The sequence below is a fragment of the Mustela erminea genome, chromosome 2 (assembly GCF_009829155.1).
Source record: "Mustela erminea isolate mMusErm1 chromosome 2, mMusErm1.Pri, whole genome shotgun sequence".
Lineage (NCBI taxonomy): Eukaryota > Metazoa > Chordata > Mammalia > Carnivora > Mustelidae > Mustela > Mustela erminea.
The window spans coordinates 80,109,635-80,181,723 of NC_045615.1; the positions used below are offsets into that span (position 1 = coordinate 80,109,635).

Sequence of the window (72,089 nt, forward strand, 5' to 3'; positions counted from 1 at the left end):
CGTTGATGTTTGTTATGTCTTTACCTACCTCCTAATGGGAGTTATTAAATCACCTTAAATCTCATAAAATCACATGATTTCTTCTAACCTCTACCTTCACAATAATCATTAGTTTCAAACACAGGTTTATCCTTAGATACATGGTTGTGACCTACATTTTGGTCAGGGGGATGGTTAAGTAGGTACATTCAATTTGTAAAAAAAAAAAAATATATATATATATATATGGGACAGCACCTTAAGGTTTGTGTATTTTCCTGTATATGTTTTAGTTTAGTCACAACGTCATAGAGCTGGGTCCTACAATACTGACTTCTGAGAAGCAGTTTCCTGTTTTTCTGAGTGTTCGATATGACCGCCTTAGTTTAGCATAACTTTACAAACAAAATGGGAGTAACACACCTTAAATATGTACAGTAATTCTTTGGGGACCTATTGTTACCTCACTTTTAGACATGTAGAACAGAAATAGGTAAAAACTCTAACTAAAAGCTTCTTCTAAATATTAGAAGTATATTCTTCTACCAATATGTTTCTTGTAATTTAAATTTTGTCAGTGTGGGTAATGATTGTGTATATTTAATAATAATCTAAATATGCAGTAAATTTCAAATGATTCCATTTTAATACTGGATAGTTTTAATAATTTTAAAATTTTACTCTATTAGCAAGACAAGCTGGCAGAAGTCCTATCTTGAAAGTAAGATTAGTGCACGTATTTGCTTAATGAATGAAAATTTCCCCCAAACCTAGAGTATGTATCACTACTATTAGTTGGAATCCTTCCAACTACTAGGGCAAGGGATTGAAAACCTTAGTCATTGCCAAGTTCTGTGTATTTCTTTGGACCACCAACTAGTGAACTCCTTATGTTTTAGTCAACCAGTCTGTTTTGAAATTCTTGTAAGGATACCACCCCTTTGTGCTTAAACATTGTTAAAAGGTTCTGAGTCAGATTTTTTATTAATCCAACACATTTATAAATGATATATGGTAATTACTACAGAACTCTGTAATTATCATAAAATACTCCAACAGAATATCTTGCTGGCCTTTTTGAGAAACCCCTCCCTGGAGTAATACATTGTATATATTCACACACATGCACGTACATATATAAGGTGTGTTCTGGTGGGAGAAGCAGATGGTGAAGTGACTCAACTTTACTGAGTGAAGAATACACACAAATCAACGATCATACCTGCAATAAATCCCAAACTATCAAATGTGAGATGGTCATAATATTCTATCGACCAAGGAGCTTGCATGCACACAACTGCTTACTGCAATTTCCGAGTCATGAAGCCTGACACGGTGAGCTATGGTAGTTACATAGTTATCAATCAGGGAAGAGAGAAAAAGAACACTAAGTCCTTACAAAAGCTTTTAGAAGACATAAAGCTAGATCTTTTTGTTTTTCTATCTTCCTTTGTGGAGTTTTTATATCTCGTATTTTTTGGTAAAATGTTTACAAATTCATTTTCTCCATATTTATTTAAAATAAACAACTTAAAACCTACAGTTGTTTTCACTGTAAACATGTCATGCATGTTCTGTTGGTTCAAGGATAAAATTAAAACAAGATATCCTCTGTAGAGCAAATATATTTATTATGCACTTTCATATACATAGGGATTTTTGCTTAATATAATACAAGGAATAAAATAAAACTTTTACAATGTGAAATTCAATGTACACTTTAGGCTATTTACATACCCCAAACCAAGGAAAAAATAAAAAAGAAAGCATTTGTCTGCAACTACATTTGCTGAGAAGTGTAAATGGAGAACATTAAGCAAAACAAACATTTGCATAGCCAACAATATTGAGAAAATTATTTACTCCTGTTTTTAAAGTAGTGTATTATTTTTGGTAAGGATTCCAGTAGGGGTGGGGGATAAGGAAGAGAGACAAAAGATACTGGCTGTACTTTGCAGTACACAGGAGTTCCAGATAATTTTCCTTCCAAAACCTTTCCTACATACAGATTTTAATTTTTCATTACTATATATTTTTTTAATCACTTCCCTTATCATCAACTCAGGACTTTTAGGGAATGGGCACAGATGGAATGTAAAACAAGTTACAAGCACATGGCATCATAGGTGTGTAGTGACATCAGGTGATTTACAAAATTTAAACATCTTGATTTTTAAAATAGCTATTTAGGCATTTTTAATTGAGGGGACTGTTTTTTACTCTTCTTCATGAAGCAAAAGCCATTTTCAGTCATACTTTTAAATCCCCCACAAAAACAAATAGGCAAAGTGGGGCATCTTCAGCACCCTTATCATCATTATCATCCTAACTAAAAGCCAGTTCTGTCCTATTCCAAAACACAATTAATAGAAAAACATCTAGAGGAATACTTACTTTTGAAAATCATATTTTCCCAACAGATTTTCTTCCTACCAACTGTTTCAAGTGTACATAATATGGGTATGAAAACATTCAGCTCTTTGAAAAACATAAATCCCTTATGTAATGAGTCATATCGTTGCCCATTGGCCACAAGGTGCATTTTTGTAAAAAAACAATAAAATTAAATAAATACAATTCCAATAATTCAAGGTTAATAGAAAAACTGGCAGCTTTCAGGGTTCTCTTTCTAAAGAAAAATACACCTAATAAGAAATTAGAGCTTCATCTTCTACAGTAATGTAAATGTACTATATTTGAGAAATGAGTAAGATTGGTTCTAATAATAGTATGTATTCATATTTATCAATAGAATCATTAACACTTTTAAGGCTACTTTGCAAGAGTCCTATTAAGTGTATTTAATAAATGTCCCATAGGGACAAAAATTCAATACTTGAAACATTCACATTCGAGTTATCAATATTGCCATGTCACCTTAATAGCGAATGAACTTCTCTCCTATTCCTGATTATGACTTACCAATGACAAACAAAATGCATTTTGCTGACTTTAAAAAAAATAAAGAACAAAACCCTTACATGAAGATTCAAGTGAAACACTTATCACAACCAATTACACGTTTCTATTTCTGTGAACAATGCATCACGTATGTGTCCTTCATATATGAAGATGGCATTACTGACCTCTTTTACTCAACATTCTTCTCCAGTAGTAGCAGTGTTTTTGTGCTGAATCTCCAAATTCTCTTTCCTCATTCCTCTTTCTTATCAACAGCACATGAGAAAAATAGAATTTCTGGGCTTTCTAAAATTCACGGGGCTTATTCAAAGATCGAACCTACAACCATGGCTCCTCAACAACTCTAACCTTTCCAGACGTACACACAACCCAGCTAAGCCAGCCTCACTGGTTTAGAGTCCATCCAGGCGGCCAAAGCTGTGTGTCCCCTGCTCATTTGAACCAGTCACCTTTGTTTTCCTAGTCAGAGACTTCATCTTTAACCCTGCCATCCAGTTATCCTGTGAGCAACTGGCCAAAGAAGAAAACAGGAAAGAGTATGTGGACAGAAAAGTGCAAATCCATCACTATCGTTTACGAAGTATCAATAAAAAAATACACATGTGCTATGATTGACAGGTTAGTGGTGTCATCTTTGAAGGACCGCACATATTACATTCATCAAAACTATTCATCCAACTACCACTAAAACTGACTCAGCTGATTTTGAGAGGGGGCTATTTTGGTCATGCAGTGATTTACAAGATAGAACCAACTGAGAGAGAAGCCAGCATGAAAATCTACACTGGCAAATTGTATTCAACCAGACAGAAGAGATTAAGTGTAGTCAGTGAATTGTTCAGGGATCAAAAATCTACCCTCAGACAGCTGCATCTCCTTCTACTTACACACGCCCTGAGGCATGGCTTTGTCCCTGAGAATTTTCATGCCTCAGGAATGATAGTCTGTCTTCTTGGAGGTGGAATGACAAGTGAGTGGAAGGTGAAATTGCATCCCAGTGAATGAAACAGAACTTTGTTCTGATTATAGTCTGCTTTTTCCTCTCTTTCTCTTTTTCTTTTTTTCATCTTTAGCCAGAGATTAGGAGGATTCTACTGGGAAATCCAAATTTAAACTACTCAGAGCAGCTCCCTAAAACACTAGAATTATTTTTTAAAAAATCTGTCAACAAACCATTTTCACTTCAATGTGGCATTAAATAGAAACACATTTTTCAACCAATGCTGAAGGTGTACTGAACATAAAATAGTTGCATGATTTATTTTATTGAGCAACATTTTTAAAGATACAAGAAACAAGCCATACACTACAACAATGCAAAATGTGACTGAAACAATATGCTTAAGTTTCATTCGCCACAAAAAAGAAAAAAAAATAAATACAAAGAACACTGCCTTTTCGTACATATTTGATCATGGCACATGCACATTTATCAAATCTTAACTTAAAAGTTTTTTTCGCTTTTACCAGGGAACTGCAGTATATATCTGCATTTAAAAACAAAAGTGCTTATTCTTGTGTAGTGAATACAAAGCACACAAAATGAAATTTTTTTAAGCACAGAGGGTTACATTGAGAAGGCAGCCTTACTATTTAGGCACATTACAGTAATTAAGGTAACTGTACTGCAGATATCACATTCTTCATTTTTTTTCAGCAAATCAACAGGCATTTTATGATTTCATCCAGTAGCTGAAGAACCACTCCAATCACAATGTCTTCTGTTTCACAGAATAGGAAACTAATGCAAAAGTTAAAGAAAAAATTAATTTCTACATAATACTTATTATATAACTACATATAGTTTTAAGAACCTATATAATTATATATATATATAGATATATATATACACACACACACACATACATACATTTACTATGTAAAGCATAAAGTGGACACATCTATTAGAGATTCATTATTCAACTTATAAATCACTTTTAAAGAATCCACAAAATGTTTACCCTAATTCATGTGTTTTACTGTTTAACATATATGTATACTTTGCTTTTACAAAAGATGTCATGAGAGTTAGAGGGCTGTACCATCAGAGTTGAATATTTTAAAAATAAATCACATTGCAGAATGAACTACTTTACACAAATTATTTTTAAATGATATCTGACCAGTCATCCATCAATTCATATCGAAGGGCTTTACTATTAGAAAGCATAGCAAGTTTATAATTTGTAATAATGCTTCACCTGAAATACCCCAAAATATAGCTCCAAAGACAAAAAAAAGAAAAAGGAAAAAATTTCAGTTTACTAAAGAGTACAACTTTGTTAGAGGATGAAAAATGATTAAGCAAAGTGGGATAAATATACTTGTAATATAAATTAGCAAAGATTCCTAATGAAACCTTTGGATTTATCTCTAATGAGAGAACTGTGCTTCTGAAAAAGTATCTATTATATAAAATTAGGTATATATTTTCCCATTAACTTCCCCTATATAATTAGTGAAACATCCACTGCGGTGGAAAGAAGAAAGTTTTTAATAAATAGGATTTATTTTGAGGTTTAAACATAAAATTCTTATGTCTGAATATACTAAGTTCTAAATATCCTCTTGCTAACACATCCAACTTACCATCTTTCCTCACCTATTCTTCGTGTGTGTGCAAATTTTACTTGGAAGTTTTTTTTTTGTTTTTTGTTTTCGTTTTTTTTTTTAACTTGGAAGATTTTTAAGAGATCTGTCATAACAAAAATTACCTTTTGCTGATTAAATCTTTGACTTCCTCCAGGGTGAAAAAGAAAGAAATTAACACTGACTACCTATCTACTAAGCACCACATACGCTATTTTATTCAAACCCAAATGTGAGGTTTACCGAAATGGTCCTCTCCCCTCCTTCCATTACCGTCAAAGAACTCTGAAGTGGGGAAATGACGGTATAGGAGGAAATTCTTAATCTGAGATCCATTAAGAAGTATTATTCATTCACTCATCTATTCATCCTCTCATTCATTCATCCATTCACATACTCAATACATTTTCACTGAGAAACGAATACAGGTCCAAACAGTATTCCAAATACACGGAATACGTCAGAGAACAAAACAGATAAAAAGCCCTACTTTCACAGAGTTTACATTTTAGTTGGGAAGAGACAAATAATAAACATAATAATAAATAAAATATATAAAGTATACTAAATAATAAGTTCTTTGGATAACAAAAAGCAGGAAAGGAAAAGAGTGCTGGTGGCAGGACAATCCGAATTCACAAGGATGCTAAGGGAAGGGCTTGTTGAGAGAGAGGATGGCATTTGAATAGATTAGACGAGGGAATTGGCCATGTGACTATTAGGGAAGAGTATCCTTAGTAGAGGGAACCATACTTTTGATATTTTATTCTCTATGTTGATGAAATGTTACCTTTTATAACGGCGTTTCCTTTTTATAGTTGAAGCTAGGGTCAGAACCCTCAATCTGAAGCTTCAGGGCTTGTTTAAGGCTTAATTCCGTCTCGGAGGAAGGATACCCTTCTAACACTTCCTGATGCCCCCTATCTTGTATTGTCCGCGGGACTGACACCCTACCAAGAAAAACCTGGTTGCTCTGAAGATGGTAATTCGGATTGGTCATTATCCCATTTCTCTTTTTCTGCTCTCCACTTTGTTGATGAATAAGAAATTGCTGTTGAGATCGACCAATTTCTTGCTGAGTCGAAGGTACCATAATTTTGCACTGCGATTCTGCGGGCATTTGCTTAGGTGGCACACTTGTCCCCGATTTGGCGGTAGGCCCTCTTTTATCGAACTGAGTCATCTCATATTCTAAAACCTTTGGCTGTGAAGAATTATTTTGTTTAGCTTTTTTCCCAGCTGCCCCAGATTTGCTGGAATTTTCTGATTTCCCCCCTTTGTTTGTTTTAGTCGACTTCAAACTGGGCTTTACCTGACTCCACTCAAATTCACTACTTGGTGAATTATGGCTCTGTCCCAAGGACTGCGTTGTGGAAGACGGGGAAACAATTGACTGTCGACTTCTACTGCGTGGCAACGAATGTTGCTGAATTTGTTCTGTAAAGGACAGGTTATGAAAGCTATCAATTGGCACTGTTTGAGCCGTTGCCGTAGATGATGTAGTTCTCAAAGATGAATTTTTTGAGCTTTTCAGGGAATTGTTTGACAACGACGACTTCTGACGATCGACTGTAGAATCTGGAGATTCTGAAGGAGAACTGAATGCATGAGCTGGCCCATTAGGTAAACCACGCAATGAAGGCTGCATGTCCCCTCCACCAGTACTGCCAGAGCTATTTGATTTAATTGTTAATGATTGCATTTTTGAAGACACCGACTGCAGAGGTTTTTGCTCCATTGTATGCACAGGAGATGGGGAACAGCCGTTCAAACTAGATGCACCATATTTTTCTAATAATTTAATTATTTGAGAATGTCCATTTTTGGCAGCAACACGCATAGCAGTGCGTCCAAATTGATCCGCGTGGTTTGGATCAGCACCGTGCTCTAATAAAACCTGCACAACATCAATATGCCCTTCCTGGGCTGCAATACAGAGAGCAGTTGCACCCTGATTACATGTATGGTCAACTATGGCACCATGCTCGATCAGAAGCTGAACCACTTTTACATGGCCCTGCCACGCTGCAGACTGCAAAGCAGACCGCTTTTCGTTATCTGCGGCATTGACGTCAGCATGGTAGGTTATCAGAACCTGTACCATTTCCAAATGGCCTTGCCAGCAGGAAACGTGAAGTGCTGTCCTTCCTTCAGCATCACTTGCTTCTACATTTGCACCATTTTCTAGAAAATACTCAGCCATTGTAAGTTGGTTTTCTAAGGCCAAAATATAAAGCGTAGGCCTCCCATCAGCATCTTTGTAATTAACGTCAGCTCCATGGCTAAAAAGCAATTCAACAATGTCTCTATGCCCTTCTAATGCAGCAACCCGCAGTGCATTTCTTCCATCATAACCTCTCTGATCAATGTTGGATTTATTTTCCAATAGTATTTGAACACAATCATAATGACCCTCTTGCGAAGCTAATATGAAAGGTATTCGTCCATCATTATCAATCTCGTTTGTTCTAGCACCTTGTTCAATAAGTGCTTCACATATTAACCTGTGACCTTCAAAAGCTGCCATATGCAAAGGTGTCCATCCGGCATCATCTCTGTGATTTTCATCTAACCCTCTGTCCAGTAGAGTACGTACTACCTCAACATTTCCTTGGGCTGAAGCTATGCTGAGGACTGTTCTACCTTCACTATCGATGCTATCCACAGCTGCACCCCAAAACAAAAGCGTGTTTACAACGGAGGCATGGCCCATAGAAGCTGCTGCTAAGAGGGGTGTACGACCATTGTTATCTGTGTGGTCTACATCTGCTCCCCCTTCTAGAAGCAAGTCAACCACATCGACGTGTCCTTCATAGGCAGCGACCAGCAGTGGAGTCATGCCATCTTTATCACAATGATCTACTTCAGCACCACGATCAATTAAAAGACTAACAACTGATGCATGTCCTTTACTTGCAGGCACACAAAGAGCAGCTACAGAGAGCGCAGTCCTGCCATCAACATCCTCATGATTCACTTCTGCTCCGTGGTCCAGGAGGTGTTCCACAATTTCTCTATGGCCCATGTATGCTGCTGCTATCAGTGCAGTTCGACCTTCATTATCAGCTTTGTTGACTTCAGCACCATGTTGTAGCAAATTCAGTACAATATCCTCATGTCCTCCCCAAGCTGCTGCTCTCAAAGCTGTTCGGCTATCAGCATCTGCACAATCCACTTTTACACCTGCATAAAGTAGTGCGGAAACTACCTCGGTATGGCCACCCCAAGCAGCAGATCTTAATGCTGTCCAACCATCTTGATCAGTATGATTAATATTTGCACCACACCCAATCAAACAATTAACCACCTTGGTATGTCCTTGTCTAGCAGCTAGGGTAAGTGGTGTATGTCCATGGGCATCTTCAATCTCTAAATCTGCTCCTCTGGAGACAAGTAAATTCACTACATCAAGATTGCCACTGTATGCAGCATTAGCCAATAATGTTCTTCCATTTGAGTCACACTGATTTACTGAAGCTCCATTATCTAATAATGTCCGAATGGAATCCTCTCTTTCCAAGGCTTGTCGGACTATGCACGACGTGCGATCATCTTCACTGTTAACGTGAGCACCAGCTTTAACCAACAGCTGTAGAACTTCTTGTTCCTTGGGTATTAAAGTAGACAGGGAATCTCTGACAGGTGTACCATTCCATATCATCCAGAGAGCTAACTCAGCTGTCTCTAATTGTAAGTTTGAATTAATTAAATGCAATGCAAATTCTTGTGCTTCCAATGGTGTTAAATTCTTGGCTTGACAGGTATAACTCATAGCCAACATTCTGTGTCCTTCTGCCGCATTACATAAATACTTCTGAGTGCAGTGTTTCACATCCAGAAGCCACTCTGCAAAACTATAATGGAACAGTATTTTAGTATTTCCTAGTCCATCAACAAGAAGTTTGGAGAGGACATCTAACTTACGTTGAAAATCTTCCAAGGTTAATGACATATTTTTAGTCCATACTGCATGATATAATTCTGTTATGGTCAAAGGCCGGCAGGCTGCAAGAATCACATTCAAAATGGGCTGAACTTTTGCAAACTGTTTCCTTACAAAAAGTCTCTGACACAGCCAGAGATAGAGACCATTTAGAGTTCCTGGGATGTCACGAATCTCTCTTAACATAATAAAATTTTCGACAACTCCATCTAGAACTCGCTCTAGATAAAGAAAGCATCCGCTGCTTTTAATGTGCAGTTGATTTAACATCTCTGCAGTTTCTTTTGTGAGGTGTTGTCGCAAAGCTTCTTCTTGATCTAAACGATGAAGGATGTACTGCTGAACATCCTTAACAATGTATGCCTTCCGAAGGTCATCTAAGCTTATTTTTCGAAAACCTGAAGAGACAAAAGTAGATGTCATCAATTGCAAATGATTATAGAAGCTGCCATATATTTGAAGAGGATGTCCTCAATATATAATAAACTAATAAGCAAAGAAATCAATAATAAATCAATACTAATAAATTAATACCTATGAGTGTGTGTATACACACACACACACACACACACATACATATATATATATATATATATATTTTTTTTTAAGCTTTATTTGAGAGAGAGAGCATGTGTGGGTGGGGGAAGGGCACAGGGAAAAGAATCTTTAAGCAGACTCCTCATTGAGCACAGAACCCGCCAGGGAGCTTTGATCCCATGACCCATAAGATCATGACCTGAGCTGAAACTAAGAGATGGCTGCTTAACCAAATGAGCCACCCAGGTGTCAAAATATCTATGAGTATATAAATCAGTTCTCTCTTCCTTCCATAAAAACCACTAATGGAAGATAAACTATTTCATTATCTGATCTACAAAAGGAACTATTTCTTATTGTATTAGTAGCTCAGGGCTCCTCTCAACTTAAATGACAAGAGATACTAAACTCAACATTAGAAAGTCTTACATACATATCCATGAAAACACCTTAGTATGATTTTCTGAACTCCCAAATGACTAAGGAAAAAAAGTTGCCAGAGATAATAATAACACTTGCTTGTTTTTAAAGCTGATCTTTTTCACAGTAAAAATTTATATATTTCCATCCATATACCTAAATGTACACTAGCCTTAATGATGAGACTGAATATTTATATCCAATTAAGAGTATTACCTGTCACTGCCTCTGAATTACTATTATAAGTATACTTTCATAAAGAATACACACAAAATGCTTACAGTGTAATAAAGCTCTTCCAAATCTTCCAAACACTAAATAAGTGTTTAGTAATAGGTACTTAGATTGAATAAATTATTATGTTCATCATTAATGATAGTTAACTGTTCATTAAAACAGAACTGAGAATACCTGTTAATAATTTCATTATCTTAAGTTAACTTTACTAAAAATACTTTTTTTAGAATTGCAACTTCTAATCATTATATATACATTTCTCTTATTATGAATAAGCACAATTTAATACACTGCTATACAAAGCACTTTAACACATTTTTATAAGGCCGAAAAATTCTCATCATTTTTAGGGACTAAAAACAGGATTTACTGAAATGTTGGACCATAATCTGTTGAACCACTTTTGTATTCTTATTGAAATATTTCCCAGGGTATGAAACTTCTTCGGGCTACTGACAGTAGAATAACAGAGTGACAGGATGTGTGCCAGGATTTATAACCTGTTGCTCTTTGAAATTATTTATTATCCTGAAGAATCTTTGAGGGTAGGGGCTAGGAAAATTAAACCTAAAAGTAAAACAGTAAGAAAATAAAATAAATTCTGGCATGTTGATACACTATTAAATTATGTAGTCATTACCATAGTTTTTTTTGTTTTTGTTTTTGTTTTTTAAGATTTTATTTATTATTTGAGAGAGAGAGCATGAGAGGAGAGAGGTCAGCGGGAGAAACAGACTCCCTGCTGAGCAGGGAGGCCGATGTGGGACCTGATCTCGGGACTCCAGGATCATGACCTGAGCCAAAGGCAGTCACTTAAACCAACTTAGCCACCCAGGCGCCCCTAAAATAGTTATTAAAAAAATATAGTGACACTAAAAGGCTTATAAATGTTAAACTTTATTAAAAAGCAGGAAATCAAATTGATATAAGTATGATCTCAACTAGGTAGGATAACATACACAGAATTTAACACATAATGTTAAAGAGTGGTTATTTAACACTTTATCCCTGAAAGATGTTAATATTTGAATATCCTGTCATTTAAAGCATTTTCTATATGGAGCATGTATTATTTATAACCAGATATAAATAATTATGTATGAAGATCTCCAAAAATACTTGAGGATTAATTTGTGCACAAAACAGTTTCAAATGGGCTATTTCCTTCAGTCCCATAACATGTATCAATTGCCATTAGTCCACAATAATATCCTCATAGGCAGTCAAGATTCTGCTTAAGGGCCAAAGTAATTTTCATTAAACTGACTCTAATCTGAACTCATTAATAAAAATGCTACTGGTTAGTGTACTGAATACATTAGGAAAGAGAAAAATCTCTTCCCAACAATGTTAAATCCTCAGATATGAGTGGGTGAAACTTATTTAGATCCAGTAAAAATATTAATGTTCTTTCCCTAAGGTGATACACCTACCAATTTTAATTCTGAATGCACTCATTTAAATTCAAAACCCATATATCACAACTTAAAACAACAGTAAAAAGTAGAAAGAAATCTGGAGGACATTGGCAAGGGAAGCTGATAAAAGTCTAGGAAAAAAATGAGTAAATGAAAAAATATGCTATGCTCATGGATGGAAAGAAAGCATATTTTGTATTTCAAAAACTTCTCTTACAAGTTTTAACTAAATTTAATATTTTTTGTTTATATCATTAATAGTTATAATTTTTTAAAGTATGGTATTAAAGTATGGTATTCCAGAGGAATAAAAGTAAAAGTATATAATTCAGAATAATAATATTGGTGACAATAAGGGCTGGGAAGTAAGTATACAAAAAATAAAAAATATTAAACCAGTGTGGCATTTGCATAAAAATGCCAACAGACAGTTTAGAAGATAAGACAGTTTAGAAATATATCAATAACACATCGATATACATACATGGCAGTAATTACACTTACCGGTAAACATTTTAGTAACAGCCTTACTCTGTTTTCGGGCAGAACACAGAAGCAATAGCCATGGTGGAAAGAACTCATGGTGACCAGCCAGAAGCTCTGCAACAGTTCCAGATAAGCTGGTAGACGTTTGTTCACCTTCAGTGATATTACATCCTTCATCAACAGAATCAACAAGTAGATAGAGGCTTTGCTGGGGAGGCTTCATTCCCAAAAGAGGGAGGAGAACACATCTGTAAAACACACCCACATGAACATTTTGAATGTTACTAGCTATGACATTTAGTTTCTCATTCAGACATTAGTAATACAGGCTAGAAATATGTGTTAAGAATAAATAAATTAAGTTTTAGATACAAATACTGTACAAGTTTCAGTTTCTTACTTTAAGAATACTAGTCCTAAATAGTTCACATTTTTAGTAACAACATTTTCCACAATAAAGTGTGTGAGGGAGGGAGTATATGTGTGGATGCATGTGTGTATTAGTAATCCAGCATAATTAAGGAGGACAGTAGGAACTTTAGGAAAGAAGCCACATTTCAATATTCCCATCCTGATTTTTACAAGCACCAATAAAAAGCTTGAATTGCTTATAACCAAGTTAAAATGTGTTGCAAAAAACCCAACCAAACAAAAAAATCAACCAACTTTGGGGCCCACTTTAATAACAAGAAAATATCAAGAGTCCCCTTACAATTTAGAAATGCTTCATTACAAAATTTCATTTCATCTTACAAAATGACTGTAGCTATACTAGCTAGTCATGCACAAATTTTGTTTTAATGATGGTACAAAGATAAATTCTTATAATCTAGGTCCCATTTGGTGTATGTTCACCTTTCAGTGTTAAAGAACAAATTATTACATTTAATTCCACAGAACAATGCACCTACTCATAATTTATACTGCAGTTGAATAGCTGAATATAATTTTTATAACTGAAACAATGCTCATTCATTTTCAACAAATATTTACTTAAGCATGTCATGTGCTGTAAATGGCACTGAAAGGGACATAATCCATTTAGTTATGAATACCAAAAATTTACAGATAATCCTTTCTACAACTAATACCAAAAATTTACAGATAATCCTTTCTACAACTCTCTTCTTTAACTTCCAATCCCATAGCAACCAAGATCTAATTTGTCACTATGTCCTACCAGTATTTCTTTATAAAAATCTCTCAAACCCATCTCAGTCTGTAACATCACCACCTTACTCCACACTACCAACATCTCTCTCACCCGGACCACCATAATCACCAGTATGTTCTGTATGTTACATGTCTCCAACCACTTCCCCATAGTTCCTACTGTAGCCAGAGCAACTTTACAATACTACTCCAGCCACACTAGCCTTCTTTCAGTGACTTTTATTAGATACAATTACACAAGGACCTTTTCATTTTTTTTTTTTTTTTAAGATTTTGTGTGTGTGAGAGAGAGCGAGCGAGCGAGCACACACAAACAGTGGGAGAAGCATGCTCCGTGATGAGCAAGGACTTCAAGGTGGATTCCATCCCAGGATGCTAGGATCATGAGTTGTGCCAAAGCTAACAGAATGAGCCACTTAGGTGTCCACACAAGGATGTTTTCTTTTGCAGTTTTATCTGCCTGAAATATGCTTCTTTTGTAATGTAATTAACTCCTCCTTAATCTTCAGTTGTAAGCCTGAGAGTCACTTTGCCAAGACTGAATCCTTATGCTTTCAGAGCATTAAATATTTCTTTCGTAAAACTATCAAATTTGCAATGTTAGACTTACTAATTTAATATCAATAATCCTTATTTCTTCCTTTACACTCAAAGCATCAAGAAAACAGGGGCCATGTCAGTTTTGCTCATGAGTGTATCCCAGGACTTAGTATAGTGCTGTGACCATAACAGATCCTAAATAAAGACTTGACATTGTTGTAGTCTAGAATGGAAAAGAAAGAACTTCAATGCATTGTGCTCAGTGCTCTGATAAAAAGCAGTAGCATTACTAATGTGACTGATAAATGACCAACTCAAGGGAAGTAGAAAGGAAAGGCAGATGTGTCAAAGAAATATTCAAATATTAGGTGCTCAGATGAGTTGTTTTAAAAAAACAATTCTAATTCTCCAGGAATTATAATAGATTTTACAACAAATTATAATTAGGAGGAAAAAGGGCAATACTGCCAGAAGGAATATGTTAAAGTTGGGAAAATTTATTGTACCTTATGTATATTTTTCCTCTATTATAAGAATGAAGAAGGTTGATGAATAACAGGTACTACAGTAATATGTATGTCATAGTATATAACATACTATAGTATTGTACCATAATCACTGCCACTTGAGAAATAATACACAGTGCTATATAGTGGGCCAGCTTACCTTATTTTTGATAGGGATTGGGTGGGGGAGAGCTCAGGGAAACCAAAAAAAAGGACCTTAGTCAGGAGAAAGAGCCAGGATGAGGACGACACACAGGACAAAAAAAAAAAAAAATCTAGTTGTGGCAACCTCACCCTTCAAAGTCTTGAAGAAGAGAAAGACCACTGAACAGAGTATGGAAGAAAAGTTAGGAAAATGCATAAAAACTGGGTTTTATAAATTTATTATGAAATTTGGACTATGACCTAAGGATACTAAGGAGCCACTGAAGTATTTTAAGCAGGAAATTGATATGTTTATATTTGTATTTATAAAGATAACTGGCTATATTTGAAGGAAAGCCTGAAGAAGGGTAAGTCTATAAGGGAAGAGTGAGAAGGGAGGCCACTGCTTGTTAAAAAACAAACAAACAAAAAAAGCAGGGGGGCACCACTGCTAATTTTAATTCAGTGTTTTACATACTTTAGGTACTTTACATAGCCATTAACTCAGATGATTCTCACATAAACTCTTTAAGATGGGTACTATTATAATACACATTTCCAGATGAGGAAATCAAGGTACATGAGATAAGTCATTTGTCCAAAGTTAAAAGAAGGGATTCAAGTCTAAACATGGACTCCAGAACCCCCAAGGATGGATCATTAATTCTGGTTTGTCTGGGACTGTCCAAGTTTTAAGCAATGATTTGAGAAACTAGCTGTACTTCCTCCCCACCCCCAACTTCTGGGCAAACCGGTAGTTGGTCACCCGGGTTTATACTCTTAACTGCTAGGCTCTACTAATTATAATTATATTATAACAAATGCTATGAGGATTTGAGGGAAATCTGGTGGGTGAAACTGATAGGGTCTGATGATTATTTCATTGCTTTTGCTTACTCGTTTGCCCTTCTTTTCCTAGTTTCTTACAATAGAAACTGAAATAACTGTTCCATACTTTTCTTCTAAAATAATCCTTCAATACTACGAAGTCCCTTAAGTATTTTCCATACCATCTAGTTCAAAATAATTTCCCTTTGATTCCTTCCTTGAATTATAGGCTATTTAAAAGTAAGTTGTATAGCTTTCAAATATGTTGGGATTTCCCAGATTTTTTATGTTATTGTGTTATTATCATTATTTAATTCAATTGTCATCAGATAACATACTTTGTATAACCTGCATACCCTTAAATTTATTAAGATTTGTTTTGTGGCCCAGATTATATCTATCTTACTAAACGCTGTATGGACACTTGAAAAGAATATGTACTCTGTTACTGCTGGGTAGACTGTTCTACAAATGTCAATTTGGTGATAGTATTGTTTAATTGTTCTTACTGATCTGCTGTTTATTTGCACTATCAGTTACTGAAAGGGAAGTGTTAAAATATCAGAAGGTATGTGTGGATCTGTCCATGTCTTATTGCAACTGTATTAGTTTTTGACATTTTGAAGTTGTGTTATTAGTAAGAAACAATTATGATTGTTATATTCTTCAGAAATTCACTCCTTTATCATTATGAAATGATCCTCTCTGACCCCTGCTGGTATTCTTTTCTTCAAATTTTACATCACCTGATATTAAGGTAAGCTTTATCTTCTGATTAGAGTTAGCACAGTATATATTTCCTCATTCTTTTTCATTTAAGATACATGTCTCTTTGTATACAAAGTATACTACAGGTAACATATAATTAGATCTCACATTTTTTCACTAAGCAAACTGCCATTTAATTACGATATTTATCATTCACATTTAATATGACTATTGATATGGTTCAGTCTAAGTCTACCATGTTCTTGTACATACCATTCTGTAATGTATAAGCACATCAGTAACATATATTACTAGGATTACAGGTAGGTTAAGGGGCATACCTATGTATACTTGACAGAACACTCTCCTTAAAAATTACAAAAATAAATATTCCCAACAGCTATGTAAGAGTTCCTGTTTATTTCTTACAGATACATAAAAAAAATGGCATCATTGTAATTTTAATTTACATTTTGCTTATCATGAGGCTAATCACATTTACAAATGCCTAGGAGTTATATAAAGGCATGTCTTTATATCTGCCCATTTTACAAAAGACTGTCAATTTTTTCCTTTTGGGGACTCCTTAGTATTAAGAAAATACATTTGTTGCTAAATTTTTTCACTATTTTTCCTTTTGACTTTTTAATGCATTTTTTTTTGACATGCAGTTTCTTTTTTTGTTTTTATACAGTCTTTTTTTCTTTTATGATTCCTGAGTTTTATGTCACATTTCTTTCTGGGAGGGCCTTCCCAACTTGAAGCTTAAAAAAACATTTCCTCATGCTTTCTTAAAAAGCTTTAAACATTTTGTTTTTCTTTTTAATCAAATTAATTCTGACATAAAGATGTAACCTAGGATTCCAATTTTGTTTTCCACATGGCCCCAAAGATATCCCAAAACTATTTATGAAATTATTTCTCCTATTGATCTGAAATATCTCTTTTCACAGAATAAACCTTCATATATATATGTATATATATATACATAAATATATGTATATATGTTTCATTTCATTCTGTTGTCTTACTATCTTTTCTCCAATAATTTTTTTTTTTAAGACTTTATTTATTTATTTTTCAAAGAGAGCAAGGGAGAGCACAAGCAGGGGGAATGGCAGGCAGAGGCAGAGGGAGAAGCAGGCTTTGCTCCAAGAAAGAAGCCTGACGGAGGACTCAGTCCCAACCTGAGGCCAAGGCAGACGCTTAAAAGTGACTGAGTGACCCAGGCATCCCTCTCCAGGGATGCTTCATGCAATTGTTTAACTTAGGCAATTGCTTATCAATTATATTTTCATTTAAGGCTATATGCTTGGCCATAGATTTCTTTTGTTCCATGGCAACACTTTTCTGGTGAGTGTTTCTTGCGCTCTGCTTCTCAGATTCCTTCCTCTTTTGTTCTTGAGATATATTTTTATGTATTTGTGACAGCTCTTCTTCAGTAAGGTAGTTCTCTCTGGACCAGCAACTGCAGGTTAGTATCCAGTGCCCAGGCTTGTAAGAATTCTCCTTATGACTCAGAGTAACAGACATGAAAAATTTCTTTGAGCTTCTACTTCTCCCTAGCCAATTAAGATCAGAAGCTGTGGGGATACACATAAAGCAGGGTTTCTCACCACAACCCTTTCCTGAACTACCCCCAAATGTCTGACTCATTTTTCCCAGCCCTCTTTGTTCTTCATTTCTGCCTAACTCGGTCTAGGGGAACTTCTAGCTTAAGTCTATAACATGTCTCCATGTTTCCAAATAAGAGTCTTTATATACTCTTGATGACAATCAGGGTATGCATTGATTATAAAGCATAAATCCTCTGCCAGTTTTGTCTGCATCTCAATTTAATACCAGCATCCACATTATACTGAGGTTTGGGCTTATAGTTCTCTCACAGTTTTAATTTTTTCCTTTTGTACTACTTTCCATGACTTAGTCATATTATAACCAGAAGCCAATCTATGGCTTTAAAAATGTTGAGCTATTTTTTTCACCCTAAACTCAAAAGTAAAAATCCCCCAAACTATCTGCTATCTGTCTCCTGTGTGGATGCCCCACAGGCACCTCAAATTTAATATGTTTAAAGAAGTGATCTGAAGGAGGCACCTGCACCCCAATATTTATAGCAGCAATGTCCACAATAGCCAAAACATGGAAAGAGGCCAGATGTCCATTAACAGATGAATGGATAAAGAAGGTATGGTATATACATAAAGAACACACACACACACACACTGGAATACTATTCAACCATCAAAAAAAATAATGAACTCTTGCCATTTGCAATGATATGGATTAACTAGAGGGTATTATGCTAAGCAAAATAAGTCAATCAGAGAAAGACAATTAACATATGATCTCACCCAAGTAAGTTCTTCCCCATCTGCCTTTCCCATGTATGTCACTTCATATATCTCAGCATCCCCTAGTTTCTTTTCTTTTTTTTTAAGATTTTATTTATTTATTGGAGATAAAAAGAGAGAATGTGCAAATGAGAGTGGACAAGCACAGGGAACAGACTCCCTGCTCAACTCAATCTCAGGTCCCTGGCTGGAATCGTGCCTGAGCTGAAGGCAGAAACTTAAACCAAGTTAAGCCAAAGTTCTTATGCGAAAATCTTGAGTGTCATTCCTGAGTCCTCCCTTTTGCTGTAGTCACAATGCTCTCCTTTCAGTTCTAACACCAAACATGTATTTTTGGTTTTTTGTTTGTTTGTTTGTTTTTGTTTTTGTAGGCCAATGCACTTGGTACTCCCTCTGCCTAGAAAGTTCCCCTATATAGAATTTATTCTTTATGTTTCAACACAAATTTGCTTCTGAAAGACATGTTCCCTGATCACCATGTCTTACAAAGACTTCATCATCACTTATTGTTATTATTCTAAATTAATTTCTTGCATTATTTGTGTAATGTTGTTGTAAGGCTGAAATGAAACTCTTCCACGTCTATCGCCCCTCCCCTAAGACTTGGCTTTCTCCTTCTACCACACTAGCTACTCTTCACATCTTCTCAACCTTTCAACACGGAACTATGCCAATATTCAGATCTTGGATTTTCTCTTTCTTCTTCTCTATTTACGTGCACTTTTTACATTAGTTTATTAATGTCTTTAAGTACCATCTATATCCACTGAAATTTACATATACAGCTAGCACCTCTTTTCTGAATCTAGACTTGTGAATCTAACTACTTACTCAACTTCTCTGCTTAGGTATCTAATGTTAAACACAACAAAACCTAAACTTCAGACCTCTAACCCTCATCTTGTGCTTCCCTTAGTTTTCTCTGCTTCATTAAAGAGCAATTCCATCGTCCCAGTTTCTCAGGCCAAAAGTTTTAGAATCGTCCATTGTTTAGGAACTTCTCTTTGTTTTCCTCATACTCCACATCCAATGTGCCTTCAGATCAATTTTAAAAATAATTAAAACAGGACAATTCTCACTACTTCCAACACTACCCAAGTCTAAGCACCACTGCCTCTAACCTTCATTTCTACACTAGCCAGCTACTGATTTCCTTGTTTTCATTTTCACCAAACCAGTTCTCAACAAAGTAGCCAACATGATCCCTTAAAATCTTAAGCCAGACAATGTTACTACTCTGTTTAAAAGACCTGATGTCTTCCAAACTACTGAAAGTAAGAGTAAATGTCCTTACAACAGCCTTGAAGTCCATACATTGTATGGATCCTGTTCTCTACTGGTCTCCTACACATACCCCCTTGCTTACTCTGTTCTAGCCACATAGGCTCCCTTATTTTTCTTGGATTATATTAAACCAGGTTCCACTTCAGGACTTTGCACTTGATATTTCCTCAGTCTGTAAAGTTCCTGTCAGAAGCTTCCTTCACAATGCCCTAATCTCCCCTATGTAAAATAGCAATCTTTCTCCCACAATCTCCAGCACATCACTACTATTCTCTTTACTCTAGTCTGATTTTCCACACAACTTTTACTGTCAATTGATATGCTATATAGTATCTTAATATTTTATTTTTCTACCAACCACCCACCCCAACCCAAAAAATGAAAGCTCAATAAACATGGATGACATTTTCACTTTTACTAATATATCCCAGTATTAAGAATGGCATCTGGTGCATTCCTAGTATCCAATATATAATTGTTAAGTGAATGAATGAATTAATAGGACCAAGTAAAAGTGAGAACTCAAAAAATACATACGTACATGTCTATATCTCACACTGATATTATTATAGGTTAATAGTGCAAGATATGGCACCCAACAAATGCCAGTAAAACAATCAAGAATTTTTAAATATTATGACCTAAAAAAGGTAAGATATAAAGGAAATAATAAAAAAAATACTCATTTTTTTTTACATTTCAAAACAAAATTTTACAAACAAAATGGCAAGCCACAGGATCAAAGATATTAAAAATAAAAAGCTACCACTTCACGTTCACTTTCTGAAACATAAAGAACTATGAGAATACAGTGTCAGTGACCTAAAAGAGTAATGGAAATTCAAATATACAACACTATAAGAGGATAAACTGATGCAATTTTAAAGCATAGTTTGGTGCTACCTCACAGAATTGAAGATGAATATACATACCTTACGATCCCAAAGTTCACTTCTAACTAGGCAATTTGGAGTCACCCTTCACTACTTCATTTCTAGTATATATCCCCAAGAGAGAATGTTCTGAGAACCACAGTTCTGTGAAAATTTAAAAGCTCAGTATATCTTTTGGGGGCAGGGATTGGGGATGGGAGTGAGAACACACCCATGCATGTGAGTCCGGCGGGGAGAAAAGAAAAGGGAGAGAAAGAATCTTAAGCAGGCTCCACACTCAAGCACAGAGCCCAATGCTGGGCTTGATCCTATGACCCAGAGAGATTATGCCCCAGCAGAAATCAAGAGTCAGACATTTAACCAAGTGAGCCACCCAGGTGCCCCATAAAAAGCGGAATACACCTTAAAGGAATATCAACATCACAACAACAAATGAATTACAGCATAAAGACTGGAATTATATATTGTATAGTAGTTAAATGAATCATGAAGAACCACAAATAGTAACATAGATAACATAAAAACAAAAGTTACACAAAAAATATTACAGCATACTGCCAACAACACAATGCCATTTTATAGAAGAGTGGTTTTGAAAGTGTGGTCTGAGGATCCCTAAGGGATTCCTATACCTTAAAACCTTTCAGGGTAAGAATAAAACTAAGATGTGATTTGCCTTTTCACTCTAGATCACTCTGAAGGATACAGTGGAGTTTTACAAAGGCTGCATTCAAAAGCAGATATGATAATCCAACTGTCTTTTATTAAGCCTAACATTGGAAAGAGTTGCAAAAAATATAAAATAATGCTCTTAAGTATGTGGTTTTGGGTTTGGTTTTCTTTTTGTTTTTTTTTTTTTTTTTGGTCGTTGACAATATATATTCTTTCACTGAAATGTCACTTATGTTAATATGTGATGAATTTATTATTAAATATTTATTAGTACATATTTTTAAAATTCATCAGTTTAAGTTTCAAATACAACAAATACTGATAAGTAACCCACATAAACAAAGGTTCTTTGAGGTCCTTAATAATTTTTAAGAGTCCAAAGAGAACCTAAAATAAAAAAAATTTTGAGAACTGTTGATATGGAATCAAAAATATAAAATATAAAATATTTTAAATATTAAATAAATAATATTTATAAATATTAAATAATATTTATAAATATTAAGTTTTAATTATTAAATTAAATTAAATTATAAATATTAAATATTAAAATAAAATATAAAACTTGAGCATACAACTAGTAGGTGAATATACATATCTCCCTATATAGTCAAACTGCATATAAATTAATCAAACTACATAGATATAGAAAGTAAATCCATAAGAGGGATCATCTTATGGGGTGTGAGATCAAAATTAGTAAGGGATACCTGAGAAGGCTTCAGATGTGGATTATTTTTTTTTTAAAACAAAACAGAAAACTCAGATTTCAAGCAAATACGGTAAAATAGGTAGGTAGAGACATATTTGTTCTTTTTTGTATAACTGAAAAATTTCAGGGGTAGGAACAATCTATCATTTTCTCCACAAATTCTTTTTCTGCAGCTATTTCTTGTACTTGGTGCCACTAATTTTTATGTTTCAATTCCTGTGAAGCCCATGGTTTGCAAGCTGCTTCTCTCTCTAAATTAGTACTTAATAAACATATTAATTAAACCTCATGCTACAAAAAGTTTTTTTTTCTCCTAGTGAATATGAATTTTAAATGATAATCTCAGAAAGATTTATAAAAATTAAACTATGAAACTATGAGCAAAGTTATAATGTTTTCAATTAAAATAGTTATTCCTCAATTCAAGAAATAGTTACTGAGTCTCTATTACATTCTATGCCCTGGAGATAGAAAGGGAACAAGACAGGCAAGCTGTCTCCTCATTCCAGTAGGTAGGCATAAAGTCAAAGTAAACAAATGCACAAAATAATTTCAGATCATGATAGATACTGAAAATTAAGAAATAAAACCAAGTGGGATGGTCTGATTTAAGAAACTGACTGGGTGGGGAGATTTCTTAAAGACTCGGTGGAAAGGAAAGGCTCTTTGAGGAAATAAAGTTGGTTGATATCTAAGTGATATCAGATCAAGTAGTCATAGAAAAATCTGCTCGCTGGAACCTGACCTATTTCAAAGCATATTAAGGTAATGATATGGAAAAAGAGCAATGAATAAGGATGAAAGTGGTACAAGTTGAGGTCAAAGGCTAGGCAAAGAAGGGACCATGTAAAGATTAGACTTTATTCTAAAGGTAGTGAGAAGCCATTGGCAGATTTTAAGCAGATAAGTAATATGATCTGAGACTCTAACCGCTTAGTGAAGATCAGCGGGACGAATAGAGATAGCAACAGGAAGACCATGTGGGGAGGCCAGTGCAGGAATCTACACAAGAAATAATTGGAGTAGCAGAAATGGGGCTGCAGAAGTGAAGGTATTTATTTTACTTGAAATAAAACAAAAGTAGTTAATGAATTGTGTGTAGAGGATGAATGAAATTGAGGAACCAATGATTTCTAAATTTTTGATGAAAATTATGGATTTCCTATTTGAAATATTATTTCCTTAGCTTTTTTATCACTAGTTATTTTTACAATAGTGGTATATTACTGGTTCCATACCTTTCTCATCCTCTTTGAACTGAGAAGCTTGCCACAAAAGGTCCTTCTCACCGTCATAGTAGAAGCAAAGAGGATAAGCCCAACTACTCATGCTCACTTTAAGCCTGTTTGGATCATGTCTACTGACATCCCACTGGTCAAAGCAAATCACGTGGTTGGGCCAAATGGAAAAAGGCAGAGAAGCATATTTCTCCTCTAGTAGAAAGAACTGCAATATCATGGCAAACCCCAAGAATACACAGAAAGATGAAGATCAAAAACAAATACTTCAATCTATAACAATTTTTTTTTCTTTTTAAGATTTTTATTTATTTGGGGGCACCTGGGTGGCTCAGAAGCTTGGGCCTCTGCCTTCGGCTCAGGTCATGGTCTCAGGGTCTTGGGATCAAGCTCTGTACTGGGCTCTCTCCTCATTGGGGAGCCTGCTTCCCCCTCTCTCTCTCTGCCTGCCTCTCTGCCTACTTGTGATCTCTCTCTGTGTGTCAAATAAATAAATAAAATCTAAAAAAAAAAAAAAAGATTTTTATATATATTTGATAGAGAATGAGCATAAGCATGGGGAGAGGCAGGCAGAGGGAAGGAAGCAGCAGACTCCCCACTGAGCAGGTGGCATGAATTGGGTCTGGATCCCAGGACCCTGGGATCATGAACTAAGCCAAAGGCAGATGCTTAACCGACTGAGCCACCCAGGCACCCTAATGTATTATAGTTTTTATGTATTCAAGTCATGAGTCATAATTGTAAAAGGTCAGCAGCTTCTGGAAAGCTCCAAATCTTTTTTCCAGATAACAAGTAAGATATAATTAGTTCTCTTAATACTTATTTTTTAAATTAAGCAATTACATGAGCACTTAAGATTCTATTTTATTACCAATGACTATATTTATTATTTTTTTATTTTTAAAAAAGATTTTATTTATTTGAGACAGAAAGTGAGCACAAGTGGAGAGAAGGATCAGAGGGAGAAGCAGACTCCCCATTGAGCAAGGAGCCTGATGCCTGGCTTGGATCCCAGGACCTTGAGATCAGGACCTGAGTCGAAGGCAGACACTTAACCGACTGAGCCACCCAGACACCCTTCCAATGACTATATTTAACTATGCATGTATATAGTAAAAAAAAAACAACAACATTACATTAGAATATATCTGAGATTAGAGGGACACCTGAGCAGCTCAGTCCGATAAGCATCGCCTTCGGGTCAGGTCATGATCCTGGGGTCTTGGAATCAAGCCCCACATCCGGATCCCTGCTTGCAAGGAGCCTGCCTCTCCCTCTCTTCCCCATTCATGCTATCTCTCACATTCTTTCTCAAATAAATAAATACCATTAAAAAAAATGTGTTTCTCAGGTTAGAATAACATGAAAGAGAGAAACTGACTTATATGACATTTATGTATATAGTATGGTCAAAGACAAAACTAGAACAATGTAGAGTAAATAAGCAATCAATCAGAATATACTTAAAGGTGCATTTTTTTAAATGTTAAGCTCTATACCCAACATGGGACTTGAACTCACAACTGTGAGATCAAGAGTCACCTGCTCTACTGACCAATCCAGTCAGGTGCCCCTTAAAAGGTATTTTTAAGGGCAGAAAAGTATTTACTTATTTCATTCCATAAAATCAAACCATTTTATTATATGGAAAACATTTGATTTCATACAATTTTTTTAAAACATCAAAAATGCTCGGGGCACTTGGGTGGCTCAGTGGGTTAAAGCCTCTGCCTTTGGCTTAGGTCATGATCTCAGGATCCTGGGATCGAGCCCCGCATTGGGCTCTCTGCTCATCGGGGAGCCTGCTTCCTCCTCTCTCTCTGCCTGCCTCTCCACCTACTTGTGATCTCTGTCAAATAAATAAATAAAATCTTAAAAAAATATATAAAAAATGCTAAAAACAAGGTGAAGCAAAAACAAAAACAAAAAATCTGCAACATACATAACAGAAAGTTCATATCCTCTCCCCCTCTCTCTCTCCATATATATATATATATATAGGAAGTTCTTACTAGACACTAAGAAAAATAAGACTATTCCTACTTTTCACATCTCTTACCCACATTAACACTGACTTATACACTTAAAATGTTTCTTGAAGCAACAAATGAGCTTGTGTGGTCTGATGCAGTTTTGGAAACATGATACCTGCTTTAGATGGAATAGAATGAAATTATCAAGAACTTTTAATAAAGGTAAGCAGGGAAATTTGAATTTGCAGTATAGGTTAGATTATCACAATCTCAGAGAAATGACCTAAAGAAAGCACTATTTTATTAAGGCTAATTGGCCTTTTGTTCCAATTGAACAAAAGGAATTAGAATATAGAGGCTAAAATTAAAAAGATCAACTAGGAGTAGATGAATAAATATTCTAGATTAGGATAAAAGATTCAAGAAACATTCTAAGAAAATGATTAAATACTTTAGAATAAACTAATAGAAAATAATCAAAGAAAACTCTAGAAACAAGCTGAGGGCAGTACTTCTTAAATTTCAACGTGCACTGGATTCACTTAGGAAATGGGTTAAAAGGCACATTCAGATTCAAAAGACCTGAGATTCTGCATTTCTAATAACTTCCAAGAGATGCCGATAATATTGATCTTAAGACCACACTTAAGTCTAGGAAGTAAGAACTAAGAAACAACTTAGATACTAAGAGTCCATTTTCCCAGAATTCCAGATAATGACCAAGTTTCATATTAAATGCTTTCATCCTATATCCTTCTATCTGGCAGTTGCTGAAGTTGCATTTTTACATTTTTACATTTATTTTTGTGAATATTTGTCCAATGTGTATTCCCTTCCACTCCCCCTGCCCCCAACACACACTTAACCCAGTGTCCTGTTTGGCTCACGGCTCTAGCCCTGACACTGAGCGTATTTCTGGCACCCAGCAGGTGCAGAATATTTGTTTCAGAAATAAATGAATGAGCCAATGAACAGAGACGCTGAAAGAGATGCTGATTTGAAAAAGACAGAAAGGTTAGTGAAGAACACTCCAGTGAAAAGATACATGTTGATCAGAGTGAGGGTAAAGGCTATTGATATAGATTTCATTGCTATCATATTAGATATGACCATTGGTAGCCACATAAGTAAATAAAATTATTAAAGGAGCATGTATAAAGAGAGAAGAACTAAGTAAGATTTGTTGGACAAACACTCAAAGAGAACCTAGAGGGAGAGTGACCAAACGAAGTAGTCAGGGGATTTTGAAAGGAAGAAATTACAAATAATGAAAAAAGTTCTAGGACTTACCATCTAAGGTTAAGATAGAGAAAGCAATGAGTTCAGAAACTACACTACATAAATATCTTTCTGTGGGTATGTATATATAGAAGTTAAACATCAGTAAGTTAAAAAATGAGGTCATAGAAGTAGTACTTGAATATACAAATTCAAAGTATGAAGATTTGGTGGGAAGTTTTTTTAAAAAATCATTTTTTTTTTTCCAGAGGAACAGAAAACATGTTCGTGTCTGAAAATGCCAGTAGGAGCTAGGCTGGATATATAAACAAAAGAAGTGGTCTTGGAATGGAGTAACAGAGTTGGGGGAACTGGTGTGTAGGTCCCATCTAAAGACAGCAATTAACTCAGCTCTACCAAATAACTGATTCTAAAGAATGAGAACGCAATATTGTCAAATTTCCTTTTGTTTTTTCAAGAAAAACTAAAAATCTGGATGTGTGTGTGAAATTTCCTGAATTGGGTAAAAAATATTCTACTTGTAGGGTATAACTTTACTCTCTCTGGTCTAAAAAGAAATTCTGAGTTATTAAGAAGTAAATCAAAGAATGGCCAAGTAGAACTAAAAATATAACTGAAATTAAACAGTAAAAATATGGAGCAATATGTTACGTCATTATAGCAGAAGTGATTAAAGGTAGTGGAATGGTTCAGCAAATGATAAAAAGTAACAGAAACGGGAACCAAAGGTAGTAGCTCTTAAGATATGAATATAAAAGAGAAAGTACTCAACAAGGGTAGAAAGAAAAGGTTTTAGGAAGGGAAAGAGGGAGGGCTTGAATGAATGGAAGTCCATCTGAAAGTGAGTAACATGGTTAAAAATTGGAAAATAACAGACAATTCAGTGAAAAATGACTACCTTAGACTATAATGAATAAAGAATTTTGATTATGAAAATTACATTAATCCATTTATTTTATTTAAAAAATGAACAGTAAAGACACTTTACAAGATCTTTTAATCTGATAACATCTAAGAATGGATAGTGACAGTTAGAAATTATTAGTAGTATTAGTTACACAAGACAGATAATGGAAAGGGAATATTTTTCCTTGAAAATACCCCCAAACTGAGGGTAAGAGGGAAGCACACATTCCAGTTTCATTCTGTTCTTAGTCCCTTTGTTGAGTATGCCAAAAATACTTGGAGCCAGTTAAGACAGAAGATAGACATCTGGCCACTTAAAACTATCTGGACTAATGCCATATTCATACATGCTAAAGAGCAGACACAGCAGGTTAGTAAATTAATAATCACTATATCAATTTGGTCTGTATTGAAAACTGACCTAAATAATATAACATTTCAATTCCCTTTCTTACACAAGAACTTCAGCAGTCCTTCATTTAGGTTCAAACATATTCTAGAAAGGTAAGTAGCATTATTCACTCATTCAGATGATAATCAGTTAGCACATGCTATATGCAAAGTGCTATTCAAAGCACTATGGTAAATATAAAAAATTAATCAGTCATGAATAATGTCATGAAGAAGCATATGCCTAATAGAGGAGATAACAGAAGAGATATGTATAAATAGCCAGAAAAGAAACTAAAAATCTAAAGAGATACAAGTGAAAAATGATATATGTTCAAGGAGAAGGAACTAAAAAGACAAGAAAAAGGATTCAACCATTTGAGGATTCCTAACTGACATAAAAAACAAATGTCAGTTTGGTCTTCCAGTTTCCAATTCTTTTCTAACAAGCATTTAGCTATAACATTTGCTAAACTCTCAAAGTTCAGTTAGTCATCCTAATTCTTCATCACAATTTTATTCCATTTACACATTACACAGAATAAAATCTTTTTACTCAGGAAAATTGATATCACACATAGAAAACTCATACCTGGTCCTGCAGATTGTTAACTAGAAATAAAAACTAGAGAATGGTATCTACCAGGAACAAAAATTTGTATTTCCCACTACCACATCGGTCTAAATCTCCGAGAACATCCTTGGGTTTAAGGATCATGACAGAAAGGTTCAGAAAGGAGATTCTGGTTGAATGAAATAACCACGTCCAGTTGTGTTTCTAACCCAGTCACAATCTGAAACTACTATTCTCTTTCTCACATTCCCTAACTTAGATACCTTGACATGCCTGTCAAAAATAATTGTAATTTGTTTACAGTTTTATGACTACCAGAAGAGTCTAACACTAACTCTAGAAAATACACAAAATACACAAAGTTTTGCAATAAGAGCCTGAAGGGGAAAAGGCAAAATGAAAGAAACCGCCCCTAATTCTAAAGTAAAAATGTAATTGTCATAGACTTGGTTCCATCAACAGAAATGAGAAAAAAAAATTCTAAACATAGGAACAACAGCTTTGCAACTTAACCAATTAAGAGAGAAAAATGAAAAAGGGAAAAAAAGAAATTAATGGGTCTTCATTCATCATTCCCTTTAGATCATATAATTCCTTCCAACTAGTGTTAAAACATTCACGTGTTGCATGAACACTATAACAAGGATTTACCCCAAATATTACTTCTTTATAGAAATAGGATAAATATTACTCTAAGAATTTGAGCTCCATGAAGGCAGGGCATTTTGTCTGTTTTATTCACTGACTTAACTCCAGGTGGACTCTACTTAACACAGAGAAGGTTCTCAATAAATATCTCCAGCTGTACTGTGCTTAAAACACAAAAGACTCTCAAATATTCGACGTAAGAATGAATGTCAGAAGAAATCTTGTGACAACTAAATCAAAAAATCAAGATAGTATATCTTGTGAGAATGGAAAGAAAGCAGCAACACTTAACTAGATTAAAATAATGTTCCTCTTGTTTTTATTATCATATAGTAAAAAACCAGTAGTTAACAAGTTACCATGCAGGTGTAAGACCTGTAATCATGTAAGATTTTTTGTGGTATTACATATTCTATCTAGTATCATTAAAGATAAATACTAGGGAAAAAATTAGGAAGTAAACTGAAGTATATAAAACACATTTGATACTGAATCACTTCTCTGCAATTTCCCCAACTTTGTGGATCTGTGACGAAGTAATATTTTTATCAATTTTCCAATTATTATATACTATTGTTTCACACATGAATATATGAAACCATCAATATTACCAAGTGTTCGATGTTAAAAAAGTAACAATGTAAAACTGGTTTTGAGTTTTTTCCCAAAAGTGAAAAAAAAATTTTACTTTGCTTATATTTCATCTCCTATCATGTTTTAATAAGCTTTGATCTCTGTCTCCCTTAAAATAATATAATTTATTGAAAACAATGATTGCCTACCTGTTGAATTACATTTCTCCCTACCTAAATAAATTAGATTCCTATTAGAATTCTCTAAAGGACTTTCTTAACAAATCAATCACCAATAAAACTAAAATAAAATCTTGACTCCGTTTCAAAAGTAAAGGCTTAGATCATCTAATGCCATAGACTATGCAAAAATATTTCTCTTTAGCTATGACTTGTATTCTCACATTTGCATTTATTTGACTATGGTTATAGTAGAGCTTCACAGTCTTAGAGGAAATGTATTCTATGAATTATCAGAAACAGTTGTTACAATATCAAAGTTACCTAATTTATTTAATGATTAATTACTTTAATGATGAAGAAAGTAACCCAGGTTTCTGAAAGATCCAGGAGGAAATTAAAAGCACCAAAATGCTCCAAATAGAAAGACTATACTTCCATTATCATTTGGGAATACAAAGTGATTAGTTACTTCTGTCAGTCAGAAAATCGGGATTGGTGTGGTTTTTACAAATATCTCTAACTGCTTCTTATTTCCCTTCAATTAGTTAATAGCTAAAATTCACATAGAGGAAAAAATAGGAGTATCATCTCAGTAGAAGGACATTTTCTCAAAAAAATTTATGATGCCATACATAAAAGTCTGCTCAAAATTGGAATATAGCAAAAATATACAGTTATCGGGCATGATTTTAAATATTTAAGGACATTTGAAATTTACACATAAATTCCAAGAAAATAAACTGTAATTACCTACTTTAGTTGGACTAAGTTCAACTTAGTTAGCTAAGTTCTTTGAAACTGATTTCCCAAGGTGTTAAATCCAAATAACATATAAGAAATGAAATTATAAAAAATAAAAATTCAGCTCTTCAATTAGTGATAGGATCTTCACAAAAAGTAGGAAGTCAACAGGAAAAGAGTTGTTTATGTACAGAGACTTTACATCTCTTAAAAAGTACAGATTTATATATATTAAAGATATCACTGATTCCCTATTTAAAACCACTGAACCTGGTTATTTCACGTCTGTGCACCAATATCACCTAACAGATTTACTTGTTATTTAAAAATGATCTAATAGTTTTAACTCCGATGTCGGTGGCTAAAAGCAAAAGGTAACAGATTTGTCCTGAGTTTTACTGGACTGCACTTATACATTAAAAACTCAGCAATAATATCACACCTCTCAAAGACACATCCCTTTGGGTGACTTTAATATACCCATCCTATGTTTGAATTCCATACCACTAAACATAAAGATAATTTTGGACTACTACTGTATCACTTATATGGGTAATCTGAAACCTACACTCAAATCACAGCTGTGACACACACCCCTGTCCTCCACAAACTTCTAATCCACTCTCCCCCTCAAGTCCTTCAAAGAATTTCAATGATTACAAATCTGTATTCAGATACACATACTTCAAATCCCAGCTCTGCCACTTACTAGCCTTTAACCTTGGACAAATTACTGAGGCCTTCTGTGCCTCGGTTTCCTCATCCATGAAATGGGAATAATAATATTATCTATTTCACAGGATTGCTATGAAAATAATTTAGCATTTGTAAATCACTTAGAACAGGGACACATAATGTTTGCTATATACTTAATATTTTCAATATCAGTTTAAATTAATAGATTCCATACCATTAGATAATGAGGACATCATAAAAACAAACATCACTCCTTTCATAACAATTCAAATCCTGCTTAAATGACTCCTAGAGACACACAGAGAAACAGACATAGGGTCACACATACATACACGTACGCTAATCTCTACCGTACTGTATACCTGCAGCTTTGGGGAACAAACTTTTGCCTGCTAAGAACTATTTACTGTAAAGGGATCAAGGGATCAAAGTGTATGCAAACGAGTAATTCAAGCAGCAGTGAGGCAATAGCAAGCACAAAAATAACAATCTGCTGGACTTCTTTTACAATGAGCAGAGGGGTGATATGCAAAAAATTCTTTTCCAGGAATCATGTTTTCTTCGCTCACTTGCTCTCTTCTTAGACCAATCAATTTACCAATGGAAAAATGCTTAATTGAGGTTAGGAAAAAGTTGTTTTTCATACTGCTCACTAAAAGTACTAAAATTACGCCAGATTTTCATTATTTTATAAATATCACATATTTAAAAGCACCACTTAACTTTTTGTTTACTTGATAGTGGAATACATCCCAAAACACAGATTTTCTTCAGATTTTCAATGGCCAATGATCTTTCAAAAAGAACTTGCCTCACTTAAAGAAATAAGAATACTATAAGCAAAAAAGATTCTATGCTGAGAGTTCCTTTAAATTCAGTGCCATATATAGTGCCCTATACCCTCCTTGAAACTGTAGCCTCTTTTCCAAGCAGCTAAGTGGTTTTCTCTACTACAAGAACAAATATCTCTTACCAGTTATAGATAACATTAGAAAAGTAAATAAACAATTGCCATAAATTTGAAAAAAATAAGTTTCTGCAGTGCTTCACATTGTTATTAGAAAGTAAAATAAATTACTTTTAATCCATATCCTGTGCAACACAAAGCTTAAATTTTGTTTCCTTCAATACTCAAAGTAAACATGTGTATTTACAACTACAGATTATCCCCAAATGTGCAGGTACCCCATAAAATTTTAAAAACAGACAAAAATACAGACCAAAATCTAGAAAACATTAATTTTTGCTTAGAAACTAGAACATCATGGCATTCTTACTGTTACCTTTTAAACGCTTCAGCTGGGTTCCTTTCACATTCTCCAGGCTGTAAGAGGCTTTGGACTGCTGGATCCCTTAGCTTATCCTCATATCCTTGGAGTAGTCCACTGCGGCAGATCTGGGCAACTAGACCTCTAATAAACCCTCCAACACACAAAGTATCAGAGTCTTGGGCTTTGCAGAAATGAAAGGCCAAAGCTTGGCGATGTAAACCTCTCTGCAAGCTTGCAGGTGAACTTGGCCACAGCAGCTCAGTACATAGGGCTGTCTTGCCACTGCCAGGCCCTCCTACCAACAACACACCCCAGGCAGCTCCTTTTCCAGAGACAACACTAGCATTATTCCCAGAATTCATTACAAGGGATGGTGTGTTGACAGCACTATTGCAGCAGTTAGTTTTCTCCTGGAGGCAATGCTGAAGCTTGTGGAAAACCCACTCCCTACAGTAAAACTGCTTCCCCTGCAGTAAACTCGTTTGAGCCATTTTGCAGACTTTCTCTTCCCAAGGATTAGTCATAATAGGTTCCTTATCTTCAACATTTGCTAGATCCTGGATACAACAACACAGGTCTTTACATCCATTAGGACATAACTTGCAAATTAAGTTGACTTTGACTTTACAGTAACGAGTTACAGTAAAACTCAACAGCCATAGATGCCATTTGCCAACAGAATGTGCATGACTTTGACTCTTTACTCTTGATTATCAGCAGAGACTCTATTAGTTTAACTGTTGAACTGGTGGAAAATTGCCTGGTTCCAAAGCGTGGTAATACTTTCCCTAAATCTTGATGGGTCACATAACTCCATGGTTCTATCTTAGAGTTTATGTGATTGTGGATGTTTCAAGTGTGCAGATGAGACAATACATCTGGAAAACTAAAGAGAATGCCCAATCTTTCAATTTGTACAAAATGCTTCTCCAGATTCGAAGTGTTAATTCTGTATCTGAAAATTAGATGCAGAAAAGATGTCTATTATAGTAAATGCCATCAAAGAGGTTACATGTGTACAATAGATCGGTAGTTCTATATTTCTTGTTGAAAGACAATCACTCAAAGTACTAGACCTTACCAGTTTCAGGCATCTGGGCAATTGCCAGAGAGGGAACTGTTTCAGATTATGTGGCAGAAATGACAGTCCACTGTTACCACCTTCTTAATCCAAAGCATTCAAAAACTGCATTTTCAAGAGAGTAGATTCTTAATGAACCTGTTCACAGATTTCTAGGTTCAAGAGAGGGGGCAAATCAACAATTTCCACAAATAACTAAAATAAAACAATATCTTAGTGCAAAATATCGTGTGTTAAGAGCTTGTTTACTTAAAAGTTTACAAAGGATACAATTTGCCAGTTAAAATAATCTCAAAAATCCATATATTTAAAAAAAAATCCATATGCTTCATCTTTGGTACTTTCAAAAAGTTGGACAATTGCCCCCCAGAATCAAAATTACATTTTCCTTTCTGTATTCTACTTCCTCTATGGTTATGCTTCCCAAAGAGCTGCATTTTTATCAAGTTACCCTAGATTAAAACAAACAAACAAACAAAACTGTGTAAAAAGGGAAAAAAAAAAAAAAGGCTTTATGCACACACAGTAACATCCTTAACTCTGGCCAAAAAGGTCTTTCCGACTAGCTTGGTAGAACAGCGCCAGTTAAAGGAAGCTCTATTAAACTGCACAGTCCAGCCAGTCAAGGACTCCGTTTACTCGACTAGTCACACTTCTTTGTTGATAGTTTGCAAAGCCTAGGGGATGATTACCAGGGCTGTGGCTGGATGGGAATGAGTTAAAACAAAACAAAACAAAACAAAACAAAACAAAAAACTGAGGGGAGAATGGGGATGACCTTAAACGATAAATCTAATCACCAGTACAATGTGAATTCTTCCTTCCTCTGCGCTATAGATACACGTTTTGGATTGGGATGAGGATTGGAATCTACTACTGTGGCCGGAGAAAAGGCTGCTGGGGAGAATTTCTTCCCACGCAGAAAAGGAATAAGGAGTAGAGTGCTCCAGGGCTGGTTGGTGTTTGCCTACAGTTCCGGCCTCTAGTTTCAGCTGATAGACAAAAGGAACTCCGGGATTCCCAGACACGGGAACCACCTTCGGTCTGAGCAGCCAGGAGCCACAGGGGGGCCACCTCGGAGAAGACACGGACTGAGGTGCAGCTTCTACGCTGAGGTCTTCCCTTCAAGAAGCCTGGGAACGCCCCAAACACCCCGCCCCGCCCCAAGATTTTGGGGTGTGTCTTTTGAAGGGGGAGGGGGTGCCCGACGTCCTTGCCAATCCCAGATGAGGGGTCTCCTCCCTGTTGGTGTCCAGCTCTGAGCCCCCAACTACGCGCGCCGCTCCCGCCCCCGCCCGACCCACGGCTGAACGTGGGGAGAAGTCGGTCTGGGGCCGGAGACTAGAAAGGGTGGGCGGGTGAGTCAGGTTCGAACCTAGCCAAAGCCCCCAAGCTTCCGACCTGAGAAGGGGCCTCGCTTCTACTCCCGCTGCCGCCCCTCAGTTACCTCGGCCCCAGCCGCCGCCGTGGCCGCTGCCGCCCCGGCGGACTCTAAGCCCCAGACACTTGCTCCTCTGAGAATCCGCGACCGCCAGCGCTCCCTGTACTCCAACTGCAGCCGCCTCCTTCGCTCGGCCTGGGGTTCGCTCTCCGGTCCAGATTCGCCTGTTGGCCCCCGGCAACTGCCAGTTCCAGCTGCCCCAGCAGCCTCGGTCTTGCTCCTCCCAACCCCCACCAGCCAACCGCCGCCGCCGCCGTCAGGGCAGTGACTGTCTCAGGCAGCCCGGGACTCGGCCGGCTCCGCCCCGCCCCACTCCTCGGCCCCGCCCCCACGCCCAGGCCCCGCCCCCCGACCGCTCGCCCTTTCTTCGCCCGCCCGCTCCTCCCCTTGCCCCTCCCCTCCCCCCACTGCGCCCACCCGTCGCCGGCAGTGCCTGGGCGTGTGCGGGCGCCTGCACTCGGCCGCGCGCGTCGCTGGGGAATCTTTGGGGGAAGGGAAAAGAGTGGGGGGTGGCCTTGGGGCCCCGCCTTTCGGAGGGGCGGAGAAAGGGGCGGGGGCTGCGTTCTCACGTCCCCGAGCTCACGCGAGTCGCTGCCCCCACCCACCCCGTCACCACTCGGCCCTGAGCCTTTCTTTGTCTTCCAGGCCGGAGGGACTCGCTGGCTTTGGGGGCCATATCCGCTCCTGGGAAGGGCAGTTGGGCGGGCAGAGTTCCCTCTTGCCTCTCCCTTAAACCCCTTGTTCGAAAAGACCACTCCAGACCCGTCCTATTCTTCAGTCCGGGTTCCGTTTCAATCCATTAAATTTCTCAGTCTGGGACAGAGAAGCAAGGAAAGGACTGGGAAGAATATTGTGAAAATAAAAAATAGTAGGGGTATAGGGCGACATTCCCATCCGCCTTATGAAAAGGACATGGCCTCCCACCAGATGTAGTTGAAAGTAGTCATGATTCGGTCTCAGGCTCCTGCCCTCCTGGGTAGTTGGATGACCTGCAGGGGCCACTATAGGGGAAAAAGTCCACAGTGGAGGTTAGACTGTAGAATCAGATAAACTGCCCTAGAGGGCCTGACTATAGGTAGTTACTGTTGAACTAGAGAGGCCAGTTGTTTGCACTCGCTTGGACCTGGGTTCTTTTATTAGATTCCACATTTCTGCTGGGAAGGTAAATGTACTGTCAACTGAGAGAGTAGAAAATGTGCTGTCCCTTATTTTTCCATTATTTTTGGTAAAGCCACGAGCTCTCCATTTCCCATTCACTATTAATTTGAATGTTTATTTCCCAAATATTAAACCAGCCTCCCATCTGTTTTCTCTGGAATTTCAAAGTACAGCTATCACACGTAACTAGAAAGTCATAAAACCAAATAGATTGTGCTTGTGCTTACCCTTCCATTCTGTTTATTCCTAGCCTATCCATGGCATTTTGACGCTTGCTGATCTTAGTATTTTAATTCATTTTTTGTGACTTCTGAGGTTCTTTTCCAGAGTAGAAGCAAAAAAAGCAAAAGATACAAATTCTCCAGAATTAGAGAGTTGAAAATTGATTTTTTAAAAAAATACAATTTTGATTTGCATTTGCTTAAGCAATTTTAATTACCATCAGCTTGTTTGCCACACAGCTTTATAGTCATCTAGTCCTTTAATTTCATGGCTGTAATATTATATGTTTAGAAAAATTACAAATAAGTATGTACATCATACTATAATTTCCATTAAACTATTTGCTAATACAATAATTAAAATAATTTCTGCCCAATAGAGAGAGAAGTTACAGAAACTTGGGTTTAGTAGGCCTAATTTTTTTATGATAACCATCTTAGAATGCTGTTTGAAATACCATCAGAGATAACCGAGCTGTAATAATCTTCAGACTCGTTTAGAAAATTTTTTGACTTTAAAGTTTATTTCACATTTCATTTTTATGGCTTTTTGCTTTCCCTAATAAAAAAATCTCTGAAGAGCAGGGACTATGCCCTACACAGCCTTGCATTTCCAACACTAAGCAAGGTTCCCAGGATGTAAAGCCTGTCTGTTTTTTCTCTCCACACTTAAAGACTTCCAATGTACCTGACATTATGTTGAGCTTAGTGATAGGTTATACACAACTGGCAGGATGAACACAGTTTCTTAAAGTCTGAGGGACTATTGCAAGGCAAAGGAAACTTCAGATTACTTTAGACTTCCTTTCTTTTTGGAATATCCATTTATCACCCCAATTTTTGATATGAAGTAATCATGTTTTTTGTTTTGTTTTTTCAACCTCTTCTAGACTATATTGCTGCCTTTAAATCTCTCTCACCAAAAGCTGAAATCTCCATTGTTGGGAAGTATGAGTGTGTGTGTGTGTGTGTGCGCACATATATATATTTATGCACATATATACATATATATGTATATGAGATGTATGTGCATGTATGTATCTATGTGTGTGTGTGTGTGTATGTTTGTGTGTGTACACTTAGTGAGTCTATTTATTGACCTAACCAGGACATTTTTTTTTTTTTTTAAGATTTTATTTATTTATGTGAGAGAGAGTGAGGGAGAGAGAAAGCAGGAACAGGGACAGACAGGGAGGCAGACTCCCCTGCTGAGCAGGAAGCCCCATGCAGGGCTTGATCCCAAGACCCTGGGATCATGACCTGAGCTGAAGGCAGATACCCAACTGACTGAGCCACCCTGCCACACCTAACCAGGACATTTTTTGAGAACAAAAAAACAGAAAGACAATAAAATTAATTAAAATTGTGTAATTCTTAGATATATTTCTTTATTGACTGGAAACTTGATTGTATTATATTTAGTGGAGATATCAAATAGTTCTTTTCAAGCGTTATTTTCCAAAAATATAGCAATTACATATATAAACACATAAATATACACTTATTTACAACATGTTATGATTTTTTTAATCAATTACATGAATGCCAAAAATGGCATAAGCAGCATACTCACTCTTAGTTCTTATTCACATACATTAATCAACTTCAGTATATTTTTTCTAGCACCATACTGATATTTTTCCAAAGAATGTGTTTTTTAAGAGGTAGTTTTCCTTATTTTTAGTCTGTTCATAAAAATTGCTTGAATTTTCCTTACATTTGAATAAATTTGAAATTTTTGACACTGTCAATGCTTCTCTGTAGACCATGGTATTTTTTTTTTTATAATTTTTATTTTTTTTTATTTCCAGCATAACAGTATTCATTATTTTTGCACCACACCCCGTGCTCCATGCAATCCGTGCCCTCTATAATACCCACCACCTGGTACCCCAACCTCCCACCCCCCGTCCCTTCAAAACCCTCAGATTGTTTTTCAGAGTCCATAGTCTCTCATGGTTCACCTCCCCTTCCAATTTCCCCCAACTCCCTTCTCCACTCTAAGTCCCCATGTCCTCCATGCTATTTGTTATGCTCCACAAATAAGTGAAACCATATGATAATTGACTCTCTCTGCTTGACTTATTTCACTCAGCATAATCTCTTCCAGTCCCATCCATGTTGCTACAAAAGTTGGGTATTCATCCTTTCTGATGGAGGCATAATACTCTATCCCCAGGGGTACAGGTCTGTGAATCACCAGGTTTACACACTTCACAGCACTCACCAAAGCACATACCCTCCCCAATGTCCATAATCCCACCCCCTTCTCCCCAACCCCCTCCCCCCAGCAACCCTCAGTTTGTTTTGTGAGATTAAAAGTCACGACCATGGTATTTTTAATGGAAAATTTTCTCTCTAAGTGCTGAGGTACCTAGTACATTGAAAGCAAACTCTAATAAATAAAATATATTCTCAATTTAAATTTCTTTATATTGAAATGTATAGAGTTTTCAGCCCAAATCTTTCCATAGGTATATTCTTTTTTTTAACCTCACTCAGAGTAACATCATTCAACAGACAATTTTACAAGACAAAGCTCATCATTTAAATTTTCTTTCCATTTATTTTGATAATTGTCCTTTTCATGGAATACATTCAATTCCTTCCTTGATTGGTAGAGGTATATTTCAGTATCTTCCTGTTAGCAACTTTTATTTTCAATAATTACAATTACTGAAAGCTTCAAAATTCTAATATTTTAATTTTAAAGTTTCGATGATTTTAAATGAAGTGATATGAAAATGCAAAGGATTCTAGTTTAACTCTAACTAGTGTATATCACTCAGATTTGTTTACAAAGTAATTCTTTAAATAAATATCACTGGCAGTTTTGCAAATTATGCCACAAATTTAAAAAAACTTTTACTACACAAAAGCATTCAGTGTACTTGTTGTATGCTCTACTACAGGGTAACTCAGTCTCCATTTCACCTATACCTTACATTTGGTTTCTCAACATTTACCCCTGATTCTCTGATGTGGCATCCTGGTGTGTTCATGCATGTCACAGGCGGCAACAGCACAAGACCACAGCACACCTGACACACAGTACATCAAACTCCTGGTCAGATCAACAGCTTTGAAAGTTTCTCTATTCCAAAGACCAGCAGTTGGCTGTACCTAGCCTCCCATGTCAAACTGTACTTCTTTCCCCTAGCTGCTATCCTTCACACCATCCCTGAAAGGAAGGGGTTAGTTACTTTGCATCTGGAAAGAGTCCGGAGAAGAGTTATTGCTGGCAGTTTTTTAAAATACCCAACAAATTTAAAGAATTTTGTTCACTGCTAATGTATCTCACACACTATTAAACAAGACCATAGCAGAAGCTGCAAATAAATATGACGGTCTACCAAACCTTCTGGATTATTTTAATACTACTGTTGATAATGGGGCTTTGTTTACACAAACATGCACTAGTTAAGTGCGCCTGATGTAGCCCTAGACTATAGAAGTCTTTGATGCAGTAGGTGTAATGATAGGAACATCCAGTGGTGGCTATCTGCCTAAACACTCCTTTTAAAAACTGCTTATTCAAGCTCTCCATTTGAAAAGTATTGTTGCCAGGTGTATTTGTTTCTGTTCCTGAAAACAAGCCCCCAAATCATTTTTGCTTATAAAATGTGCAAGGTATAGTCCTTTCCTTCAAACGATTAAACAAACTCCAAAGTAAGATACATTTTGCAGAATTACCAGCTAACCAGAAGAAAGACTCAACTAGCTCTGTTTACTGATTAACTGGCTATAAAGCTCTACCTTATCCTACAGGCTCCCAGGTAAAGCAGAAACTCCATAGACCTCAATATTACACCTATAGTACACAGGATAGTTTGAGTCTGAATCTCATATACTTGTCCAACTCCCAAAGACAGCAAGGAATATAAAGCAGCAAATTAGAATCTTCTAAAATATGTCCTTCCTTTGGATTCTCATAACTGCTTTTTCTTACCTTTTCTTATATAGGCTTCTATATAGTTTAAATGCCCAGTTCCAAACATGTCGCCACCGTCCTTTTCTCACATCTTTTATCCTGATAAGGGTAATTTGTAAAATCTCTGAACCATATTTTAAAGATCTGAGAACAGCTGAAACTGACTTAGTAATGAGTTACATTCCTGACTCCTATGTCATATGGTCATATGTAAAAACAGCAGTAATTACCTATAATTATAGTTATTTAAAAATAGTGCAAAATGTCATTTGTCAAGGTGGACTTCTCTAATTTCATTATGTCTATGTACTATGCATTTTTTGATAAAATGTTAGTGAGATATGAGATATAATTAATCTCTTGATTTGCTGCATGTAATTTGTTAACTTGATAGGCCCTAGGTAATTGAGAGATATTATTTTATTTATTGTCTTTAGTCTTCCTGCTCTTCTAAATACCATATCTTTTTTTTCCCTTTTTTTCAAATCTCTGTTATTTGCTACACCAGTATTTGTGAAATACTAATTGCTGGCATCAGCAACCCCTGAGAGGTAGGTAGGTTGTATTAATTTGGAAGATTAATATAATATACTAGAAAGCAAAAAATAAACTGAAGGAAGGAGCTGTGGGAGTAACTCATCTCAGAAAACATTTTTTTAGGTCACAAAGGCTCCTGTGAATCCAACGCTTCCCATCCCACACATGTTGCCAGGGAACTCATTTATGTATCTCTGTGGTAATGGTAGAGGCAGGGACAGTCATATAATGTAGTAGTGCCAAGAGGCCTATGGCAGGTGGTTTACTTCCCAGAAAATTTGTTTTGTTTTTTCCTCCATTAGGCTAGATGTTAAATGACCTCCATGAAGTAATTCATAATTTTCTTCCCAGTCAGCTTTATCTAGATGCCTATATTTCTTATTAGTGCTCTCCAGTTAGCCTAATATATAATTATTCTTTTAAATTATTTCTTTTATTTTTGTTTAATTTTGATAAAGCCCCTCTATTTTTTAAAAAAATTCTTCTGTTGGAAAAGCATAGCTGAAATCCCAAGTCTAGAACTGAATTGGTTGAAGAGCGCCTGATGCCAAGTCTTTAAAGTATGAAACTTAGCATTCTGTCAGAAATGACTGGTGAACTAGAAACATAATGAAAATACCACCCAAAAATTATTTTCTAGAAGGCTTATCTATAGGAAAAAATGTTTTTATGCTTTTATTTCAACTTCCATCCTAGGTAGACTCCAAAGGAAATCAAATAAAGGAAATAAAGGAAAAAATGTTTTTATGCTTTTATTTCAACTTCCGTCCTAGATAGACTCCAAAGATGCCCTTAATGAACCATGATTACTGAACTCTACATCCTTAAGCAGTTGCCTCACACAGTACTGGCCTGGCCTGTGACTTGTGTTAACCAATAGAATGAGGCAGAAATGGCACTATATAGTCTCCTGATCTAGATTTGAAGAGGACTGGCAGCTTCTGTTTCATGTCTTAGAATGGTCACCTTTGGGAACCACCATTAAAGAAGTCTGGCTACCTGCTAAAGAGACCATATGGAGAGACCACACCAGGAGGCCACATGGGGAGACCATGAGATCCTCTGGAGAAGTGGAGAGGCCTGCCAGCCCATCAAACCATTTGGGCCTTCTGATGACTCTAGCCCTAGCCACCATTTACTACGACTTCATGAAAAATCCCAAGTAGACACACTGCAAGATTTGTCTAGTTGAGCCTCGTGGAATCACAAACTATAAGAGATGTCAACATGATTGCTATTTTAAGCATCTAAGTTGTAGAATGGTTTGTTATATAGTAGTAACTAAAACATTATATGATAGAAATAAATCTCTTAGTATTTCACAAATACCACACATAATTTCTATTGTTCCTCTCTTCATCTAGTCTCTTGGGCAATTTCCATTGTTTGGATAACTGTAATAACATACTTTTATTTATACCATCCTACTTTTCTGTGGTATATACACTATCCATTTGAGAAATAATTAGAAAAATGAGACAGAAGAGTCGCCTAGGTGGCTCAGTTGGTTAAGCGTCTGCCTTTGGCTCAGGTCATTATCCCAGTGTCCTGGGATTGAGTTCTACGTCAGGCTTCTTGCTCAGTGGGGTGCCTTCTTCTCCCTCTGTCTCCCTCTTCCTGCTTGTGCTCACTTGCTCTGCTCTCTGGCAAATAAATAAAATCTTAAAAAGAAAGAAAAAAGAAAAGAAAAATGAGACAGAAGTTAAGTGAACTTTTTAAGATCATACAGATTGAGGATTTATATTTATTTCCAAGTGTCTTTTCTCTCCATTGAATATTTCTTATCACATTAGAAACTTTATTCAACAAGGATGTTTCTCACTGTACCTATCAGATAGCCATGTGATGTCTCCAAATACATAAAAACATCAGGTTCTAGCACACTGCTTAATAATAAATGAGAATCAGAAGTTGCCCTCTCAATTTACCACCAAAGTTTTACATGTGTTGGTGAAGAGCATAGGGTAGATCTAGAATTATATTATTTTAATAACGTTGATTTAAGTTCTGAATGTTGGTAGCTACTTCAAAAAAAGAAAAAAGAAAAAAATTTGTTTAATATTAACCTTAAGAGCTTTTAATTATTTTTTTCCATGGAGGATTCTATATTTGCTAATAACATATTAGCAAGAAACTTAAACAAATAAATGATAGATCTAAATTTTGGATAATTCAGGTGAGCAAGCTCATTAATAAGTTATTCAAAATATCACCGTGTAACTAGAATATTTAACATGGAGGTAAACTAGTTTATCCAAGGATCATACCTTTATATGAGAATTCCATCAAATTTATTGTTACAAACACAAAAAGATAAAACTAAATATTTTTCAATCAAATCAGATAAATTAAGACCCCAGAGGAGATAGGAAAGGAAGCAGTCAACTTCACACTTGGAGGTACACTTTGAAAAAGAGAACTAATTCTTTTTTCTAAAAGACCACATAGAGGGAAGAAAGGGAGTATAGTTTGGAGAAATTTCGAGAGGGAGAATATCAAAGAAACAACGTTCTCTGCAAAGAATAATCATCCCTGGAACATCAGGAAGTTCCTGGCTTTAAGAAAGTATAGTTTTGGCACACATAGGCTGTGTGCTATAAAACAGCAGATGACACCATTCAGATGGATTGTCATGTGCTTCACTAGGTCAAGGTAGTGAGGACAGTTAGAGATCATATTTGAGTAGGTGCAACAAACCCACATCCAATGGTTTGATACATAAGGACTTATTTCTCTTATGTAATAATAAAAAGCCTAGATGGCATGACTCAAACAGGACCTCTAAAGTGTCATCAGGAATCACCCTTCTATCTTTCTCTTCTTCCTCTTCTGCCATCCTAAGTATATATCTTTTATTTTCATTGTCACATCATGAAGGGATGGCCAGTTTGTCCTGGCTTTAAAACTGGAAGTCACACATCTAGGAAACCTCCTTTATCCCTAGTAAACCAAGACAGCTTGTCACCTTTCATGGTGTCAACATGACATTCTACTTCTAGTTTTTTAGATCCATATCTCATATTCTTCTCAAATCTTGAAGACAGGAAGAAGATGAGGAGGATTTAGAGAAAAAGAGGTGTGTAGAACCTATGTCAGAAAAATAAAACTTTTCCAGTAATTCTCAGCACCCATCTAAGTTACCAGAACTACCAAGATAAGCTGGGAAATGGATTATATTAGCTAGACACATTGCTACCCTGAAAAACTCTGGATTCCATTTGTAAGAAGGAACTGAGAGAGTGCATAGGAAGATAACAGTATGTGTATAATTTTGTGACTCTCTCGGAATCCTCAGTATCTATAGGACGACAATAGAAAAAGCAAACAAGAAGGGCAAACCAGGGCTAGAGATTTGTCAAAGGAAGAATTTCAGAAAGGTAAGGAAACACATTATTTTGGGGTATGCATATAATTAATGGGAAAAGGAAACAATCAGACAATAATAGAGCAGAGCAAATACTACTTGCAAAAGTGGCTGCCTAGCCTGAGAAATTGAATGTGGATTTAGGCCTGTGAGTTCTTGTACTGATACAAAGATCCCAGAAATTTTGATTGAAGAAAACATTTATAATAAAATTCTTTCAAAGGTATTTTTTAAAATTATGAAAGCATTGTGAAGTAATACATTTTTCTGAAAATCAATATCACCTCCTTTTGACTTAGGAGAAGATAACATGAAAATGTTGATAAAGAGTCTCCATTTGGGCCACATTGGTCAAAATGGTTCTTAATAAAGGAAAAGATATTTAAAGGGAAACTTGCTGTTGGCCTCTAATTCAGCTTTTTGAGGTGTATTAGATTTTTGATGAATTGGTTATCTGTTGCTACATCACATACCATAACCTAAAGCTTGGTGACTTAGAACAACACAGGATGTGGATTGACTGGGTGGTTCTGCTTGTCTTACCTGGGATCCCTCATGTAGTTGCATTCAGTTGGCTTCACTCCCATGTTTGGGTCACATGTTGGGTTAGCCATGAGGTGACTGGGCTTTCTTTGCATGGCTTTTTCACAGCAAGGTGGTCTCTCAGTTCCATGAGAGCTAAGGCAGAATCGGGAAAGTCTCTTGAGGCCTTGGTTTGGAGCTCATACCATGTCACTTCTGCCATGGTTCATAAGTCAAAGTGATTCAGGGGGACAGACCAGATTCAAGGGGGGGGGGGGAAATAGACTAACTTCACCTTTTGATGGATGGAAGGCTGAATGTTATTGTTAAGATTTTTAATACTACAAATAGAAAAGTTTGAGAATTTGAGAAATAATTTAAACTCTCCACTGGCAGGGTTGGGGGGCAAATATACAGAAAGTCTGTGCTAATTTTAAAGCAATGATGCCCTGTATTTCATGGGACTCCAGGGTAAGAGTCCCTGATTTAAACAGCTTCCCTTAAATTCAGTGTACAGCTTAATATGAATAAACAGGAATATAGTCAAAAGGATTAGTAAAAGGTTTAAGAAAAATATGGCCATCTGCAATGACATTTTTTTCTGTGTTAGAATCTATATTCTATATTAAAATTATGTTTTTACTTAACAGGACTTTGAAGAGTTAAGGCAAAGAAAACTTATAGTTGAACACATACTGATAATTCACTTGATTTTGGATGAAATTATTACTTATGTAAATTAATGCATAACAAAGGACAATTTCTTTTTTCTAGTTCTTTAAAATTCTTCTGATTTTAATCAAGTTGTCACTCTATCTCTGATTAAATCAAGTTGTCATTCTATCTTTGACTAAATTCTTTTAATTTAAGATGGTTAAAAGCAGCCTATTTTTATCTTCTTTAGTTACTGGTGGTTGAAGGATCTTCTCTCAAACAGGAAAAGTGAAGTAGAATTTTTGCATAATTTTAGTAAATAATTAAAAAAATAACTAAGTGTATGTTAGAACATACGTCAACATGAACTTTTTTCAAAAATAATTTCATGTGTAGTAATTGACATAAGTAATAACTTCTGAAGACATAGTTTTTATTTGATATAATCTTTATGAAATGAACAAGTATTATAACAGATGATAGTTTACTTTGACTAAAACCCGATTAAAATAAAGACTTATTTTATTATTTGTATTTATTTATATACATTTATTATTTGCTTCCAGAAGAATTTTAAAATGTCACATAAATAACTGCCTGGCATTTAGTCTATAATCTGTAATTGATAGGATAAAAGCAAGACTTTCAGATAGGTGCACAGGTTACATAAAGGAAAGCTTTACATGATTCCTGAAAGGTGAGGAACAAGGGGATACCCATTCAATAGACAGAGGTAGAACCTGGAAAGAGATATATACCTTAATCAAGATGTGCTCTCAGACCCAGGCAGAAAAGATTATTGAAGTGTTCATTGTGAGAAGTTTATGTTAAAACTCAAGTCCACAAATTACATATTAAATAGAAGTAGAAAATCTACAGTTCAAGCCTTACATTTGGACTAAACCCAACTCTGAGTGATGATTTTCAGGTATTTTTTTTTTTAATACAAAGAGATTCAAAACTTGAGAAAGATTTAATACACCACTGCTGATTTTGAAGGTGGAAGGGGGCTATGTGCAAAGAGTGGATAATGACAGGAAGGAGCCAACAGTAATCCCTGGCTAATTGCTAACAAAGAAATGAGGATGTTAGTCCTACAGTTGCAAGGAACAAAATTCTGCTAATGGCTAGAATGAGCCTAGAACAGGAACTTGAATTCTAGATGAAAACACAACCAGTAGACAACTTTATTTAGCTTTGAATACTTGGAACCCACTCAAGCCTGGCTGGAGTTCTGAGGCACAGAAACTGTGAGATATTAAGTGTATGTTGTTTTAAGCTCCTAAATTTGTGATAATTTATTCTGTAGTAGATTTTGGTATCCACGATGACATCAGAGCAAATGCCCACAAACATAGAAAGGGATTTGAATCAGGTAATGAACTGAGGATGAAAAACGTGATAGAAAAAGCCTCAGCTGCTTTGAGAAGACCATTAGTAGAAATACAGACACAAAAAATGCTGCTGATGGAGGTGCCTGATTGGCTCAGTGGATTAAGCATCTGCTTAAGTCTGCTTCTCTCTCTACCTCTGCCCACCGTGTGTGTGTGTGCTCGCTCTCTCTCAATAAATAAATAAAATCTAAAAAAAAAAAAAAAAAAAAAAAAAAAAACTTCTGCTGTGGGCTCAGCAAGAAGCTAGGAACTTGCTTCTGAACACTAGAGGAAGGGAGATCCTTGCTATGTAGTAGTGGAAAGTTTAGAAAAGTGGTTTCCTGCTGTTACACAGAAAGCAGAACTTGTAATAATAAACTTGGATACTGAGTTGAGGAGATCTCTAAACAAAATGTTGAAGGTGAGGCCTGGTTCCTTCTTTCTGCTTTTAATAAAATGTAAGAAGAAGAAAAAGACATTGAAGAAAGAACCGTTAACCAAAAAGGACACAGGACATGAGGATTTGAGAAATTCTCAGCTTCTAGAGATGGCAAAAGATGCTAAAATTAAGAAATTACTCCTGAAAATGTGGCACTGAATAAAAGGTGTGGGTGTGTCTATACAACATTTTGCTGCCACCCTGGAAAGATCAAAAGGTCAGAGTGTTCAATCACCAGAGATTAAATGTATGCCTTATAGGTCTCAATTAGATCCAATGGCCTCTCTGAGAAGCTTATTGGCAATGTACCTTAGATATTTCATTTCAAGCCAAAAACAGAAAAGGAATTACCTCAGAAAGAAATTTATGAGTGAGTCTCTTGTCTGATTTTTCTCCAGAAATCCACATAAAGCCACAAGGTACTTGGGAATATATTATTAGCAGGAGCATTCCAGCTTCGACTGAAAGTGGCAGCAGGAATATGAAATAAAAAGGAGCTCTCAGCATCCCCTAATTCTCCTGGCAGGAAACAGGGTCTGATAATATTAGTCAAGTACGAACAGGACCTACCTTTCATGAAAAAGGAAGGATGACTCAGAGCTGAGATCACCAGAGGGCAGAGGTGAAAGTCCCAGAGAATATCCTTAAGTCCTGAAACCTAATAGGGCCTTCCTAGCTGGATCTAAAATTGACTTAATTTTCCTTGTTTTGGGGCCAGAATGCCTATAACTATATTAGATTTCTATTGCTGTGTAACAAATTACCACAAATATATAAACTTAAAACAATGCAAGTTTATTGTCCCTCAGTTCTCTAGGTCAGAGTTTATTATGGCTCATCTGGCTTCTCAGAGTCTTAGAAAGACAAAATCAAGATGTCAGCCAGGCCAGGCTGGACTCTTATGTTGGGGCTCTGAGGAAGAATCTGTCTTAGAGTTCATTGGCTGAATTGAGTTTATGCAGTCCCCTGTTTCCTAGCTGGCTATTGGCTGGGGTCCAGTCTTATCTCCTACAGACCACATTCCTTTGCATATGCCCCTCCACCCCTCCCCCCAACTTTCTTCAGAGCCAGCAAAGGCACATGGAATCCTTCTTGTGCTTTGACTTTGTCTTTCTTTTCTTGATTTCAGAGTTTGTTCTGGTATTTGAGTGTATGAGCCCATTTCAGTTTTAAGCAGTGAGAAACGCTCAGTACCTCAGCAATACACATAAAATGTGTCTCCTCAGGTAAAATGAGAAACACAAGCCAGTGTCTTTGCTGGAACACTTTGATTTTATAAGTGTTCCTTTCTACAGCCACACTCTCTCTATAGCCACACTCTCGCTACACTGCCAAAACTGAATGTTATCTGAAGAATATTGATGGAATAAAATGACAAGTAGTACATAGTACTCTATTTTATTGGCCATTGGGATAAAACTCTATGGACTTGTCTGAGAGAGCAAGCCTATCAGAAGAGAAAACTGGAGATCCAGATATCAGGTTTCTGATTCTAATTTTGAGCAAATCATTTATTGGATTCACTTTTCACCATAGGATATTTTCGTAATAAAAGCTTCAAAAATACCACTAAAGAAATGCAAAGCGGGGCGCCTGGGTGGCTCAGCGGTTTAAGCCTCTGCCTTCAGCTCAGGTCATGATCTCAGGGTCCTGGGATCGAGCCCCGCATCGGGCTCTCTGCTCAGCGGGGGGCCTGCTTCCCCCCCCCCCCCGCCTGCCTCTCTGCCTGCCTCTCTGCCTACTTGTGCTCTCTGTATATCAAATAAATAAATAAATAAATCTTAAAAAAAAAGAAAGAAATGCAAAGCTGTGTATTATTATTATTATTATTAATTATCAGTTCTGTGACACTGCTGTTACTGCTATGGTTGTCTCTGATAAAATAGTCCTTTCCTCATTTTTTAGAGAGATCTGACTCCTGCATCTCTCTTCAATGATGCCTCTACTTGTGTTCTCCATCCCAGCCACACATACTTAACACTATGTGTAAGTCCCTGGACATGCTGTTTGTTCTTTTGTGCCTCCTGAGCATTCTACTCTGAACTGACTTGCAATTTTGTCATTTTTTTTTTTCCATCTGCACTTTCCATCCTTTAGAAATCAGAGTACCAGACCTCTAACACTTCACCTAGTATTTGGTGCCCTTCCATGTGCCTTTTATTGTGATTCTGAATTGTGTTCCTCCAAAATTCACAAGTTGAAGACTTCATCCTCAATATGACTCTACTTGGAGGTAAGGCCTTTAAGGGAGTAATTAAAATTAAATAAGGAAAGAAAGGTGAGACCTTAAACCAATAGGACTGATGACTTTATAAGAAGAGGAAGAGACACCCGGAATGTATACAAACAGAAGAAAGACCATGTAAAGACAGAATGAAAAGGTGGTCATCTGCAAGCCAAGGAGAGAGATCTCATCAGAAACCAACCTTGCCAGCATCTTGATCTTGGACTTCAGCCCCTGAAACTGTGAGAACATAAATTGTTGTTGTTTAAGCCATGAAGGCTGTGGCGTTCTGTTAAAGTAACCCTGGCAGGGCAGTTCAGTGCCTTTGTTGCTCCCTGTGCAGAGCTGATCCATTATTGTTGTTGTTGCTTTTTTTCAATAGTGAAACCCATACTGAACAAAAACAGTAATATCCACTCATAAGCACAACTAGAAATATGAAGGCTGATTGTTGGCTTCTATTCTTAACTTCAAACTTCCAGAAATATTAGGACAAGTTTAATGTTTTCAGTGTCTCAACTTCTGTTTTCTCTGAAACTTCTTATCATTTGACTTTTATCTTCAAAATCCAGCCAAAATTATTTTCAGTTATGTCATTAATGACCTTCTAATGGATCACTCCTCCTCATTGAATCAATCTTACTGTGTCAAAACAACCCTTTTAACTTGCCCTTATTTTCAAGTCATAGTTCTGGTTTTTTTTTCCTCATAAATCTTTGACTATCTCTTCCAGTCTTCTTTTGTTCATTCATTTCCATCCATGTTTCTCTTAAATAAGATTATTCTACTTGTTTCTATTCATTGTCCTCTTTTTCTTATTCCAAATTCTCATTCAAGGCCTCAACTCCTGCTAGTGTCTGTATTTGAAGGGATCTCCCAAAGAGATATGCCTGGTCCAACTTCTCTGTACTATGCTCACTACTGCAGATTTCCATTTGGATTTCACACAGGATTTCAGACTCATTATGGTCAAAATTGAATGCCAATGATAATTTTAAAATAGAGGAAATTGTGCACTGAGAAAATAGAAGGGAGATAATGTAAATCTTAGAGTTGGAGTAAATATTTTTCCAGCACAAACTTGCTAGAGATAAGAAAGCTAAAGCAAAATACAGCAAGCCCTCAAGTCTGTATTTCTGAAAAAAAAGCAGAAGAGTTCAATGGCTATCAGTTAATGTGGCCTCTGGATTTTGTTATGCTCTTGTTTTCAAGGGCAGTACTAAAATTATGAAACTCTGCATTATAAAGACAAGTCAGAGAAATATTTTATGTATTCTGAAGTAAACTATAATGGAAGTTGTTAATATCAGCCCCTATATCAGTCATATATTTTTTCATGCTAAAACACTTGTCAGTTCTTAAGTTTTTTGTCTCAAGATACCTTTACATTTTTAATAATTTCTGAGGAAGCTAAGGAAATCTGTTATGTAGACTGTATCTATTGATACGATATTTGAAATTAAAACAAAACTATTATTATTATGTCTAAATAGCCATAAGCCTATTATAATTTTATAAAAATAAATATATCTTCCAAACAAAATTATGTCTTCCAAAGCAAAAAAGATTATGTGAGAAAAAGTCAATGTTTTACATTTTGCAAATGTCGTTAATGTCTGGCTTAATAAAAGATAGCTGAACTCTCTTATACCTGTGCATGCACCCTGTTTTGATGTGCTTTTTTGGTTAAAGTATGTTAAAAAAAAAATCAGCCTCCCACAAATAGGTAATTGGAAAAAGAAGAGTATTTTAATAGACTTTCAGACAATGTATAATATTCTCTTTTATACTACACCAAAACTTGGCAAATGGTGATGTCTTAATGCTTTAAGGCTTTAGCTTCCATATGGAATTGGAACCCATATCAATGGACTTTTCATACTCTGTTACAAAAAATTTAATTGGTGTTTTAGTCTGCTGGGCTGCTATAACCACAGCATAGAATGCCATAGACTGGGTGGCTGATAAACTACAGAAATTTATTTCTTATATTTCTGGATTCTGGGAAGTCCAAGATCAAAATACCAGCAGATGTGGTATCTGGTGAAAGCCTGTTTTCTGTTTCATAGGCGACAATCTTCTTAGTGTTCTCACGTGGCATAAAGGGCATAGAAGCTCCATAGAGAGGACATAATCATCTTCCAAAGGCCCCAGTCCAATTACCAACATGTTAAAGTTCCAACATATGAATTTGGAGGGACACAAACATTTAGTTTTTAATGACTGGCCTGTCTTGAACTAATTTACTTACTTACTTTCTTTCTTTCTTTTTTTCTTTTTTAATATTGAACTTTCAATTGACTTTTATCCATGCATGATTTTGTTACATCAATAATTGGTCATTTGAAAAACTTAGTTCACACAGTTATGCAAATGCAAATACATTTCATTATATGATGTCAAAAAACTCCACGTTTGTTCATATTACCACAAATTCAATCAGAAAAGTTGATCGAGTTCACAGAGATGGAAGCTGATATTTCAAAAATCTAATTTCAGTTCTAAAGCATAAATGTTGTCATTGGCAATAAATACTATTACTTGTATTCTTAAAGTGACAGTCTCATTTCATTCATTTTTTGAGAAAATATTTGCCGGATAGTCAAGTCTGATAGTCATAGTTTGTCCATCAGATGTTCTTTCAATTAAAAATGGTGTTTCATTAAAAAAAAAAAAAGAAAAAAAAGTGAACAGTTTACCTCACAATTCACATTACACAAAAGTGCTTTTCAGTCCTAGTTTGGTATGCAGCAGGAGATGTACTCAACCATGAAATTTAATAAAAATAATTTTTTTATTGCTTAGTCACATGTATTCTTAGGTGAAACTGGCTCTTTTTTTTTTTTTTTTTTTAAACTGTGAGTGTATGGCAGTGAAAATGCAGTGACTACTAGCACAGCACACACTACTTTTGAATCCTGTCAAGGTGCCAGCAATTTTAACTATTGCTTTTGTAGCTATCACTGGAAATGTCAACACAGTGAAAAAGTGAAAAGATTTTTAGTTTTATTTTTTAAAATTTTATTTTTTTATTTATTTGGTAGAGAGATTGGGAACACAAACAGGGGAAGTAGGAGAGGGAAGCAGGTTTCCCACCAGCCAGGGAGCCTGATACAGAGCTCCATCCCAGGACCCTAGGATCATGAGCTGAGCTGAAGACAGCTGCTTAATGACTGAGCCACCCAGGCACCCCAATTTTTAGTGTTTTTATGAAAGTAATTTTGACCTTATGGATACCCTGAAAAGGTTTTAGGGATCCTATCTTAGTGATCTAAAGAGCACATTTGAGAATAGCTAATTACACTCAAGAATGAATTACAGTGGAAAATAGGAAGAGAGAGCATATTTATTATATTTTTCTTTAAACTGGCTCCTCTGTCCATATTCCCTGTCTTGTTTAATGGCACCACTTTCAGTGAAGGTCCGGGCAGGAAAAAGGATGGGCATACTCAAACTGGGTGATTCAGTTGGTTAAGCGACTGCCTTTCATTTGGGTCATAATCCTGGAGTTCCAGTATCAAGTCCCATATCAGGCTCTCTGCTTTGGGGGGTGGGTGGTCTCCTTCTTCCTTGACCTCTCCACTCTCATGCTTTCTCTCTCTCATCTTCTTTTTCAAATAAATAAGTAAAATCTTAAAAAAAAATAGAGATCTATTAAATAAGCTAAAGGGAGGTGTATAAGTAAGTTTTATGGAAACAAAGAAAGGACAAGTGCAGTACTCTAAGGTTAGCCACAGCAGAAAGTGTTACCACCCAAGACCTGAAGGGACAAGTGGAGAGCGTAATTACTGGACACTGGAGGGAGGAGCTCAGAAAGAGGCCTGCCTGAAGCAGGCCTTCAGTTAGAGGACAGAGTCAACCTGTGGTGAACCCTCAGAAAAAGAACTAGAAGAACTTCTTGACCTCTCATCCCTGCCTTCTCCCATCTCTTCTCCTTACTTCCCACTTGCCTAACTCACAGGGAAACCAGAGGGCAAGGGCAGAATTCGCACAGATTAGCCCCTGGGCTCAAGTCTAGTGACTAGTGAAGAATAGATCTCAAAGGACAGAAGGAAGACATGCAGGGATTCAACTCAGTCTTGGAAGGCATTTTACGCCTTCTTCAGTAAACCCATAATTCAAGCATTCACTGGATCTGCTGTTTTGCTTTCCTAATTTAACTCAGCATTTTTCATATTTGACTCCTCTCATCACTGTTTCTGTTCAGGATTTCCTCAGTGCTTATCTAGGCATTATAATATTTTCCTAACAGGTCTTTGCTTATCTAGTCTTCTCCAATCCATCTTACATATTGCTAGCATAATGCTCATTTTAAATACATATCTAATCATAATTCTGAGCTGTTTAAAAACGTTGATATTTTATTGAGCCCATATTACCATAGGATTAAAGCCTAACATCCTTTTTTGGGTTATATAGATCCTTCCATAATTCTACTCCTGCCTACTGATACTGCTCTCAACTCCTACTTTTCCCACCCTTCTATCATATGTTCCAATCAAAGGCAGCCATCTTACCTAAATGCTTTTATTCCTCTGCGTATTTGCATGTTATTCTTACCACCTGAGACTCTTCCTCCTCATATCCTTTGAACTCTTACTCATTTTGCTTTGTTTTTCTCCTTCCCTCCCCCTCCTCCTTCTCCTCTTTCTTACATAACGAAGCTGATAAACTAGTGTTCATTATGCTTTTAAAATGTACTTAATTTATTTGACTAGGTAATACATATACAAAATTATATTGTGTGCATATCCTTTTCATCCTCCATAATTCAACTTAACAGGATATCCTCTATAAAGCCTCTGTTTAGCTTTGCTCCATCCATCACCACCAACCCAGTTCTGGTGGCAATAACTCCTTCTCTTTGCATTTCCTGAAGTCTGTATATATATATCGAAGGTAGGATTTATTCTTGATTATCAATGGATGTATTTTCTGTTCCTAGTCATTCTTTTTATCCATATAGCCTAATTTTCTATTCAATATAGACAGTAAGCATCCATTGCCTCAGGGGACAGATGATGCCACAACAAAAAGGAAGGAAAAAGTCATTTTCATTTCTGAAGCAAAGCTTTTGATTTATAATATCTTAGGTACTTTGAGCTTCCAAAACCTCGGAAGATGAAGAGTATACATTTTATGCTGATAAATCATGGAGTTAGAAGAATGTATAATGATACAAAAACAACATTTTCTCATTCTAGGGGGAAAAAACATTCTATGAGCGGGGAAGAAAGGGGAGACTCAAAGTGGAAGTAGAGAGAAGGTGATACCAGGGGCTCCCTGAGGATGCACCCTGAGCCTCATGTTCTCAGCTTCATGTCATAGGATATACAATGGAAATCCTAGGTCACTTGCAGAAGATGAAAAATGAGAGCAGAGATTTCCAGAGTGGAGCTGCATGATTAGAGTAGCAAAGACTACTCAGATAGTGTCTGAGCAAAGGTGCCTGAGACAGACTCCAGAGTTTTCTTATACCCAGGGTGGTATGAGTGAAAATCAGTTGTTTGTTATATGCCTCTGACGGGGGCTCATAAGTACTTTAGAGAGCTGGTCTTCCAGATTAGGGTTTAAATATGATTAAAAAGAGAAAAACAGGCTTGCATGGACTAAAAACTAGAGAACCAATGGGAATATGAACATTTTAGCAGGGGCCAGTGCAATGGGAGGGTAACAACCATTAACAGACTGTTCCCATTCTATTCCCCACTGTTTCTTCCTCCATTCTATCTAGGCTCTGAGAGATTCCTTAGAACACTGAAATAATTCTAAGGATCAGGAGGAATGTGAAGTATGAATCGGCCGAGGGAATTCAAAAGTTTTCTTGAGGCTATTCTAAATTGACTAATTCTGAGATTAAATTTCTATTATCAGGCAGAATGGAAGTCACAATAGAAATATGTTGAATTACTGAAAAAATAAAATCACAATTCATGCACACTGTGTTTGAAGACTGTTTTTTTTTTTATATCCTGACCTTCTAATATGGGATTTATAACACTCTATTTCATTTATTTGTTTCCAAATCTGTCTTCCCCATCTAGATTGTAAACGTTCGAAAGACAGGAAATTGTTTTTATTCATTTCAGTATTACCAGAGCCTTCATAATACCTGCCCACAATGGTTCTTCAAGCAGTGTGGAATTATCACAAGATCATTGACTCTTTCATAAGTACAGGTTTCAGATTGGCCACTAAAGTGGTTTGGAAATATGTTTATTTCTTTATTTATTCATTTCTCTCTTCCTTTTTGATTTTAATGCTATCATGAAGAAAGTGAAAGTGAAAGAATAGGAAGAAACAATTGTATCTTAATAACACAAAAATTGGATTCTAATCTTCAATATCCACATACACATATTGAAAGTAGACAGTGAAACTCTGGCTATCTTTATGAGTGGGCTATTAGCCCTTGAGAGTTAATTAACAGCAACATAAATTGACTCCACATAAATGAAAAAGAAAAAAGATAATTAGAAATGTAATTAGACCCTATCATGCTATTATGAATGAGTCAGCAAAAAAACTAAAGGATTTTACTCTTCTGTTATTTATATAGCTTAATATATTTATGCATAAAAAATGCCAAATAGTATGAGATAGGAAAGAGCAATTGCATATATGCAGTTAATTATGAAATTTCCCTACAGCAATTCTCTTATTTTTTATGCGGACTGACAGGTAAAAGACATTAATTATAATGTACAGGCATTTGATAATGTGTGCGTGCGTGGAGGGGGAGAACATATACATATATACAAAAATAACAAGTCTTTTGAAGTTTAAACTCCAAACTTTTTAAACTCTAAATTGAGAGGTATGAATTTATAGAACTCAAAATCAATCAGTTATCCAACAACATTCCTTTAATTGTGTACTCTCAATTCTATTAAACTTTTGTGGGAGAATAAAATGTTATTTGAAAACATACTGCTTGCTTTAAAGCAGCTTATCCTGCAAATGAAAAAAGAAAACGCATACTGATAAAATAGTAAAAGAATATTGGTAGACTATGTCATGAAATAAAGCCTCCTCCATAACACTCTATTCTATGACTCCCAGGTTCAAATTAAAAACAATGCTTTACCATCAGGGGCATCTGGGTGGCTCAATCAGTTAAGCATCTGTCTTCCGCTCAGGTTATGATGATCCCAGCATCCTAGGATCAAGCCCCTCATTGAGCCCCCACACTGAAGCCTCCATCTAGCTCCCCCATCGAGACCTGCATCAAGAAGTCTGCTTCTTGGGCGCCTGGGTGGCTCAGTGGGTTAAGCCACTACCTTCAGCTCCATGATCTCAGGGTCCTGGGATCGAGTCCCACATCAGGCTCTCTGCTCAACAGGGGGCCTGCTTCCCTTCCTCTCTCTCTGCCTGCCTCTCTGCCTGCTTGTGATCTCTCTCTGTCAAATAAATAAATAAAATCTTTAAAAAAAAAAAAAAAAGAAGTCTGCTTCTTCCTGTCCCTCTGCTCCTTCCCACTTCTGTTCTCTCTCTCTTACTCACTCTTTCTTTCTCAAATAAATAAAAATCTTTTAAAAAAATGCTTTACCACCAACCGCATCTAATTTAACTTTATAAATTTAATATGGTCATAGCAGTTTATAGAGAGTAATCATTTGATTGGTCTCTGAAATATCTCAAATGTACACAATGAAATACTTTTTTACTTTAATAAATATATTTATGTTTCATGGCATTTATTAGAGTTATCGTCATGTTTCTTCATTGCTTTCATTGAAATAATATTTATATGATAAATCATTTTGAGTTAATCATATGTAGTAATAACAATTCACATCTAATGGGAAAAACTGTATTTATATTAAATATCTCAGTGACATGCATAGCTTATAATAAAAACGTAGCACTAGATGGCTGTATTTTCTATCATGAACCCCCCTACCATCCACCTTACATAACACTTCAACTGACTGGACCAGGAATGAGCAGATAACCCAAGTAAGGAAACTTACAGATTGACCAGAAAGCCTAAAGGTGAACAAGACTGAAAAGCTCTACAAAAATTGAGATGAATTGCGCCAACATTGCTGTATATTCTGGAGCAGTCTTCAGATCCACAGAAAAATTCAGGCAGGTACAGCAGAAGCTATAAATGAAAAGATGCAGAGAGATCATGAATTCCAATAAGAGCCATGATGGATCATGTTAAAGCAGAAGTATAAGAAGACCAAAGCTATCAATAATCATATACTAGAAAAAAAAAAAGAAATATAAAATCAGAATGTAGTTGAAACAAAAGAGAAAAGACTAAAAAAGGAGGAATGGGAAAGCAAGTAGAGAGATTATATTCCTTGCTAGTTTCTAAAGGGAAGAATCATAAATTCTCACTTCTGAGGTCCCTATTCTTGCCTTGAATCTAGTTCCAATCCCCATATATACTGATTCTATTCTGCATCTTTCTCATATATTTCTATGTAAGCATCATCATCTCTTACTGAGTCTTATATTAAACTTCCATTACTGGAGCATGTTTCAGTGACTTTGCTCCTTGCAACCAAAAGAGCCTGAACAAACATTCAACAATGAGTCCACATATTATGTTCTAGGTGCTTGGGATGCAGAGATACCTCTGCACCTACAGAGTTCAGTCACCAGAATTAGGACAAACATTATAAATAGATGACTCAGAATACATCAGAAAGACTGAATCTTCAGTTTTCCAACAACAATCCTATATTACTGATTTTTATCAGCTTACAAATCTATAAATCCAGGCCTAACCTCCTTCTTGACTTTCAGTGTTTTGTTTGCAAAAGGCTGCTAGGAAGCATCATTCATCCATATCCTTTCATAATTTTCTCCTAAAATAAAAACGTTTTGGTCTTCTCAATTATAATGTCACTGCAAGAATACAGTAATATTGGTTTAAAACTTCAGTGCCATCATTTATTTCAGTTCTGTCAATTCCAACAATTAGACAAATTCCATGGTATGGTCTTCCCATTGTCTTTTCCCCCATACCAGCTGATCTTTTTCTAGGTAAGCCCTGATAACCCTTTAAATGGTCTTCCCACTAAGCTGGCTTGAAAATTAATCTTAGTAAGAATAGCTCTGACAGATCCTTCATTTCCCTTCTCAGAAACTCTCAGTAGATTCCCAGTACTACTAAGTCAAATTGTGATTCCCTGGCTTCTTTTAGGTCAGATGAGAGTTTTCCAATGTTCCTGCTCATCACTATTTTAATTGCAATTGTCATATCAGTCAAACTAACACTACATGGTCTTTCTGTATGGTTTGCCCTCTCTTCCCACTCTCTTCTCCACTCTTGGAAAGACCTCCCCACATTTTCCATCAAAATCCTTTTCTCAGATATAATTTAAATTCTATTTTTCAAAAAGAAGTGTATTTGCTGGGCTTGCCACTGTATATAATTGCTCTCTTACCTGAATTCTCATAGTAATATTTTATGATACAAGCTGACTATTTGTGCAATTTACTGCCACTCTGTTGCTCAGTTATAAGTTCCTGAAGGGCAGGGACCATGCATATCCATTACTAGTCATTACCACCCACCCTCACCCATCACCCTACCTTGACATTGCTATTCCTCAACAAGAATGTTGAATAAATAAATATACTGTGACTAATACAGAGAGGCACAGAGCCACTTTATAAAAAGCAACTTCACTCAATATACCCACAACATGATATTTTCATTTTAATTCAAATGAACATATCTTTCCATCCCACACAAATCTGTTCCTCCTCCTGCATTCTCTCTTGCTGTTTAGCTACATTATCTGCTTGGTTGCCCCAAGTCAAAAACCTGGGAATCACCTCACACTTCTTCATATTCTTTACTCTTCATATTAAATTCTATTTTTTTCCTAAATATTTTTTATACCTGTTTTCTCATTTTCAACATTACTATCTAGTTCAGATTTTCACCTCTCTCTTTTGGTCTTCTACTTAGAGTCTCAACCTTCTGTAATTCATCTTCTATACTATTGCAAGAGTTGTATTTTGACTACAAAAAAAAAAAAAAAAACCTGATCATTATGCTCCTTTGTTAATTTCTCCCCCGTCTTGGCTGCTCTGAAACTATCTGTGTGGGAGTAAAGTTCCTTTGTATAACCCTTTATGATATGGTACCTAACTAGAAATCTAAATTATCTCCTGACCTTTTTCCCCATATACAATTTGTACCAAGTCAATTGTTTGAATTCTTTATTCTTCCATACTTTTGGAAAGATTCTATTTAGAATACTTCCTTCTCACAACTTCCCTTCACCAGAAAAACTATATAACCTTTAGCTTTACATTTCTTTATGGAACCTTTCTTGATTTCCTCCAGCTGTCTTCGCTATATTCATTCTTCTCCCTCCACATTATATGTGTTAATGCCTATTTCATTCAAACAGTGCATTATGTTTGTCTACTTTGCCATTAGATTCTTTAAGGATACAATTTTTTTTAACATGAACTTTTAGAACCTAGTGGAATATATTTAGAACCTAGTAGAATATATTTCACCAAGTCATTCAATAGGCACATGATAAAGTCTTGTGAAAAAGGATTAAGGAATAAATTAATATGCATTATAGGAAAGAAAACCTCTGTATGTCTTAACTTTCAAATCATAGATTTCATTGTTGGTAATTGTTAAGTCAACCCTCGAAGTGTGAAAGGGGTATTAAACATTATCTTTGATCAGTACAAATGAATAATCATGAATAAAAGTTATGACATGAATTAATAATAACATAGCCAGACTTTTTATTTCCTTAGTAAGAAAAAGTAAAATTAGTAACCAACACTAAACACAGAATGCTAGATTATGCTTAAATTTATTGTTTCATGAAAACAAAAAAAATATGCACCTACAAATTCTATACTTTCTTTTTTTTACATTCTGTACTTTCTAAATATGACAGTTTAAAAAACGTTTATATCCACTTTCAATGATGAGGATAATTGAGTTGACTTTTTAAATAATGATTATCATCATTTTTGTTATCCCAGTGTCCTTAAAATATATATCTATTAAAGAGAAAGATGAAAGAGTGTATCCCTGGAATGATAAGTAGATTTTAATGCACTTAACAAAAATTATATTATAGTAGTAAGAAGTATTATACTTCAATAAAAAATGAATATATTTTATGCCTCAATAGTTGAATTAGACAACATTATATCTGTGACTCCACCTTATAGACTAGAAATAGTCTTGAGTAATTTTGCATGATTAATAAACTTATAAATCTTACTATTATCAAGTCACAAACTTTATTTCTCCATAATAGCTAAATTTATATTCATTTTACATTCTATTTTGGAGATCTAAGTAAGAATTTTAAATACAATTAATACAATAAACTTTGAAGTCTATATCAAGTTATTAACTATCCAAATTAAGGCAGGTTCTTTGACATCCAAATATATTATATCCTAGTGTCAAAACTTTTTTTTTGGTCAAGGACACTATAATAAAAATATAAACAATATGAAAAATATATGTATATATAGTGATATGATTTTTTAATAAAAGAAAATACCTTTGTTTTAGTCTATTAATAAAGGATTCCATAGAGTACACTGTAAAATATTCACTTTATCCTAAAATAATTATGAAATAATATGAAGCTGAAATGATTCAGATGTTTGCTTTAGTTTTTTTTATAAATCAAACTTTATTATTTACTAATATAAAATTTAATTCTCGAGTTTTTTACTGCTAGGAATTGTACTAGATCCTAAAAGTACATTATTTTAGTTAATCATCACAACAATTCTCTAAAGTAGGTATTATTTTCACTATTTAACCAACAAAAAATGGAAGCTTGGATGGGTTAGGGAACTTCCCCATAATTATGTAAGGTGCCAGTGGATTTGAAACCAAATAGTCTGAATCCAGTCTGGGAACTTTATTGCTCCATTTTAATAGCCTACATATACCTTTATTTTAGATCAACATTGGAAAGTGTTCAAGAGAAGAAGTGCATAGTAACCTGGTAGTGATTTATGGAGAAGATTAAACATTAGATTGGAAGGGCAACTGAATGAAGTTTAAGAGTGATTCTCTCCTTGTGATTTCATGAGGCTATTTCTATCTTCGTTGTCACCGTAATCTCTCAACTGCACAGCTGCCCTGTTTACCTGCTGTCCCTGATTGCCCTCTGTACCACCTCCTCCCTGTTCTCTACACTACAGTTAGAATGATCTTTCTAAATCTGTGTGACTTCACAAATTGAAGTTCTGTAATAAACAATAATACTTAAAATGATTTCTAAACTCAACATAGGTTAACTCCTATCATTCCAATCTTTCCCTGTACTTCGGTCTTCTTTTCAGTCCTGCCTGAAGAGCCATCATCATCAGCCATGGAAGGTGTAACTTTTCATGGGCAGCTTTCATAGAGGCTACAAAAGGGCTGTGAGCACCAATTAAGGTAAGCACCATAATTCGTTCCGTTAAAGGGCCTTTGAAAAGGTTTTTTCCTTGAGTAGATAGTTACCTGCTTATCTCTCGCTATCCCTTTATCTACCAGTTTACCTGTTATTTTCCACTGTCAGCCTTCCTCCAGGCAGAAGTTCAGGACAGATTCTTTTCTTTCAGTATGTTACTATTATCATCAGTAATGTAATTATCTGATTAACACCATTCCTCTGTATTAGACTCATCAGAACATGTTGGAATTTGCCACTGTTGTATCCTTTATACCTAGCAGTACAGGACATAGTAATTGCTCAATAAATAAAAAAAAAACAAATGAAGACATGACATGAATTTAGGTCCCCTCCTCTACAAGTTATGGACACCACAACAAAGCATTCTTTGAAGAATATTCTAACAGAAGAGGGTAGGTAAAAGGGATAAATTGACTAGAATAAAATACATCTTAAATAACATGCATCTTGAATAACAGGCATCTATTGTGAATATTTCTAAATGTAAAGGAATTTGTAAAAAAATCTCTCAAAGTTAATTATATCCAATATTCACCTTTATTTAAAATTTGTATTTCAAAGTTATTTGAAACAGTGAGAAGTTATTTGAAACTGCTTTTGGGAAAGAGCAGGTGATAATAGTGTTAAAAACATGAAATATTACTATAGAAATCATTGTATAATAAATTTGATAATTAATATTACCTAAGAAATAAGATATTGCTGATACAAGGTGACATTTTTCCCTCTCTAAGCTTAACTCTCTCTTAAAACCTTACGAAGAGGAAAAATTAAAAATATTTACCAACCTCTGCACTATGGGCATTGGCCAATCAGGACAGATACTGTCATACTCATAATGAAGGGCAATGGAAAATAATTGCCTTAAGTGTACTCATGAATCATTGTTGTTTCTCAGCCCTGCCTATATTTCCTATTTTCTTGGTCAAGGTGGGACTTTTTTTCTTTTTTTACATTGTTTCTTTCTTTAATCGATTCATTCAGTGAGTATTCATTGTGTCAGGCTTTGTGCTAGGATTGCAATGGTAAAGAAAACCATGAGTAATTCTTGTCTTCCTGGAGCCTATAGTTCCTATAGGTACAATTGGGTACAATTGGGTACAATTTTACTTCCATGATTCCCTGCATTCTAAAGGCCAAGATGATATTCTTTAAGTCTGGCAAAGAAACAGGAAATCCAGGTGCCCTCTTTCTCACCTTTGCCCTTTCTCTCTCTGTCTCTTTGTGTCTTGCTGGTTCTTACCTTATGATGCTTTCTTACCCAACTCTCCCCACACTCCACCTCACCCCCATGTACTGTTAAAGGATTGCAAGTCCTAAAACACATTCAGTTATAAGGATAGGAGGGTTCATTTTAGTCTAAGGTGAAGTCATTTTCTCCTGTTGAACTTTTACCAAACAGTCCCACTTTGCTGATCATATGCTTGCACAGATTAGTAAAATTAGTTTTCTTTTTTCTTTAGGTAATGATACTGCATAGGTCTAAACTTCAGGGCAGACTGAATGAGATTTCAGAATATATTTCCAGAAGTAGAAATTATGAATCAAACAGTTTGCATAGTTTGGGACCTCACTTTCTAAATCTACCTCTGTACTCCCATTTTTTCTACTGCCTCTTCTAAATCTATTACAACTTGCCTTCCACCCTTACTGAAATGGTACAAGATCATCAACAACTTTTTAATTGCAAATCCCACAGTTAATATTCAGATTTCAAATGAAATGACTCACTCTTTGTTATAGAGATTCAGTCTAATACTGTTATTTATGACTTTGAAATCATATCCAAACCTATTTTTTAGTCTGTTTAAAATCTTTTCCACTCTTCTTATGTCATTTTATTACTTCATCCTCCTTCATTTTTAGTTGGCAAGAATATCAAGAAAAAAGAATCTTTTTACACTGTTGGTGGGAATGTAAATTGGCATAGCCATTATGGAAAACAGTATGGACTTCCTTCAGAAAATTGAAATCAGAACTACTATATTATCCAGCAATCCCACTTCTGAGTATATATTAAAAGGAAATAAAGTCACTATCTCAAAGAGATATCTGCATTCCATGTCATTGCAACATTATTCATAATAGCCAAGATATGGAAATAACAAGTGTCCATTGAGGAATGAACAGGTTAAAAAATGCACACATGTGCATGCACGTGTGCGTGCGTGCACACACACACACACACACACAACACACACTGGAATATCATTCAGTCTTAAAGAAAGAACAAAATCCTGGCATTTGCTCATTTGTTTCAACATGAACAAACTGGACAACATTATGCTAACTGAAGTAACCCAGACGGAGAAAGACAATATTACATGATCTCACTTATCTGTGGAATCTAAAAAATATCAAACTCATAGAAAAAAGATAGTAGAAAGGTAATTACCAAGAGATGGGGAGAGGGGAGTGGAGACAGAAGGTGGTCAAAGAGTACAAACTTTCAGTTATAAGATGAATAAAGTCCTGAAAACCTAATGTACAGCATGGTGACTGAGCTTAATAAGATACTGTGTACTTGAAGTTGCTCAGAGTGTAGTTCTTAGGTAGTCTCCCCCTCCACACACACAAAAATGGTCACTATGTGAGATGATGGATATGTTAATTAGCTTGACTGCGGTAATCACTTAATCACTTAACAGTGTATACATACATCAAAACTCACCTTGTACACTTCAAATATATATAATTTTGCCAATTATACCTTGATAAAGCTGAAAAATTTTTTAAAAGAATAAGCTAACTTCATATTTCACAGAAAAAAATAAAAGCTGTCAGATAGATGCCACATCAACTCTCTTTTTTCCCCTTTTCTGTACTACCCTTCCCCCCCACCAACAAATTAACCTGCCAGTGTGTCAAGATTTACCTCCATCCACTACAGAATGGGAATAGGTATTCCTCTTTCATTGTAAAGCGATTTCTTCCACCATCTTTTCAGGAACTTCACTACATCATCTCCCAACTTTAACATATGCAATTTCAACATTTCTCTCATTAGTACACTTAGATTTTCTCAAATCTATCAGGGCAAGAGGTGTCTGAGACTCATCCAAGATTTCTTGGGAATCCTAGATACAAGGCATGAGGAAGGTATAGGACAGGCAAATATTGGTATACCAATATATTTAACATATTTATGTCAAGCATCTTCTATGCAGAAGGCATATTCTTGGTTTTTACTTGAGATTAACTACAGAAACCAATCAAATCAAGTCTGTGATTCTCTGCCCTAGAAAAGACATGATGGACAGGTCCTTCTGGTGGAATATTTTAGTGTAACTTATAAGGCAGAGTTGTAGCAACAACCCTTCCCTACTTCTATGCAAAAACCTGCTGTTACTTTACTAGTATGCGAGCCAGCTCCTCTCTGCTAAGGAGAAAGAGGTTTTCTATAATAATCCAAAATACCTTAAACATTTTCACTGAAGGAAGAGATGCCTGCAATGAAAATCAGTTATAACTATAATTTTATAGGGTGAATCTGACTAATGGTGCTTAAAAAACGTGTTTGAATAAGCTAGTTTTGAAAGAAATCATGTTGAAGTAGCTTTTTAAAAGAATCTATCAGTGTTCTCATGTATTGTAAAGAGAAATGTATTCATTTATTTTACAAGGGCATGACTTAATAGAATTTGGTCCTTCATTTTTCACAATTAATATTATTTGAGGAAAAACAATTTTGATATGCATAAAGCAATGTTTTTTTGTTGTTGTTGTTTTCATTGAATATCTGATTAGTAGTTTGTATTTTTCACAGCATAAAGTATCCATCCTGCAAGAAAAGAGTGGCACAGCATGGGTCAGGACTGGCCTGTTCAGAGTAGAGAATTCTTGTGTACATCTCTATGGTAATTGCTACAAGTAAAGATTTTTTTTTTTTTTTTTTGTAAAGAAGGACCATCAAGGGGCACCTGGGTAACTCAGTGGGTTAAGCTTCTGTCTTCTGCTCAGGTCAGGAATGATCCCAGGGTCCTGGGATGGAATCTTGCATTAGGCTTTCTGCTCAGCAGGGAGCTTGCTTCCCCCTCTCTCTCTGCCTGCTTCTCTGCCCACTTGTAATCTCTCTCTCTCTCTGTCAAGTAAATAAATAAAATCATAAAAAAAAGAAGGACCATCAATCTTTTCAAAAAATCTCATTTAGCTAATAAAAATGCTAGAGTCAGTGAACTGTGATGACACAGGAAAAATTAAAATCTAGTAATTCTACTAGACTGGCTTGCAAGGACATCTCTAAGAACAGTTTCAGTTACCTGTTTCATGTTGGTGTTAAGCTTTGTTCCAGTTTCAAATGGAGTACATGCCAAAAGAATATGCTATTATATATTTTCTTATGAAATGTGTGTTTGTATTGTGTAAAGAGAAGAAAAGATAAATTCTCAATAAGACTTTAGAGGATGAATCACCCAGATGTAGTTTCTTTTCATAAGCCTACCATGTGGGGGGGAAATGGCAGAAGATGCTTGATGAGCAAGTGGATTTCTCAGCATTCTGTGTATTTATAATTTTAAATTTCCCTTTAGCTTGGCAGATGCATTTAATTAAATCAGTGGATCAGAAAATAAAACAATGAAAGCTGCTGTTCACATTAAAGTCTCTGGATAAGAAAATGAAGGTCTAATTTGTTTTCAGTTACAATCACATTTTAAATATATTGTGGCTTAATCCATTACCTTTTCTTGACTCCTTTGGAAGGTCTCTGACTTTTGTTTTCTTAATAAGATAATGAGAAAAATTTTTTTCCTTTGATTTGAATTCTCTTTTCTATGTAGTCAATAAGCATTCTTTGCCTCCTAAAGGGAAAAAAAAAAATCAAGTTATATATGGTCTGCACACTGTAAACACAACTAAAAACTCAAAAACACATTTAAAGTGATGTCATCCATAAACACTTAGCACAGTCATTCAGAGATAAGACCATGATGTGGATCCATTTGTTCTTCATGACTCTCCTTCCTCTTGGCCCAAGCAACTTCCTAGGGTGCTGTGATGTCTACATCTTATCTTCTTCTTCTAGGCCAGACTAGACCAGACGTAATTTTAACCTAGTGCTGTAAACTATTTGCTTTATAATTAATTTCTTTAAGCTCTGGGTGTCAACAGTGAGAATAATATTTAAACTGCTAAATATGTTGTTGACAATGTGCTAAAATAGGGGGCCATACTGTATCTCCAGGTTTTTAATATTCTATTTTTCTCTACCACAGTAAAATGTGTCCATTCATTTGTTTTTTTGTTTGTTTGTGTTTTGTTTTGTTTTTGTTTTTTTGCAAATGAGACATGAAAATGAAATGGCTACTTTGAGGTCCTGGGCTAAACTCCATTCAAATACATTGATGTTGGCATCCCAATACAAAGACTTTTCAGAAGTCTGGTTGTTTGGAGAAGCCAGGAAAGAGAATGGGGAAAACACTTTGAGGTAGCTGAGATTTATCAAAGATTATAATGTGGATTACCATCCACTTTTCCAAGACAACAATTTGGTTTATTTTTCAAATTTAACAGTAACTGCTTTAAAGTTTAGTAGTAATTATAACCAATGATTCCTTTCACAAGTTGTTATTCAATATAGTTCAGCATTTATATTCAAGGTCTGTGTTAGAAAATACCAGTTCACATCTCAAACTTACCAATGCGCAATTCCTGATTTCCAATACTCTTTTTCACTTTTTTATGAGTGATATGTCATTGAGATCTCTTTTTACTCCCTTTCTTAGGTGACTTAAACTCGTAGTAGCTAAGATAGTGATTTGTGTTCTCTTATTTTTCCCTAGCTCCCATTTCACTGCATACAACTTCTGTGCTGTCAGAGAAGCACCTTAATATAAAGATGATCTTGTTGTGTAAAATAGTGCTTCATTTATCTCACCATATTTTAGAATTTCATTGAAAATATTTCAATTATGCCATGTTTAATAACTTTTATTCTCTAGATTAGAAAAGAGAAACTCAAAGTCCTTTGTGCATCACATCAAGGAAAAATTTCAAACAGGATTAGCAATGGGGTTAAATAAATGATGCAATGTGTTTGGAAAAGAAAAAAAAAAATCACAAACCAGTTCCCACTGATTTCTCTTTTTAATTCCTAGGCTACAACACTGCAAATTGGCTTGAGCAAACTTCTCCATTCTTCTTCTTTTTAACTCTTTTTTCGTTTGCAAATAAAATTAAACTTAAAATCATTATTTGAAATCATTCTCATTATACCATAAATGGGGACCCAGGCACATTTTAAATAAAAGCCTGAACTAGGCGAAGTCCATTATATTAGATTTCACAGAGTAGAACTTTACGGTATTCTTATTTCAGTTCAAAAGAAATCTAAGTACCAGGTGCATTTAACATGGAGCTGATAATCGTAAGGTTCAGGGCTCTCCATTGCACATTCCTCTTCTACAATTCAATTCCTCTATATTTTTTGAGTAATATTGCCTATTTCTGGGGAGACATCTATGATACTAAAAACATGGTCTAAAAAAATATTGAAAAGATGGTTGATACCATGACTTTTTCATCAGTCCCTAGCCTTTTTTCATTTTCTGTCAATTTTACACCATACATTCAAAGAGCATCTGCCTCTCTTACCTCACAGGGGTTATTACAGTTTTTCTTGATTTGGCAATTACATTTTTCTACTTTAAAAAATCAACTTTAATGAAATATAATTTGCATATTATAAAGTGCACAAATCTGAATTATGCCACACTGACAGATGCATATACCCATGTAACCCTCAGCACAATTAAAATATAAAATACTTCCATCACTTCTGTCATGCCCCTCAACATAATAGCCCTGCGTCAGGCAAATAATTTGATATATCATTTTATTATTTCAATTTATTTTTTACAAATCTAGTTTTTAGAGGAGGTTTAGGTTCACAGCAAATTTCACAGGGAGGTAGAGAGATTTCATACATAACCCTTCCTCCTACACATGCATGTTCTTCCCCATTATCAACCTCCCCCACCAGAGTGACACACTTGTCACAATTGGTAGAACCTACCTCAACACATCATCATCACCTAAAGTCATAGTTTATGTTAGAGTTCACTCTTGGTGTATATATAGCACATTCTGTGGATTTTGAAAAAAATGTATAATGAGATGAGTCCATCGTTGGAGTAACATGCAGAATAGCTTCACTCTCCTAAACTGCAACTATAACCTGCCTATCCACCTTCCCCACCTCATCCCACGGCAATCACTAATTTTTTTTTTTGCAATTTCCATAATTTTGCCTTTTAATGAACCATATAACCTTTTATTTTGGCTTCTTTTACTTAGTAATATGCATTTAAGTTTCCTCTGGTCTTTTCATGGCTTGAAAGCTCATTTCTTTTTAGCACTGAATAATATTCTATTATCTGGATGTACCACAGTTTATTTATCCATTCATCTACTGAAGGACATATTGGTTTCTTCTAACTTTTGGCAATTATGAATAAAGTGGCTGCAAACATCTGTGTGCAGGTTTTTATGAGATCGTAAATTTTCAACTAATTTGAGTAAATATCTAGAGCATGATTATTGGAACATGTGGTAAGACTATGCTTGGCTTTATAAGAAACCTTCAAACTGTCTTCCAAAATAACTGTACTATTTTGCATTCCCAGAAGCAGTGAATACACATTTCATTTTTTTCATTTTCTTTTCTTTTATTTCTTTTCAGTGTTCCAAAATCCATTGTGTATGCACCACACCCAGTGCTCCAGGCGGCAAGTGCCCTCCATAATACCTACCACGTATAAGCATTTCTGTTGCTCCACATTCTTGTCAACGTTTGATGTTGTCCACGTTTCAGATTATGGCCATCCTAATAGGTATGTAGCAATATCGCATTGTTTCAATTTACATTTCCTTGATGGCATTTGATGCAGAACACCTTTTCATGTTATTGACGGCATTTGATGCAGAATATCTTTTCATGTTATTTATTTGCTGTCTATCTTCTTTGGTGAGGTTCCTGTCAAAGTCTTTAGCCCATTTTTAAATTGAGTTGTTAGTTTTTATTATTGTTTAATATTAAGAGTTCTTTGTATATTTTGCTTAACAGTCCTATATCGGATGTGTCTCATGCAAATATTTTCTCCCAGTCTGTGATTTGTCTTTTCATTCTCTTGACATTTTCTTTTGCAGAGAAGGAGGTCTTGATGAATTAATTCTAATGAAAGAAAACTTATCATTTGAGAATCATGCCTTTGGTGTTGAATCTTAGAACTGATGCCATACCTGAAGTTATCAGGGTTTTCTCCTGTATAATCTTCTAGGAGTTCTACTGTTTTGTACTTTACATTTAGGTCTGTCACCCATTGTGAATTAATTTTGTGTCTAGATTCTTTGTTTGTTTTTGGTTTTGACATTTGATGTCCAGTTGTTTCAGAACCATTTTTTGACAAAACTATCTTTTCTCCCTTTGATCATTTGTCAAAGATCAGTTGAATATGCTTATGTAGGTCTATTTCTGGGTTCTCTATTCTGTTCCACTAATTTGTCTTTTTTCTTTTCTTTTCTTTTTTTGCTAATACCGAGCAGTCCTGATTTTGGGGGCTTTATATTGTCCACATTGTGTTCACTATCTGAGTCTTTTTCTTCTCCATATAAACTTTAGAATCATCTTGTTGATATTCAGAAAACAACTTTGGGAGATTTTTATTGTGACTTATTCTGTCTATATAATCTAGTACAATCTTAAATAGAATTGATGAGTTCAGACATCCATGACTTATTCTCAATCTTAGAGGAAAACATAAAAAGTGTTTCACCACTGAGTATGGTGTTCACAATAGATTTTTTTCACGACCTTCATTCAGTTGCAGATGTATCATTCTGTTACATCTGATACATCTGATACAGGAAAAAATGAAACAAGATGGGATCAGGAGGGAGACAAACCATAAGAGACTCTTTTTTTTTTCTTTTTTTCTTTTTAATGATTTAATTTATTTATTTGACAGAACACAAGTAGGCAGAGAGGCAGGCAGAGAGAAGGAAGCAGACTCCCTGCTGAGCAGAGAGCCTGATGCGGGGCTGGATCCCAGGACCTCGATCCCAGGGCCCTGAGATCATGACCTGAGCCGAAGGCAGAGGCTTTAATCCACTGAGCCACTCAGGTGCCCCAAATCATAAGAGACTCTTAATCTCACAAAACAAACTGAGGGTTGCTGGGGGAAAGGAGGAATGGAGAAGGCGGTTGCGTTATGGACATTGAGGAGGGTATGTGCTATTGTGAGTGCTGAGTGCTGTGAAGTGTGTAACCCTGATGATTCACAGTACCTCTGGGGCAAATAATACATTATATGTTAATTTAAAAATTAATAAAAAAATAAAAAGAAAAAAAAGAATATTTTGTTCTTGAAGAGTATTTGTGATTTTTTTTGTCTTGTAATATGTTTGTCTGGTTTTGGTATTGGGATAATCCAGGTTATATAAAATTATTTGGGAAATTTTTCTTCTCTATTTTCTGAAACAATTTGTATAAGATTGACTCACTGGTTCTGGAGTTTTCATTATGAGAGAATTTTAATTTATGAATTTATTTTTAAGATTAGATATAAACCATTCAGATTTTTTCTTGGCTCAACTGTGATAAAAACAATAGGAATATAAAAACTCAGAACTGAACTGTGTTCATCATCTTTATTTAGTAAAATAGATGAGGAAAATACTCTTATTTTCTTAAAGCTAAAAATCACAATATGAAAAATGCACTGTGATTAAGTTAAAATAGTTGAAACCGATAATGTCTTACTAAGGTTTTTTTAAAAATATGTCTTACAAATGTTTACATGTATTTACCTTTTGAAACTAATTTGCTAGGTTCTATTAAGGTAAAAGATGATTATTTAACTTATTTCTTATTTTATATTCAGCATTACATACAGCTCTTTGGTGTAAATATTTTGCTGTTTTAATACACAATTCCATTATTTTG

At 35.6% G+C, this 72,089-nt stretch overlaps 1 protein-coding gene across 4 annotated transcripts; it reads right to left on the bottom strand.

Annotated features, from left to right (window-relative positions):
• Nucleotides 1-1,591: 1,591 nt before the first annotated feature.
• Nucleotides 1,592-35,596, bottom strand: ANKRD50 (ankyrin repeat domain 50). 4 transcript variants are annotated; one of them, XM_032333356.1, is made up of 5 exons: nt 35,305-35,596; nt 32,789-33,731; nt 12,550-12,779; nt 6,281-9,831; nt 1,592-4,642 (listed from the first exon to the last, which is right to left on the bottom strand). In XM_032333356.1, exons 2-4 carry the CDS (start codon nt 33,298-33,300, stop codon nt 6,284-6,286), a joined length of 4,290 nt encoding a protein of 1,429 aa, XP_032189247.1. In that variant the 5' UTR covers nt 33,301-33,731; nt 35,305-35,596; the 3' UTR covers nt 1,592-4,642; nt 6,281-6,283. The 4 variants fall into 4 exon arrangements, with proteins under 4 accessions (XP_032189247.1, XP_032189248.1, XP_032189250.1 ...); XM_032333357.1 differs by lacking the exon at nt 35,305-35,596 and adding an exon at nt 33,858-33,983; XM_032333359.1 differs by lacking the exon at nt 35,305-35,596 and adding an exon at nt 32,229-32,320 and having other exon boundaries at nt 32,789-32,878.
• Between the last annotated feature and the right edge of the window lie 36,493 nt (nt 35,597-72,089).

Bases quoted from the DNA above. Each gene is read 5' to 3' on its own strand.
- ANKRD50 (XM_032333356.1), bottom strand. From the start codon at position 33,300: ATGACTAATCCTTGGGAAGAGAAAGTCTGCAAAATGGCTCAAACGAGT. The intron at 12,780-32,788 runs GTAACAGTAAGA...TGTGTTTTACAG, and splicing joins CCAGCTGAAGCGTTTAAAAG to ATGTGTTCTCCTCCCTCTTT. The intron at 9,832-12,549 runs GTAAGTGTAATT...TTGTCTCTTCAG, and splicing joins TGTTACTAAAATGTTTACCG to GTTTTCGAAAAATAAGCTTA.